Source organism: Uranotaenia lowii, chromosome 3 (genome assembly GCF_029784155.1).
Source record: "Uranotaenia lowii strain MFRU-FL chromosome 3, ASM2978415v1, whole genome shotgun sequence".
In the NCBI taxonomy this organism is placed as follows: Eukaryota; Metazoa; Arthropoda; class Insecta; order Diptera; family Culicidae; genus Uranotaenia; species Uranotaenia lowii.
In genome coordinates, this window is record NC_073693.1 from 46,286,427 (window position 1) to 46,358,515 (window position 72,089).

Sequence of the window (72,089 nt, forward strand, 5' to 3'; positions counted from 1 at the left end):
TGTCATTTTTGTCATTTTTGTCATTTTTGTCATTTTTGTCATTTTTGTCATTTTTGTCATTTTTGTCATTTTGTCATTTTTGTCATTTTGTCATTTTTGTCATTTTTGTCATTTTTGTCATTTTTGTCATTTTTGTCATTTTTGTCATTTTTTGTCATTTTGTCATTTTTGTCATTTTTGTCATTTTTGTCATTTTTGTCATTTTTGTCATTTTTGTCATTTTGTCATTTTTGTCATTTTTGTCATTTTTGTCATTTTTGTCATTTTTGTCATTTTTGTCATTTTGTTATTTTTGTCATTTTTGTCATTTTTGTCATTTTTGTCATTTTTGTCATTTTTGTCATTTTTGTCATTTTTGTCATTTTTGTCATTTTTGTCATTTTTGTCATTTTTGTCATTTTTGTCATTTTTGTTATTTTTGTCATTTTTGTCATTTTGTCATTTTTGTCATTTTTGTCATTTTTGTCATTTTGTCATTTTTGTCATTTTTGTCATTTTTGTCATTTTTGTCATTTTTGTCATTTTTGTCATTTTTGTCATTTTTGTCATTTTTGTCATTTTTGTCATTTTTGTCATTTTTGTCATTTTTGTCATTTTTGTCATTTTTGTCATTTTTGTCATTTTTGTCATTTTTGTCATTTTTGTCATTTTTGTCATTTTTTGTCATTTTTGTCATTTTTGTCATTTTTGTCATTTTTGTCATTTTTTGTCATTTTTGTCATTTTTGTCATTTTTGTCATTTTTGTCATTTTTGTCATTTTTGTCATTTTTGTCATTTTTGTCATTTTTGTCATTTTTGTCATTTTTGTCATTTTTGTCATTTTTGTCAATTTTGTCATTTTTGTCATTTTTGTCATTTTTGTCATTTTTGTCATTTTTGTCATTTTTGTCATTTTTGTCATTTTTGTCATTTTTGTCATTTTTGTCATTTTGTCATTTTTGTCATTTTTGTCATTTTTGTCATTTTTGTCATTTTTGTCATTTTTGTCATTTTTGTCATTTTTGTCATTTTTGTCATTTTTGTCATTTTTGTCATTTTGTCATTTTTGTCATTTTTGTCATTTTTGTCATTTTTGTCATTTTTGTCATTTTGTCATTTTTGTCATTTTTGTCATTTTTGTCATTTTTGTCATTTTTGTCATTTTTGTCATTTTTGTCATTTTGTCATTTTTGTCATTTTGTCATTTTTGTCATTTTTGTCATTTTTGTCATTTTTGTCATTTTTGTCATTTTTGTCATTTTTGTCATTTTTGTCATTTTTGTCATTTTTGTCATTTTTGTCATTTTTGTCATTTTTGTCATTTTGTCATTTTTGTCATTTTTGTCATTTTTGTCATTTTTGTCATTTTGTCATTTTTGTCATTTTTGTCATTTTTGTCATTTTTGTCATTTTTGTCATTTTTGTCATTTTGTCATTTTTGTCATTTTTGTCATTTTTGTCATTTTTGTCATTTTTGTCATTTTTGTCATTTTTGTCATTTTTGTCATTTTTGTCATTTTTGTCATTTTTGTCATTTTGTCATTTTTGTCATTTTTGTCATTTTTGTCATTTTTGTCATTTTGTCATTTTTGTCATTTTTGTCATTTTTGTCATTTTGTCATTTTTTGTCATTTTTGTCATTTTTGTCATTTTTGTCATTTTTGTCATTTTTGTCATTTTTGTCATTTTTGTCATTTTTGTCATTTTTTGTCATTTTTGTCATTTTTGTCATTTTTGTCATTTTTGTCATTTTTGTCATTTTTGTCATTTTTGTCATTTTTGTCATTTTTGTCATTTTTGTCATTTTTGTCATTTTTGTCATTTTTGTCATTTTTGTCATTTTTTGTCATTTTTGTCATTTTGTCATTTTTGTCATTTTTGTCATTTTTGTCATTTTTGTCATTTTTGTCATTTTTGTCATTTTTGTCATTTTTGTCATTTTTGTCATTTTTGTCATTTTTGTCATTTTTGTCATTTTTGTCATTTTTGTCATTTTGTCATTTTTGTCATTTTTGTCATTTTGTCATTTTTGTCATTTTTGTCATTTTTGTCATTTTTGTCATTTTTGTCATTTTTGTCATTTTGTCATTTTTGTCATTTTTGTCATTTTTGTCATTTTTGTCATTTTTGTCATTTTTGTCATTTTTGTCATTTTTGTCATTTTTTGTCATTTTTGTCATTTTTGTCATTTTTGTCATTTTTGTCATTTTTGTCATTTTTGTCATTTTTGTCATTTTTGTCATTTTTGTCATTTTTGTCATTTTTGTCATTTTTGTCATTTTTGTCATTTTTGTCATTTTTGTCATTTTTGTCATTTTTGTCACTTTTGTCACTTTTGTCATTTTTGTCATTTTTGTCATTTTTGTCATTTTTGTCATTTTTGTCATTTTTGTCATTTTTGTCATTTTTGTCATTTTTGTCATTTTTGTCATTTTTGTCATTTTTGTCATTTTTGTCATTTTTGTCATTTTTGTCATTTTTGTCATTTTTGTCATTTTTGTCATTTTTGTCATTTTTGTCATTTTTGTCATTTTTGTCATTTTGTCATTTTTGTCATTTTTGTCATTTTTGTCATTTTTGTCATTTTTGTCATTTTTGTCATTTTTGTCATTTTTGTCATTTTTGTCATTTTTGTCATTTTTGTCATTTTGTCATTTTTGTCATTTTTGTCATTTTTGTCATTTTTGTCATTTTTGTCATTTTTGTCATTTTTGTCATTTTTGTCATTTTTGTCATTTTTGTCATTTTTGTCATTTTTGTCATTTTGTCATTTTTGTCATTTTTGTCATTTTTGTCATTTTTGTCATTTTTGTCATTTTTGTCATTTTTGTCATTTTGTCATTTTTGTCATTTTTGTCATTTTTGTCATTTTTGTCATTTTTGTCATTTTTGTCATTTTTGTCATTTTTGTCATTTTTGTCATTTTTGTCATTTTTGTCATTTTTGTCATTTTTGTCATTTTTGTCATTTTTGTCATTTTGTCATTTTTGTCATTTTTGTCATTTTTGTCATTTTTGTCATTTTTGTCATTTTTGTCATTTTTGTCATTTTTGTCATTTTTGTCATTTTTGTCATTTTTGTCATTTTTGTCATTTTTGTCATTTTGTCATTTTTGTCATTTTTGTCATTTTTGTCATTTTTGTCATTTTTGTCATTTTTGTCATTTTTGTCATTTTTGTCATTTTTGTCTTTTTTGTCATTTTTGTCATTTTTGTCATTTTTGTCATTTTTGTCATTTTTGTCATTTTTGTCATTTTTGTCATTTTTGTCATTTTTGTCATTTTTGTCATTTTTGTCATTTTTGTCATTTTTGTCATTTTTGTCATTTTTGTCATTTTTGTCATTTTTGTCATTTTTGTAATTTTTGTCATTTTTGTAATTTTTGTAATTTTTGTAATTTTTGTAATTTTTGTAATTTTTGTCATTTTTGTCATTTTTGTCATTTTTGTCATTTTTGTCATTCTTGTCATTTTTGTCATTTTTGTCCATTTTTGTCATTTTTGTCATTTTTGTCATTTTTGTCATTTTTGTCATTTTTGTCATTTTTGTCATTTTTGTCATTTTTGTCATTTTTGTCATTTTTGTCATTTTTGTCATTTTTGTCATTTTTGTCATTTTTTTCATTTTTGTCATTTTTGTCATTTTTGTCATTTTTGTTATTTTGTCATTTTTGTCATTTTTGTCATTTTTGTCATTTTGTCATTTTTGTCATTTTTGTCATTTTTGAAATTTTTGTCATTTTTGTCATTTTTGTCATTTTTGTCATTTTTGTCATTTTTGTCATTTTTGTCATTTTTGTCATTTTTGTCATTTTTGTCATTTTTGTCATTTTTGTCATTTTTGTCATTTTTGTCATTTTTGTCATTTTTGTCATTTTTGTCATTTTTGTCATTTTTGTCATTTTTGTCATTTTTGTCATTTTTGTCATTTTTGTCATTTTTGTCATTTTTGTCATTTTGTCATTTTTGTCATTTTTGTCATTTTGTCATTTTTGTCATTTTTGTCATTTTTGTCATTTTTGTCATTTTTGTCATTTTTGTCATTTTTGTCATTTTTGTCATTTTTGTCATTTTTGTCATTTTTGTCATTTTTGTCATTTTTGTCATTTTTGTCATTTTTGTCATTTTTGTAATTTTTGTAATTTTTGTAATTTTTGTAATTTTTGTAATTTTTGTAATTTTTGTCATTTTTTTCATTTTTGTCATTTTTGTCATTTTTGTCATTTTTGTCATTTTTGTCATTTTTGTTATTTGTTATTTTGTCATTTTTGTCATTTTTGTCATTTTTGAAATTTTTGTCATTTTTGTCATTTTTGTCATTTTTTGTCATTTTTGTCATTTTTGTCATTTTTGTCATTTTTGTCATTTTTGTCATTTTTGTCATTTTTGTCATTTTTGTCATTTTTGTCATTTTTGTCATTTTGTCATTTTTGTCATTTTTGTCATTTTGTCATTTTTGTCATTTTTGTCATTTTTGTCATTTTTGTCATTTTTGTCATTTTTGTCATTTTTGTCATTTTTGTCATTTTTGTCATTTTTGTCATTTTTGTCATTTTGTCATTTTGTCATTTTTGTCATTTTTGTCATTTTTGTCATTTTTGTCATTTTTGTCATTTTTGTCATTTTTGTCATTTTTGTCATTTTTGTCATTTTTGTCATTTTTGTCATTTTTGTCATTTTTTGTCATTTTTGTCATTTTTGTCATTTTTGTCATTTTTGTCATTTTTGTCATTTTTGTCATTTTTGTCATTTTTGTCATTTTTGTCATTTTTGTCATTTTTGTCATTTTTGTCATTTTTGTCATTTTTGTCATTTTGTCATTTTTGTCATTTTTGTCATTTTTGTCATTTTGTCATTTTTGTCATTTTTGTCATTTTTGTCATTTTTGTCATTTTTGTCATTTTTGTCATTTTTGTCATTTTTGTCATTTTTGTCATTTTTGTCATTTTTGTCATTTTTGTCATTTTTGTCATTTTTGTCATTTTTGTCATTTTTGTCATTTTTGTCATTTTTGTCATTTTTGTCATTTTTGTCATTTTTGTCATTTTTGTCATTTTTGTCATTTTTGTCATTTTTGTCATTTTTGTCATTTTTGTCATTTTTGTCATTTTTGTCATTTTTGTCATTTTTGTCATTTTTGTCATTTTTGTCATTTTTGTCATTTTTGTCATTTTTGTCATTTTTGTCATTTTTGTCATTTTTGTCATTTTTGTCATTTTTGTCATTTTTGTCATTTTTGTCATTTTTGTCATTTTTGTCATTTTTGTCATTTTTGTCATTTTTGTCATTTTTGTCATTTTTGTCATTTTTGTCATTTTTGTCATTTTTGTCATTTTTGTCATTTTTGTCATTTTTGTCATTTTTGTCATTTTTGTCATTTTTGTCATTTTTGTCATTTTTGTCATTTTTGTCATTTTTGTCATTTTTGTCATTTTTGTCATTTTTGTCATTTTTGTCATTTTTGTCATTTTTGTCATTTTTGTCATTTTTGTCATTTTTGTCATTTTTGTCATTTTTGTCATTTTTGTCATTTTTGTCATTTTTGTCATTTTTGTCATTTTTGTCATTTTTGTCATTTTTGTCATTTTTGTCATTTTTGTCATTTTTGTCATTTTTGTCATTTTTGTCATTTTTGTCATTTTTGTCATTTTTGTCATTTTTGTCATTTTTGTCATTTTTGTCATTTTTGTCGTTTCAATATTTAAATTTGTTCTCTAATCTCTTATCTTATAACGACTTTTAAAATCCATCTGAGAACAACATTAATCAAAAATCCAGCATTCATGCTTCAGCTCTCGCTTGATAAGTTACTTTCGTTTTCATGGCACTATAAATGTATATAAGCCTTGGTAAATAAAAGTTCCATTTCTACGCACTCACTTTTAAGTATCGTCGCTCGGGAAGCCTTACTTTCACTGGATTCCGCAACGATGGCCAAACTTTTAAGGTTCCTTCTTTCAAAACTTGCCATAACAATCTGCTGCTGCAGTCTTGTAAGGGGAATCCTGCTGTCACCAGCTCAAATTTCAAATCCAGTAGAATTTGGAGCATAAAATCCCACAGATCTAGCTTGTTTTTCACAGTCGGTTTTCCGGAAAACCATCAGTCCCAAAGTTATAACCTTCAACAATGTAAGTATTTTATAAATTTTCTACATCGATAAACTTTGTTTGAAACAGATTTCTCCATTCCACAGCCCACGAATCTCCCCATCCGGTACATAAAGATAACTCAAACTGTGATCTATCCGGTTGAGCTCCAAGCCGATATCCTATCTGGTGGCGTTGGAACTTCGACCGTTATGCTTCAGCTGGCGCCAACTTATCCCTGGATTTTCTTCCCCAACAACGTTCAGGTACAGATGATGTGCCAGAATCCAGCGACGACAACTACGACTACGACTAGTCCCTAATCATTGGACTTCCAAAAAGTGCGCAAGAGTTTATTAGGAAAGTGTATCGCCAAAAATAGTGAGCTAACAGTGAAAGTTATGTTCCTTAAATGTGACTTAACGATGTAATGTTATTTTTGAAAAGTGTTTATCACTGTCCTGTTCAAGCCCAAGAATACAAAGAGACACTGAAAGGTTTGTAATCCCATTCTATTAATTACTTCTTAGGCTTTAGAGTGCATAAATTGGGAAACTACCATTAATGGGAATGACCCTCCTGTAAAAGCAAGCTTCTCTGGGATCAGGGTCATCCGAAGTCTCAGCTAGATTGGGAAGCAAAGAGGGTCTACGGCGGTATCAAAGAAGTTAACCCATTGCGTATACCTTAAACCCTCTAATATTTTCCTGATGACCCTGATCCCACCCATAAACGCGATAAAACTTAGTTTGAAAACTGAAAGGACATACCCGCGCATGTGCGTTCCATATCAATATGTACTCATGTATGAAGCCACTTCAGCATTTACTCATAGCTCTCACTTCGAAGTCTGACCAATTTATTCTTTATCGATCGAGTACAGTTTGTCCGGAACTCACGCTTGTCTTAATATCCGCTAAAAACTTTACTCTACCATTCGAATGAACTCCAACTAATGCATCATTCTCCAACGACCCAACTGACTAGACCGGCGTCGAAAACCACTCTTCTCTGTGGATGTATTTCAGTAGAGTTGCGCTTTCCCTACGATCTCCACTGCAAAGAAGGTCGCGTCTTATTTCTAAAGCTTCCATCGTGGGAAACAGCTCTACTCAGATACTTCCGGATTATGAAACTATCTTAACCACGCATTTGTGCATCCACTTCGTCAAAGGTATAGTGTTATCAAGCTACGAAGCTTCTTCCGTGGGATCGATGGACTTGATAGCCTTTCTTTCTTCCTCGCAGTTTGTCCAGGATGTCCGCATCCGTTTCAATATCTCTAAAAATATATTCTGGCCGAACTGTGATGACCTCCAGAGGTTCATCTTCCGACTATCTGATAGCATAATTGAGTGTAAAGGGTATCGAATAGTTGTTCATATTTTCTAAGAACTTGTACGCTCTCCAATAACTTGTCAAATCCGTGCTACCGAAGGTGGCATCTTTGATGCATTTACATTCCTTTCTGTGGTAGGTTCTGATATCTGATTGTTATCGCCTAGGTCATCAGCATAGTAAAATTTGGGGCTGTCGGGTAGTGACAACACGTCGTTGAATTAAATTAGGAAAATAAGCGGTCCTAGATGGCTACCTTCTGGCACACCGGAGGCGGCAAGAAACTGCTTGGAAAAGGTGTCACCCGTTCGAACAACCAATTTACGGTCTGTTAAGCAACTGCGAAACCAGCCAAGTAGAGTACCACAAAACCCTAAGCGTTCGAGTTTTCCGATGGCAATTTCAAATGCAGTGGACAGATCGGTATAGATAGCATCTGTTTGAAATTTGGCAGCAAAACTTTCATGCACAAAAGAAGTGAACGTTAGCAAGGTACTTGTCGTAGAGCGTTTGGGCATCAATCCGTCCTGATGATTTGAGATGTTATTTTTGCAGGATGTAAAAAACGGATCCTAGACCACCAATTGAAATAGTTTGAGAATCGAATATAATGCAGAGATTCCACGGTATTTGATGACATCCCTCCTATCTCCTTTTTTTATGCACCGGGAACATAGAAGCTTCCTTTCATGGTAAAGGGAAGGTAGCTCTATCAAGCGAAGTTTAAAAATTGAGCTGAACAGGAGTGAGCAAAACAGGCATGAAACTAAAAAAAAACAACTGGAATTCCGTCCCGCGCCCGTAGAAAATGAATTATTGTGCTTCGCTGCTGCTTTAGAGATGACTGCCTCTTTGATTTCAATACCATTTATTGAAAAGCCCAATGGCGAATCGTTCCTGACAGCGCTAGCTAAATGTTCTGGGGATGTTGAAGCTGAAGTAAAAATACTAGAAAATTTGTGGGCGAAGATTTGGCAGATTCCACGATCAGAGTTAGCCGTAATGCTAGAATCATGTTTGAAGGTATACCAGATTTTTTTTCCTGTTGACGTGTTTCCAAAACGATTCTGGGCAAGACTTGAGGTTACGTAGTACGCGATGTAGATAGTTGTTCTGGCTTTTTAATAATCGGAGTTAGCGGAGTTAAATTTACGATACATATTCTTAGTGTATGGTGATTTTTGCTTCTTATATTTTCGAAGGGCACCCTTTTTTGCCGTCTTCAATCCTTGCAATTCAGTTGTGACCCAGGGAATTCACATATTTCCCCCACTAGAGCATTTTGGAACGTGGCGATTTATGACATAATTCAGAATTTTTGAGAAGGTTTCAGCGGCAGCGTTGAGGCAGGGTTCTTGAAGTCGAGGTAGAAGGTTGCTAGTTTTTCTACAGTAGCGTTCAGCCTAGTTACTTCAATCGATGTGAATAGGGTGATGGGGAACTTCTTTAAAAAGCGTTGCAAGAGCGAATTCGATGGTCGGTAAACGAGATCCATCGTTGCCAAAGCAGAGGTCCAGTGTTCGACCGTATTCGTTCACCAATACGGGAGTCCAATATGATGTTTAAAGGTGCCGAAAAAGTAGAGCGTTCTGGGTCGGGGTACAGAAAGCTGCCATGGTTGGAGCACCACTTCAAACGGGGCATATTTAATTCGCCAATGACAAGTATGTCATCTTCTGAAGCGCAGAAGGAGCTTTTTTCAAAGATGCAGCGTGGAAACGACTCAGCGAGGGTAACATCTATTGAGCGATTGGGTGGCAGGTACAGTAGGCATACGTATGGGAGAGTGGGGAATCATGGGCCACTTTTTTTCGTTGTTCCATAACTTCTTTATTATAAAAGATAAAATGAAAATAAAAAATTGGTATGGTTTTCTACATTTTCAAGGTATCATAAGATATTTTTTAAATTTTTAATAAGTTATTTTCCCCAAATTCTGACTGTTTAAAAAAAAAATATTTTTTGGATTTAGAAAAATGGTGGGGAATCTTGGGCTACCAAATCCAAATTGACCAAATAACATGCAAAATTTATGAGTTGACCCAAAACTGTGATTTCCTAATTCATTTCGTTATTTAAAAGCAATTACAGATGATGAAATAAAAAAGAGAGCGCTGTATGAGCGCATAGATTCCAAAACCTGGCTCGCGAACGTTTTGGCAAAATTTCTTATACAGGATGGACAAAATATTTTTCATAACTCTTCATTTGGCATAAGAAAACTTTGCAGATAGGTAAAACGTTTTAAGTTCTGAATGTGTATAAAAACATAAAAATATAGGTGATTCAAGATGTGTGGCCCATGATTCCCCACAAGCTATCATTTGCAAATTGGTTGCGTTTGTGTGACTTATTGATGTTTCATCAAAAATTCCTTTTCCACGTGAAAGATCATGACAAAACTAAGATCATAAACGTATGAGCATATTTTGGTTATGCACTTTAGGATCCCCAATCAGCGGGAGTTTTTTTTTAATTATGTAAGTAAATTTTTCTAACTTTTTTTAGCTTGATAAATAAAAGAAGCATATGATGCGTATTTCAGTCAACAACATTTAGGAATATATGCTCACGCAAAGTGACGACGATGACAGTTGGTTTGAGATTTTTATCTTAATACACATCTGAGATATTAAAAGTGGCCCACGTTTCCCCATGGCCCACGATACCCCACACTCCCCTACAGTTTTCGTTCTACGAGATCAATGCGAATCCATACAAGTTTCAGATCGCACCAGGAATTAACTTCACGGCAAGTAACACCCCGCCTCTACTGCAATTTTAGCTGTTACGGGCACTATGGTCACAGCGGAACAATGCGTAATCAGGGCCGGAGATCTGACTTTATATTGTGCAGTCATTCAGCTATATTTCCGTGAAGGCGATGATGCCATAGCAAGAACACGAAGTTGCAAGCAGGTAGTCGGTCAAACAGATATTTATTCCCCCGACATTCTGATAGTAAAGGGTTATGGAAAAGGTCCCGGAGCGTATCCGGAGGGATGTGCACCGTAAGGGAGCAAAGAAATGCAATCAGGGATACCATCCTAAGATACTGGCAAGTGTGACCACGTCAATCTTGCGGCACGGAGCAGCGGCCTGAAGGCAGGCTCTGGGAAGACACTACTGTAACCTGTAGCGACTTAGCATCGTTCAGCGGCTGATGAACCTGCGGGTTATCAGCGGATACCGGACCATGTCGTCCTCAACTTAGTGGCGGGCGTCATGTCCATCTCGGTTTTGCTAGAGGAGGATGTCTGTTGGTACGACAGCAAAGACACGCGTAACGTACGAGATCTCGCCAACGAGGACTTAATGTCCAACTGGCAACAGCTGTGGAACAGCTTAGCGAGAGTAAGGTGGACCCATCGTCTGATCCCGCACATCGGGAGCTGGATCGGAAGAAGATACGGTAGAGTGGAATTCCATATGACGCAATTCCTGAGTGGTCATGGATGCTTCATGAAGTACCACTATCGGTTTGGACATGTTGCTTCGCTATATTGCCCATATTGTGGTAACGTAGAGAAAACACCCGAACGCACCAACATATTTGCCGCCTGTGGGTCGACACTACAGCAGACAACATGGTGCAGAGGATGTGTACGGATTCCAAGTTCTGCTCTGCGAAGTAGTTCCACCTCCCCGTGGTGCAGAGTGGAAACGTGTCTGCAAGTCCGGCGTATTGCAGATGTACGGCCAAGAGAACTACACCAAATCCACTAGAGGCTGTCGACGGGTCTGCCAAACCCGCGCGGAAGAAGTGGTGCACCCGGGTACTTAGGTACCAGTACTTGGGTGTGTGCGTGATGGTCCAACACGCTTTCGGGGGGTCATGGCCCTGATATGCGGACGTGACCGGAGGAAGAGCGATCGCCAACTCGTTTTGCGCTTCGGTGGGTATAGACCCGATTCGCAAAATGAGTAGATGCGCAAAGTGGTGGCCAATGGTGGGCCGATCACTTAGGGACGTGTTTACACGTCAGTGTCCGAGAGGCACATTCTGCCGGAGGTGTCAGGGTTCGACACGCGTTTCGGGAATTGATGCGCCCGAACCGCGAGTGTGACCTGATGAGGGCGTTCTATAGCCCGATCTGCGCTTCGGGTGGTCATGCGTCCGACTTGAAGATCGGGTAGTTGCGCTGAGTGGTGACTTAAGTCAACACTATTTGTGAGTTCAGAGGAGTCTGAGTCCTACACGTGGCCTAGGGGGCTTACCCCTCCTACCCGCGTGTTTGAACAGAGAAAGTGTCGTCGACAACTCGCTTTGTGTTTCTGGATCTTGGACTGGATTCACAAAGTTAGTAGTTGCGCTGCGTGGGGACCTCATTCACACGATGAGATGTCGGGTCCTAACTCGTCAGAGGAGGGGTTGCGCATCGAGTTGTGTTAGAATGAGGTTATGCTGACAGAGGATTCGGAAACGAGTATTGCCTTGGAGCGCACTAGCGCGAAATGACCTCCCACTATTGAAGCAAAGTGTGTCAAACAGTTCGAGGTGGGAACAAAGGTTAGCGGCCCCAGGTGGACTTTATGGCGTAGGGGGTACAGTGTTCCTTAGCATTGTATCATGAGTCGTCCAATTGCACCCATGGACCCAGAGTAGCAAACTGGGGGGACGCGGTGGCTCGCCGTGCCTTGGAATGCAATCCGTAAAATCGATTTACCACCTGGGTTAACAACTAATAAAAAAAAAAAAAAAAAAACACTTGGCATGCAGTCAACGATGGGTTCATCCGGATCATGACTGCCCTGCAGAAGAGCTGGAGTCAACGGCAGTCCGCAAACGGTGTAGGATGACTCCACCTACGGGAAGCATCTGAATAGTGTACGTCCGATCTCTTGATCAAATCTACAAAGATAAGGCATCATCTTCTGCGTATCGGAGGTCAGGGGTGCGCCGCGAACGTGTGTAGCGGGGGGTATCCGAGTATGGCCCTTCCTAAACTGCGGGGATAAGACTTTACCTTCCTCGTAGCGGACCTCGTAGGAAGAGGGTTAACCACTGTCGGGGGATACCCACGGGTAGAGAGGCTTTCGATGCTGGGCGAGCCTCTCGAGTCTGTGTAGGATGTCGTCACTGTCGGGAAACATCCAAGTCGTAGAGTTCAAAGTTCCAAATTCGGCCGTGACAGGCGCGAGTCCAGGACAAGCTGCTCTCTATCTGGCACACGACGGGCAGACAAAGACGCGGGCCGAAAATCCTAGGGTTGCCAGTCAAAGGGATAAAGAAGACCGGATAAGGGTTGGAGTAGACTGACGGGGGGCTGTCGAGTAGTGTACGTTCGACCCCACGGTTTGAATCTACAAAGATAATGCAACACGTCTGAGTAGCGTATGCCGTGGGTACGCTGCGTTCATGCGTAGGACGCTCCACCTTCGGGGAGTATCCGAGTAGGGTGATTCCCAACGACCGAAGCTGCGGGGATAAGACTTTACCTTCTTCGCAGTGGAAATCGTTAGGAAATGGTTATTCCACGATCGGGGAATACCCACGGGTAGAGCGGCTCTCGACACCGGGTGAGCAATTCGAGTGGGAGTAGGATGACATCTTCGTCGGGAATCATCGGAGTCGGCACACGACGGGTAGCTTCGAGTCGTTAGAGGACTTTAATCGACAAGAGGAGGGGTATAAGTGGTCACCTCGAGTCATTACGAGGAGAAGTCAGATCTCGAGGCGCTAGAGGAGAGATCGGACCTTGAATTTTACAGAGGAGACGTCAACCTCGAGTCGATGCGAGGAGAAGTCGGATCTCGAGTCTTTTGAGGAGAGATCAGGCCTCGATTCGCGCAGAGGAGAAATTTGTGTGGGAATCTCGAGTCATTGAAAGGAGATGTCGGTTTTCAAGTCACTAGAGGAGAGTTCGGACGTTGAGTCGTAAGGATGAGAGGTTTAGCTGAAAGTGGTTTCAATGGTGGTCAATGAGTATTGCCTTGAAGCGTGTTAAAGTGTTCGTGTTAAACAATTCGAGGTGGTAACCAGGTGCGGCCCCAGGTAGAGTTTAGGGAGTAGAAGATATACACGGAGTATATCATGAGTCTTCCCATTGTACCCATGGACCCAGAGTAGCAAACTGGGGGGGCGCGGTGGCTCGCCGTGCCTTGGAATACAATCCGTCAACCGGGATTTACGACCTGTGATTACCAACTAAAAAAGGCTGGAGAACTTCTTCGCCGCAGACAAACTCAGGGCCGGGACGACTAATGACGTTGAGTCATGAATAATGCATCGCGTCTCGGTGAAGAACCTGATGAGGCTGTTTGCTCGTCGGGTCACCCGACAGCATTCTTGCAACATGCCCTTCCCAGTGTATCTTTCCAGTCTTCGACAGCTTCTAGATACTGGGTTCGCCGTAGAGTTGCGCGAGCTCATGGGTATTCCTTCGCCTTCTCACTCCGTGCTCCTGCATGCCATCAAAGATGGCAGGCTGCGTTGAGGACAGTGATCGATCGGTAGTTTTCACAGTCCAATTTGTCTGTCTTTTTTCGCGGACATGAGCTCCACTAGTTCGTTTGGAGCCCAGAGTTCCTAGAGTTTCGGGGTGCTCATGACGGATCCCTTTACCAACTGCTACGGTTGCCTTTAATGATTAACAGGTTATCCTTTTAAGGAACATGGTACAGAACTAGCTTCCAATCAAAGGCTCAGAGCTAGATTGCCGTCTGCTACGGGGTTGGTGTACAAAGCCGACATGCACTGTAAGGTAAGTCCAGTTTTAGTAAACGTTGCTTCCCCAAAAAAGCTCGAACGAGATATTATAATATCATTGAAGAACACACTGTATGGCATTAGTTGCTTGATTCTGGTGTCATTTTTGTTGTTGATTTGAAAAGTGATTCCATCAAAGAAAAGCTTCGTGATATTGTCTTTCAAAAATTTTACCGTTTCTATAAAGAATATTCTTATTTATTACTTTTAAATCTGGCACTGATGATTTCATCGCATTTTTTTCACCTATATGATAAGTCAACGAATAAATAAATAAATTATTTTGTTGAAATCGATTTACAAAAGTTAGAAACTCCTCCAAGCGGACGAAAGAACACTTCTGTTCTTCCGTGTTTAAGCCGTGGTGGTAGTAGCGGCAGTCGTGGTAGTAGTAGTCGCCGTAGTGGTAGTGGTGGCTTCGGTCGTTGTTGTCGTCGCCGCGGTTGTTGTCGTTGTCGCTGCGGTCGTCGTGGTTGTATCTGCGGCTATCGTCGTGGTTGCAGCCGTCACCGTCGTCGAGGTAGCAGGCGCCACGGTAGTCGTTGTCGAAGGATTCGTACACATCATTTCGACCTTTACTTCGTTGGCAAACGATGATCGTCCCTGGGCGGCGGCCACATACAGGGTCACCGATGGCGTTCCAAAGTTCCCGCGAGTTATCTCCGCCGTTATTCCACCACGTTTGACCTGACTCGACTGAACCCGGATGTAGTTAATCGGGAGGTTGTTTGGCTGCATAAAAACAATCAAATTTGATATAAAAAATTCTTAACACTCGAACACTAAAACACTAACATTATTAAAGGTAAACGTTTTAGGACTAGGAGCATTTTTCAGAATTTTCTTGAAGAAACAGATCTGATCCGTGGTGTTGAATGTGCCGAACTCCACCACCATGGAATCGGGGGCGGTTATTCGATAAGCATCTACACTGAAAAATGAAACCAAAACTGCCGAAACGGCACAGCTCAACAGAAAATATTTGATCGCCATCGCCACTGCAATTGTCGGAAATCGAATTCGAACTAAACTGATCCCGGCCTCATCAAACCGAGGCTGTTTTATAGATTTGCGGAGTAATTGTTCCAATGTTAAAAGCTTCTTATGTACAAACCCCGATCAACGTTACTGACCAGCCCTTTTAATTTTTGTCCAGTTCAAGAAATCTGGAGTAAACAGATCATTCGTAATATTTGTACTTTCACTTTCCCGATAGGAAGTTCCAGTGAGTGTGATCTGCCGCACACCTCATAGCCGGATTTGTTTTCAATGATTGAATTTAATTGAGGCGCATAAAAATGGCTTTTTATGGCACTGTTTTGAGGTTTGGAAAGCATGTTTTGATCAGATGTATGTTGGATAATTGAATGCAGTTAAATCTGAGAAGAAATGAGAGTTAAAATAAAATCACCCAATTCTTCTTTTCAATTTTTACATTTGTCTTCACTATTTATTCAAAATCTATTCTTTTTAGGATGGAGAATCGATGAAAAATTAAATTTGTCTCCTTTTTTCTTGATCACAGATTTTGATTGGAATTTGATTTCTAGAATAATTCGGATGCTTGAACTCCTCATAAACTCCATGGCGACCGTCAAAATGGATAAAATTCCATCAAGGTCGTTGACAAAAATGACAAAGATGACAAAAATGACAAAAATGACAAAAATGACAAAAATGACAAAAATGACAAAAATGACAAAAATGACAAAAATGACAAAAATGACAAAAATGACAAAAATGACAAAAATGACAAAAATGACAAAAATGACAAAAATGACAAAAATGACAAAAATGACAAAAATGACAAAAATGACAAAAATGACAAAAATGACAAAAATGACAAAAATGACAAAAATGACAAAAATGACAAAAATGACAAAAATGACAAAAATGACAAAAATGACAAAAATGACAAAAATGACAAAAATGACAAAAATGACAAAAATTACATAAATGACATAAATGACAAAAATGACAAAAATGACAAAAATGACAAAAATGACAAAAATGACAAAAATGACAAAAATGACAAAAATGACAAAAATGACAAAAATGACAAAAATGACAAAAATGACAAAAATGACAAAAATGACAAAAATGACAAAAATGACAAAAATGACAAAAATGACAAAAATGACTAGAATGACAAAAATGACAAAAATGACAAAAATGACAAAAAATGACAAAAATGATAAAAATGACAAAAATGACAAAATTAACAAAAATGACAAAATTAACAAAAATGACAAAAAAGACAAAAATGACAAAAATGAAAAAAATGACAAATATGACAAAAATGACAAAAATGACAAAAATGACAAAAATGACAAAAATGACAAAAATGACAAAAATGACAAAAATGACAAAAATGACAAAAATGACAAAAATGACAAAAATGACAAAAATGACAAAAATGACAAAAATGACAAAAATGAACAAAATGACAAAAATGACAAAAATGACAAAAATGACAAAAATGACAAAAATGACAAAAATGACAAAAATGACAAAAATGACAAAAAAGACAAAAATGACAAAAATGACAAAAATGACAAAAAAAAACAAAAATTACAAAAATTACAAAAATTACAAAAATTACAAAAATGACAAAAATGACAAAAATGACAAAAATGACAAAAATGACAAAAATGACAAAAATGACAAAAATGACAAAAATGACAAAAATGACAAAAATGACAAAAATGACAAAAATGACAAAAATGACAAAAATGACAAAAATGACAAAAATGACAAAAATGACAAAAATGACAAAAATGACAAAAATGACAAAAATGACAAAAATGACAAAAATGACAAAAATGACAAAAATGACAAAAATGACAAAAATGACAAAAATGACAAAAATGACAAAAATGACAAAAATGACAAAAATGACAAAAATGACAAAAATGACAAAAATGACAAAAATGACAAAAATGACAAAAATGACAAAAATGACAAAAATGACAAAAATGACAAAAATGACAAAAATGACAAAAATGACAAAAATGACAAAAATGACAAAAATGACAAAAATGACAAAAATGACAAAAATGACAAAAATGACAAAAATGACAAAAATGACAAAAATGACAAAAATGACAAAAATGACAAAAATGACAAAAATGACAAAAATGACAAAAATGACAAAAATGACAAAAATGACAAAAATGACAAAAATGACAAAAATGACAAAAATGACAAAAATGACAAAATTGACAAAAATGACAAAAATGACAAAAATGACAAAAATGACAAAAATGACAAAAATGACAAAAATGACAAAAATGACAAAAATGACAAAAATGACAAAAATGACAAAAATGACAAAAATGACAAAAATGACAAAAATGACAAAAATGACAAAAATGACAAAAATGACAAAAATGACAAAAATGACAAAAATGACAAAAATGACAAAAATGACAAAAATGACAAAAATGACAAAAATGACAAAAATGACAAAAATGACAAAAATGACAAAAATGACAAAAATGACAAAAATGACAAAAATGACAAAAATGACAAAAATGACAAAAATGACAAAAATGACAAAAATGACAAAAATGACAAAAATGACAAAAATGACAAAAATGACAAAAATGCCAAAAATGACAAAAATGACAAAAATGACAAAAATGACAAAAATGACAAAAATGACAAAAATGACAAAAATGACAAAAATGACAAAAATGACAAAAATGACAAAAATGACAAAAATTACAAAAATTACAAAAATGACAAAAATGACAAAAAAAAAAACAAAAATGACAAAAATAACAAAAATTACAAAAATTGCCCAAATCACAAATATTATACAAATTACAGAAAAAACAAATTAAAAAAAATTATATAAATAACAAACATGAAAAAAAGGAAAAAGTAACAAAAACAACAGAAATAAAAAAGATAGAAAAATTATAAACATTACAAAAATGACAAAAATTACAAAAATTACAAAAATTACAAAAATTTCGAAAATTTCAAAAATTTCAAAAATTACAAAAATTACAAAAATTACAAAAATAACAAAAATTCCAAAAATTATAAAAATTACAAAAATTACAAAAATTACAAAAATAACAAAAATTACCAAAATTACAAAAATTACAAAAATGACAAAAACCACAAAAATTACAAAAATTAAAAAAATTAGAAATATTACAAAAATTACAAAAATTACAAAAATTACAAAAATTACAAAAATTACAAAAATTACAAAAATTACAAAAATGACAAAAATTACAAAAATTACAAAAATTACAAAAATTACAAAAATTACAAAAATTACAAAAATTACAAAAATTACAAAAATTACAAAAATTACAAAAATTACAAAAATTACAAAAATTACAAAAATTACAAAAATTACAAAAATTACAAAAATTACAAAAATTACAAAAATTACAAAAATTACAAAAATTACAAAAATTACAAAAATGACAAAAATTACAAAAATTACAAAAATTACAAAAATGACAAAAATACCAAAAATTACAAAAATGACAAAAATTACAAAAATTAAAAAATTACAAAAATTAAAAAAATTACAAAAATTACAAAAATTACAAAAATTACAAAAATTACAAAAATTACAAAAATTACAAAAATTACAAAAATTACAAAAATTACAAAAATTACAAATATTACAAAAATTTCAAAAATAACAAAAATTACAAAAATGGCAAAAAATACAAAAATGACAAAAATAAAAAAATTACAAAAATGACAAAAATGACAAAAATTACAAAAATTACAAAAATTACAAAAATTACAAAAATTACAAAAATTACAAAAATTATAAAAATTACAAAAAATACAAAAAAAAAATTACAAAATTTAAAAATTATAAAAATTACAAAAATGATAGAAATGACAAAAATGACCAAAATTACAAAAATTACAAAAATTACAAAAATTACAAAATTTACAAAAATTACAAAATAACAAAAATAACAAAAATTACAAAAATTACAAAAATTACAAAAATTACAAAAATAACAAAAATAACAAAAATAACAAAAATTACAAAAATTACAAAAATTACAAAAATTACAAAAAGTACAAAAATGACAAAAATTTCAAAAATTACAAAAATTACAAAAATTACAAAAATTACAAAAATTACAAAAATTACAAAAATTACAAAAATTACAAAAATTACAAAAATTACAAAAATTACAAAAATTACAAAAATTACAAAAATTACAAAAATTACAAAAATAACAAAAACTTAAAAAAATTAAAAATATTTCAAAATTTAAATTAATGACAAAACTTAAAAAAAATTACAAAATTACAAAAGTTACAATAAATTACAAAAAATTACAAAAATATCAAAAATTTCAAAAATTTCAAAAATTTCAAATTTTTCAAAAATTTCAAAACTTACAAAAGTTATAAAAATAACAAATATTACTGAAGTTTCAAAAAATATAAAAATTACAAAAATTTTAAAAATTACAAAAAATGACAAAGATTACAAAAATGACAAAAATTACGAAAATTACAAAAACTACAAAAATTACAAAAATGACAAAAATTACAAAAATGGCAAAAATGACAAAAATGACAAAAATGACAAAAATGACAAAAATGACAAGAATGACAAAAATGACAAAAATGACAAAAATGACAAAAATGACAAAAATGACAAAAATGACAAAAATGACAAAAATGACAAAAATGACAAAAATGACAAAAATGACAAAAATGACAAAAATGACAAAAATGACAAAAATGACAAAAATGACAAAAATGACAAAAATGACAAAAATGACAAAAATGACAAAAATGACAAAAATGACAAAAATGACAAAAATGACAAAAATGACAAAAATGACAAAAATGACAAAAATGACAAAAATGACAAAAATGACAAAAATGACAAAAATGACAAAAATGACAAAAATGACAAAAATGACAAAAATGACAAAAATGACAAAAATGACAAAAATGACAAAAATGACAAAAATGACAAAAATGACAAAAATGACAAAAATGACAAAAATGACAAAAATGACAAAAATGACAAAAATGACAAAAATGACCAAAATGACAAAAATGACAAAAATGACAAAAATGACAAAAATGACAAAAATGACAAAAATGACAAAAATGACAAAAATGACAAAAATGACAAAAATGACAAAAATGACAAAAATGACAAAAATGACAAAAATGACAAAAATGACAAAAATGACAAAAATGACAAAAATGACAAAAATGACAAAAATGACAAAAATGACAAAAATGACAAAAATGACAAAATGACAAAAATGACAAAAATGACAAAAATGACAAACATGACAAAAATGACAAACATGACAAAAATGACAAAAATTACAAAAAAAATCAAAAATTTAAAAAAAATACAAAGAAGACAAAAATAACAATCTGAAATTTGAAAATGACAATATCTTTTTAAAAACTCCTATTAACTTCTTGACAATTTTGCTTTTCATGGAACAAGCTATGACATTGTTATGTAATCGAAAAAAATGGTTTGTAACGAATTGATGAAATTGATGAAACAAGTCGAAACTCAGTCTCCTTGAAAGAGGGGAACATTCACTTTTCTTCCTGGGTCATTTCCCGTATTGATGGGTCCCGAAAATGCTCGGTGCATATGATGAAATATTATTACCTTTTTCAGTGAAAGTAAAAGCTCAACCCGGTTCCAACTTTCTTCGCAGCTGGATGAGCGAGGACGAGAAAGACTTTCATTTGGGAATATTATGCGACAATACACATTTCCCCGTAATTAGTGCCAAATCTATAAAACATGTTACGCATCGATTGAGTCGTTTCAGTGCTACGGTGAACCTGAATCAGTATTATACAAAATGGTGACACGGTTAGTGCCAAGGTTTTCGGTGTTTCTAATTCTGCTGAAATGGAGTTCCCTGGTGACCGGGCAGTTTGGGGTAAACACTTATCCCTCGGTCGTTCAGCTGGGAACATTTAATGCAACCAACCAAATATGTTTCTATCGACGGATCAATCGAAACGCATTCAGCCCCAAAGTGTTCTCTTTCAATAATGTAAGTTTTGTTTACTTTCAAGTATAATAATGTGTAGCTGGTACTGGTGATGAAAACATTAAAAACAACTAAGTCTGTAGTGTATATAATCTAAAAGAGCTATTACAAAATCAATCAGACAGTTTTTCTCAAAATGAATGCGTTTTTTTCTCTAACGTCTCCAGCCAACAAGTCTACCAATTAACTACGTCTTAGTGCAGCAAAATCCCCGTTATTGGGGAGGCTTTGAAGTGGAGATAGTTGGTGGTGCTCTTGGATCTTCTTCGGTAACAGTACAACTCACAGCATCGGCTCCGAGGTTCACATTTCCCAATCAAATCAAGATCGAAATGATGTGCACGAATCCTTCAACCACATCGACTACACCGGCTACAACGACAACTACGGGTTCAACCTCAACGACAGGTTCCACCTCGACTACGGCTTCAACGACAACTTCGGCACCAACGACTACAACAACGGCCGCCACGACTACCACAACTGCTGCCACTACGACGACTACGGCTCCAACTACGACGACCACTGCTGCTACGACGACAACTACGGCTGCCACAACGACGACTACGGTGGCCACCACTACCACTACAGGTATGTAGACAATGCGCTTGCCATATATACGCTACAAAATCCGATGGAGTTCTTGTACATACATTCTGATTTCTTAAACCATATTTCTGGAATTAAACTCAATTATGAGTTTCAATATTTGACTTAATTACAGAATATCTTATGAAACGTTATCAAGGTCAATTCTTAAGTGCAAGCGCAGATCTCACGTCTCTCGACTCCACACTCCGTTCTCTTACATGCCGCCAAAGATGGTTCTTAACTTAACACTCGTCGCTCGAATACTCAGAGTGGGCGCCGATCCCCCTTGAGCATTATCCATGTCTCGTGCCCGTAGAGGACAACCGAATATGAGCCTCACGTACAGTTTACCCTTCGTGTGAGAGGCAAGTCTTCACAACCAAATGACTTGTGCAGTCCGTTGAAGGTTTTAGCTCGTCGTGTAACATCTTCTAGTGCTAAGTTGAACATCATACAAGATTCAATCGTGATCCGCACACAGCACTGCGTTCCATCCATCTTTTGAGTCTGTTCAGCTTCTGGGAAAACTCATTCTCGTCCATGATTTTCCATAGCTCGTCACCATCGATCGTGTGGTTTACAGCTTTGAAGCGATGAAAAACTGGTGTGTAGGGAATTGGTGTTCACGGCATTTTTGGAGAATTTTCCGTAGTGTGAAAATCTTGTCCGTCATGGACCGTCCCTCCATGAGGCCGGCCTGATGACTTCTGTTTGCTTGTAGCGTTAGGCAGCGGAGTAATATTCGAGACAACACTTTGTAGGCGACGCGACATTGAGAACAGTGATCGCACGGTAGTTGTTACCGTCCAATTTGTCGCCTTTCTTGTAGATGGAGCATAATACCTCCTATTTCTACTCCACTAATAGCTGTTTTGTGTGTCAGATCCGGACTATTAAGGCGACTGGCCAACTTGCCCGAGCCCATTTTGATGAGTTCAGCTGCGATGCCATATCCCCACAATCTTGGACTCTTCATGTGCGTCGTTCAGGTGTTCATCAAAGTGCTGCTTCCACCTTTTGAACACCTCACGATTGTCCATCAGCATACCTCCGTTCTTATCTCGGCACCCATAGACTTGCGACACGAAACCTTTGCGGTCTGCGTTAAGCTTCTGATAGAAATTTCGTGTCTCTTGGGAAAAAGGCAGCAGCTTTAGATCTTCGAGCTCCTCCTCCTCCAGGCAGCGCTTTTTGTCCTGGGAAATTTCCTCGTTTTCTACGTTTCGACGGGTGCTTCTTCAAACAACGGCGTTCTCTTTGTCCACCATCCTCCTACATTCCTCACCGAACCAATTGCTCCATCGACAAACTCAACCGTTCCACATGTTCGATGGCATTGCCCCCTCACGTTGGACGCCAGAGTGTACTGATTATTGCTCAGTGGAGCAAGAACACCCCTTTGGAGGCTCAGGGCTCAGGCTCAGGTATTCAAGGAAACATTTTGAGTTGACACAAGAACTTAGGCTCACAACACTAACGTTCGGTAGGGGTGGGATCGAGGCAGAATGTCCCAATAGTAATTCCCCAGAAAAAAGTCGATTGGGTTCTACCTTGAGTTGTAGCGTGGGGTGATTCCCGTGACGGGAGTGTCGAAAGATGGCGGCTCAACTTCTTTAGTGATTACTGTAGGGGTATTGACGACGAATTGCTGTTGGCGTCCAAACCTCCTCAATGTCGCTATCGGGAGATTAACACTGGACTAGGGGTCGGCAGACTTTCCTTGGTACCCGCAGGATTAGGTGGAGCTGGAAGGAGCTAACGATAGGGGACACTGCACCGACAAGCTTCGGCAGTTGACGGGTTAGCCGGCTGAATCTTCAGCTAAGAATTTCGGGGTCCTTTGGAACATGTGGGATACGGAAGCAGATAGATGTTTGTCTGATACGGGGTCCAAAATTACTGTTACCTGGATTGTGGTTTCTCCTCAACAACTCGTGTGTTTGTAGGTTGCTGGTGATATCGACCTCTCGAACTTGTAGACCAAAGTGATCTTGTTTCCTGATCCAGGCCGGTCAATGGCCGTACTCAGATCATAGGGATTTTTGCCCATCCATGAATTCCTCCCATCATGTCCGGTTACGGTTACGTTCCGGTGCTTTAGCGTTACTGTAGCGTGTCCTCCAGCTCCACCTGGTGTCGGCTGGCGTGGCGTTGACCTATTTTCGCTGCTTGTTATCGAGTTGAGTATGTTGGAGCGATCTTTCTCCTGCACGCACCAAAGTGCCTCCATGAACATTTCAGTTTGCTTCCAAATTTAAAACTACGAATCTCACTTCACTAATTGGTACGTCAACGCACTGGTAACAAGTTTTGGATTGAAAGCGAATAAGCAGATGAGCGCAGAAGCGCGAACTTGGTCTCCCATCACGGGTACAGCCTTCGTTGCAGGTCCGGGTGGGAATTATGGCCAGGAGCCCAGGTTGACTTTATGGCGTAGGGGTACATAGTATCATGAGTCAATCAATTGCACCCATGGACCCAGAGTAGCATACAAAGTAGGACGCGGTGGCTCGCCGTGCCTTGGAATGCAATCTGTAAAAACGATTTACCACCTGGGTGATCAACTAATAAAAAAAGGCTCGTGACAAGCCGGTTTTGCTCCTTTACCGCATAAATATTCCTGCTTCCTTTCAGTCATCTTCTTCCGCTCTATTATCTCATCTCCGTTCGACTCATCCGGTCAGCTTGCTGCTAAAGTAGACTCTCTGTGACTTTTCGAGAAGGATATTGAAAACATTTTTAAGTTATCGGAGTATCGAGAAGTGCCTTGACTATGGAGCTCAAGAACTGGGAAAGCACCACTATTGTTTCCAACTGGAAAACAGCGGAGGGAGCAACTCAGGCAAAAAAATTCATTGATCCAAGCGCACGACTCTCCAAAAACATGTTGAATTTAAGTAAGCACGAGTTAAGTACTTACACAGGTCTCTTGACCAGACATTGTCCAACAAAACAGTATCTCAAAAGGATAAGCATAATTCAAAACGATGACTGTCGGTTCTGCGGGTTCGAAAAAGAAACTGCAGAGCATCTTCTATGCAACTGCTGCGCCCTCCTAAATAGGAGAGAGCGAGTACTTGGGGCAAAGTTAATAAGCGCACAAGACATATGGTTGCATATCAGCCCTAAGAAGGTTATATCATACATCTTTGATATTATACCCGATTGGGATAAAATGCTTAGTCAGCAATCAACTGTCACTCCAATCAATAATGCAGGTGAACCTGAAAGCTTATAGTAAGGCGGGGTAAATACCACAATAGATCAGCTACTGGTCGCAGTGAGCTCTCCCCTACAAGGAAAAAAAAGTTAATTTCGGCTTTTTTAGGAATTTTAATAGAAACAATCATAGCTTAACAAAACTCACAGCAAGATTCACCGTTTTGCTCCGATTTTCGTTAATTGCGCATTATTGCAAAATTTGGGATGAAAAAACTTCCTAAATCCAATAATCGGCTCCAAAAACAATTAGAAGGTATTAGGTAAGCTCAATTCAGGTAATCTTTAGAAGTTACCAGTTTTAAATTTGCCATTTTGTTAAGCGAATTGTACTTTTTTACCAGCTCTATTCGGGTACATTTACCTCGCTACGAGGTAAAAAGTACCTTTTTGTGTTAACCTTTATTTCAGCTCAATTCAGGTAAATTTTACCGTACGTAGACTGAGTCGATTTGAGGTCAATTTCGGATTTCTCAAACCCTGGGGTCTTAAAAGCTTCGTTTTGGTTCTAAACTCATCCATGATTTTTTTTGCAGTATTTTTTAGAAACGTTTACATGAGTAAATTTGAACTTCTAGGTTATATTGAGAAATTGATTATTTTTTGTTTCTTTTTGTTTCTTGTTTGAAATCGAGCCTGCGTATGGTTTTTGTACCAATCTAAACGAAATTTTCCGCTGAACAACTTTTTCGAAGACCGTAACTTCGTATCTTATTAGAAAAAAAAAAAGCTGTTTCACATGGGAATGTCTTTTGGCATTTATAAACAATAAATTCAATTGGCATCACTGCTGGGTACCTAGCATGACTACTTTTCATGCCAGACTTCGCGTTGCACAAGCAGTGGTGTCAATTGAATTTATTGTTTATCAATGCCAAAAGACATTCCTCTGTTAAACAGCTAATATCTTTTTTGTATAGTAAGATACAAAGTTGTTCAGCAGAAAATTTCCTTCATAGAATTCAGAAATTCTAGAGTTTGTTTTGATTAGGTTGTATGAGCCACCTGATGTGTTTCGAGAGAATCGCTTTTGAAGTTTTGGAACCTCTTTTTAATTCTACTTTTTAAAATATCGCTCGGAGTTGTCTTTAGAAATCGGTATGCGATACGAAAACAGATGAGAATAAAACAAGTGTATTCGATTCAGGCATACATTGAGTTATTCGAGTAAACATGGACTTATGACTTTTGGCATTGCCTGATTGACTTAAACGTCGTTTTGCATGCTGTTAAATTTGATATCAAATCTTTATTTCATGCGTATTCAACTCTGCTATCACTTACTATTTTGCTTCAAGCACTCAAGTTCTAACATAAGGTATGGCTCATCTGCATAATGACTTTATTGGAATGTGTTTTAAAGAAATGCTCCATGTGCCAATCATCTTAATAAAGGGCAAAGAAAAAAAGACTTACATTTTATTCCATAGAGCGTTGTCTAGGTCCTCACGGGTGATATTTGCTCTACAGAATCTCCGATTCTTATGAAACGCTTTTAATTTTGTTGGCACTGTGGTGGAAAAATTATTAAACTGAAAATCAGTTCAGTCATAAAATAAAGTTTGTATAATTGTACTGACTTGAAACACTCTCTCAAACAATTTCTTTTAAAATCCTCAACTTTACATCACTCGCCGCAGCCTTTTCTGAGAAAATGCATAAGGTCGAAAAAACCAATGAGCCGAACTGTTTTTTTACGACCTTTGTTTAGAACGCCAATCCAGTGCAATGCAAAAAGTCGCAAAACCAATTTGCACTCGAAAATAAGAAAGTTATCATACGTCCTAACCATTTTGTAGAATTTGTTCATTGTTTAAATGAAACCAAGTTTTTTTTCTAAGATAGATTCCATGTTTATCAATGTTTGCAGCTAATAACTCAATTTTGTTTACATTGGTTCATACGACGTAATCAAGACTAACTCTAGAGTTGGCTTAAAAGCCATACCATAAGCAGGCTCGGTTCTACAGAAGAAACCAAAATTATATTGGATTTTCAGAACAAAATATTCAATCTTACCATACAAACCTAAAAGTTTATATTTACTCATGTAAAAGTAACTTAAAAATTCTGCAAAAAAAATCATGGATAAGTTTTGAACGAAAACAAAGCTTTTAAGACCCCAGAGTTTGAAAAATTCCAAAAATGACCCCATGGAACAGTTCTATAAATCATTCATCTACCATAAATCTCCCATTGTCATCAGAAATAACTGAAAGTCATTAATTTTTTCGAATAATTCGCCATATAATTACTATTTTTCCATCTGAAACTTATAATCAAATGTTTCGGTTACCAAAAACTCCATCGAATTTTACCTTATGGTATTGTGTTGTATAACAATTATGACAAAATTTCTTGAAATATTGTGTTTTTTTTTTACAGATACTACTACAACAACCGTAGCAGGACCATAGGAAGGATTTTTGCTCAAACAATGCATTAATAAAAAAAAAATTAAAAGACATTATTTGTTGTACCATTTGAGTTTTCATTTTAAAGTTCTTTTACATTTAAAGATTTCCGTATTTAAAGGAACTTTTGACAAAACATCCTGAAAGTTTTCAAATGGTAAGCTAAATTTGAATAACCAAGCCATTAGCGACAATATGTTATCCATCATGGGTGCACAGATTCACCGCACTTGTATGTGTTCACATGCAGTCTTTAGATTATTAAGTACATCATACCCGGACCCCATGGCTTCGAATGAACTTTTATGGAGTGAATTATTGCGTGTGTTGATGTAAGTATATTTTGGATGAACGATTCAATCAGGTGGGCTAGTTTACTAACTACAGGTATTCCGGCATCCGTGTATGGACAGATCAACATTATTTTTCAGATAAGTAGTTTGTTCAATTCTTCTGCAGATGGGTAAAAAAGGGAAAGTTTTTAGGGGATTATTTGAATATTTTGATAAACAACATAAAATCGAGCGAGGAATATTTCATTGGACAAAATAGAATAGTTATGATTTTGTGTAAACTTGAACGCAAGTAACGGGTCAAGGAAAAGCTTTTTGTATGTTTTTTTTTTCTGATGTCAGTTGGAGATAACAACTTCGGACAGCATAATTCTATTTTTCTCAGCGGAGCTCTTGAGTTAGCGGATAGTAAAATAGTACTAAGATTGAATTATTAACTCAAAGCAGTGGAAAGACCTTTCTATTTATAAATATATGAAGTAGAAAATATTTAATTGATGTAAAATTTATCGTGGTCAGGAAGGTTTGAACCTTACGTTTTACAGAAGTTCAAGACGGTAACACACGGTTATGTTCGAACTGATTTTTCTGCCCCGAAGTGGGTAGGTTATAAGATCAGAAAATATGTACATGAACATAATTCTATAATTCTGTTGTGTTCTTTGGGATAAGAACCAATTAAAAACTTTTTTTAACACCCTTTGTATAGTTCGGATTATGTTTCGAAGTTTTAGTGCTTTGAAATTATGTTGAGTTTTCTCAAATAAGTATTTAGTTTTTATTAGCTCTTCATTCACTTAGGAACATTTATCAACAAAAGCATTTTTGTTCGCTTTGATAATTTCAAATGTAGAGAAACTCAACTTTTTTAAAGGTTCCAACTTATGGTTCCTTTTTCAACATTATTATTAGCTGCCCAACATAATCCGAAATGTATAACCCGAACCTCTTCAATTTGTATCTCAAGATACAAAAATCAAAAGCCACATTGCACTGACATAAACTTAGAAACAAAAGATAACTTGTGGATATATAATACAATTCTCACTACCACGATAGCAAGTGATTCCAGAACTCAAGAATGTAAATGCTTATAAAAAACACACAAGCGATCAATTAGTCTTTCATTAATGTTTCGACAGCTCAAGAAAAGATTGCGCTCTACAGAAGGTTCAGAGTTCATTTATTACGTAACTAGATAGAGAACTTCTTTATTATCAAAGTTTGTATATAATCATCTCAATATCTTAAAACAGAGAATATCAGTCTGTTACTAAATCGTGAATTAAAAAATGATCGAATTTTCATGTTCATTCATCATCGCTTAACTTGTTGCAATTCAAGTTAGGTTTTTCATAGAGAGCTCTCAAATAAAAAATCGGTTAACCATCAACTTGATATGCCATTGGATTACGCGACCATATTAAAGAGTTATTTTTACAAATTTATGTTTACACTTGGTAACAGTCGTTAACTTTTTTTTATCACCATTTAACCTAACATACTCATGCCAGCTTATAAACTGACAGCTTTCTATAGAAACTTTATGAGTCAGGAAAATAATATTTATTGTTCACAGTAACACTAGTCAAAAGTGTCTCCCAACCAATTCCTTTAACCCCTCTCCAACCAAAATTATTTTGCTAGGATGCAGAGGTGACCTGGGTCTTAAAGCACAAAATAGGTCTTTCATCCTTTACTCTTTCTTTCAATCTATCCACTGACTACAAGGACGTGGCTGACGCCGTTATTGACGTTGAAAGAGAGAGCATCAGTTTTGTGCAGTGTGAATGAGCTGCTAATCTTAAGCACCATTCATCTGACCTCTGGATAAAATTGATGGCCACCGTGAATCACGGAGTAGCAACCATTGGCGATGTGGAACTTGTTCTACTGAGCCACGCCAGCGATCGTGGAACTCGAAGTGATTGTTATCATATTTCGATTTTGGAACAAGTCATGCATACATTTTCTTTAACCATGCATTTCGGGTTTTACGGTTTAAGGTGGATGTGAGTAGTTAATCAAGCTAAGCTACAGGTATTCCGTGATCCGTGTATATACCGATGCTCAAAAACTTTAATATTTTCGTCACTTTAGAACCTAGTTGGTTTTTTTTAAATATAGCTGTAAAGATAAAAAGGAGATTTCTTAATTGCTGAAAAATAAATATTATAACAAGTACAAAACTAATCCTCATGAAAATAAACTTAAAAAAAATCGTACTTATGTAGAAAAGAGGGATGCTTACTATACCCCGGGTGTTCGTAACTCCCTTATCCCTCCTTTGTTCCTACTCGGAAGAAAGAAAATATTTGTCAACATGCTAAAGTGAAAGTAAAAATTTCCATTTCATTTCGACTGTCTTTATCTTTGTGAAAGTCTTTCGTCAGTACATTACGCATTTGCAGTAATTAGTAGGTATCGGTACTCTATAAAACTTTATATCAATGGATCGATCGGCTCCAGTGCTTCAGTAAACTTGCAGCAGTGCCCCGAAAATGGAGACGCGATTAGTGCCAGTAGTTTTGAGTTTTCTTGTGCTGTTAAAATGGACCAGTCACGTGTCTGCGCAACTAGGATTGGCCCCTTATCCGGCCATCGTACAGATGGGAACCTTCAACTCAACTAATCAAGTTTGTTTCTACAAACGAATCAACCGAAATGCCCTGAGTCCCAAAGTGGTCACCTTTCAGAACGTAAGTTTCGTTTTGCCGTATAATCTTCTCTCAAAAAGTTAAATTAACTTTCCATCTTCAGCCTACAACCCTCCCAATCAACTATATTCTGGTGCAGCAGACTCCGCGGGTTTGGGGTGGCTTCGATGTGGAGATCGTGGGTGGTGCTCTGGGATCTCCACTAATCAGTTTACAAATTACGGCATCCGCTTCGAGGTTTACTTTTGCGAACCAAATCAAGATTGAAATGATGTGTACAAATCCTTCGACTACATCGACTACACCGGCTACAACGACAACAGTTGGGTCCTCAACAACTTCAGGTATGTATTCAATGAAATTATTCAAGTTTTAATAGGCACTTTGGTGCAATTTCTTCAAGTTGACAAAATTGCATGCTTTAACAGTGAAATGCTTTCAGGAAAAATATTTGGTTGATTTTTTTTCGACTTGTTTATTACTAAATTCAAACCTCTTCTGTAGCTCAAAATACTAAAATTTTAACCCTATCTTATTATAGGTACCAGTACAGTTGCATCCACCACAATGTCTTCATCAACAAGTACAACGGTTACCGTATAGTCTCTTATATTGTGTTAAATAAATGAACATTTGAAAATTACGTTAAAATATGGTTTTAATGGGTAAAAGCCTTGAGAATGTCATTCAAGTAAAAATTCAACTCGTTAATGATGGTCATCCAAAAAATGTTACGAAAATTTAAATAAAAGAGCCATTGAGTTTCGCAAGGACATACTTACTTACTTAATGATCCCGCGCCGATCCTCCGGTGCATAGGGCCGTGGTAAAAGACCTCCACTGTTGACGATCCGGAGCCAGCGTCTTCACCTGGTCCCAGTCAAGATTCTCGTCGACAGTTCGGATTTCAGCGGCTAGGCTTCGCCGCCACGAGTTTCTGGGCCTGCCTCTTCTTCGATGACCTTCTGGATTCCAGTCAAGCGCCTCTCTGCAAATCTCGTTTTCATCTTTTCGCAGCGTGTGCCCAATCCATCTCCACTTTCGTTCCCGAATCTCGATTTCTAGCGCCCTTTGATGACACCGGCGATGTAGTTCCTCATTCGAGATCCAGTTGCCAGGCCACCAAGCGCGGATGATGTTCCGCAGGCAGCGGTTTACAAATACTTGCAGTTTTCGCGTCGTCACCGCATATGTGCACCAAGTTTCGCACCCGTACAGCAATACGGATTTGACGTTTGAGTTGAAGATTCGGATTTTCGTTCGTAGAGAGATCTGGCGTGACCGCCAGATGTTTCGGAGACTCGCAAACGCAAATCGGGCCTTTCTGATCCGGGTTTCGATGTCTTTCCTGGTACCACCATCAGGCGTTATCTGGCTACCAAGATACTGGAAGCACTCCACTTTCTCAACTTGTTGCCCAGCTACCATGAAACTGGAGGGATTTCCTGTGTTGATCTCCATCGACTTGGTCTTTCCGACATTGACTTTGAGACCTGCTGCCTTGGAGCTTTCGGTGAGGTTGTCGAGTTTGCTCTGCATGTCCGGTTGTGTTTGGGCGAGCAAAACAATATCGTCAGCCAGGTCAAGGTCGTTCAGTTGCTCCATTTTTAAAGGATTCCACGGCAATCCTCGGTTCGGTGCACAGTCGATCGATCCAGTCAGAATCTCATCCATTACGATGAGGAAAAGTAGCGGTGATAAGATACATCCTTGTCTCACTCCAGCAGTTACCGGGATTGGTTCGGACAAGACACCATCGTGCAAGACCTTGCACGAAAATGCCTCGTATTGTGCTTCGATGAGATGGACTAGTTTCTCTGGGACCCCTCGTCGCCTTAGAGCCGCCCAGATGTTTTCATGATTAAGTCGGTCGAATGCTTTTTCGAAATCAACGAACACCAGCAGAAGAGAGTCCTGGAATTCGTTGATTTGTTCCAGTATGATTCGTAGCGTTGTGATGTGGTCCACACATGATCGTCCGGATCGGAATCCAGCTTGTTGCCGTCGGAGTGTAGCGTCGATTTTCTCCTGGATCCTGTTCAGGATCACTTTGCAGAGTACTTTGAGGGTTGTACAGATCAACGTTATGCCTCGCCAGTTACCGCACTCTGTCAGGTCTCCTTTCTTCGGGACCTTAACGAGGATACCCTGCATCCAGTCGGCCGGGAATGTTGCAGTATCCCAGATGTCAGCGAAAAGACGGTGCAACATTTGTGCTGAAAGGGCAGGGTCGGCTTTCAGCATTTCAGCAGGGATGCAATCGATCCCAGGTGCTTTGTTGGATTTCATGTTTTTGATTGCCGCTTCTATTTCAGCCAGCGAGGGCGCTTCCGAGTTGACGCCATTTATGCGACTTACTGTTGGCGCTTCAAGCTGCGGGTTCTGTTGACCATCGCTATTCGTGACTCGGAAGAGTTGTTCGAAGTGCTCAGTCCATCGTTTGAGCTGATCTGTTCGATCGGTCAATAACTGACCTGCTCGGTCTTTCAGCGGCATTCTTGCATTAGTCCTTGCACCACTGAGGCGGCGAGAAATGTCATAAAGTAATCGGATATCTCCATTGGCGGCGGCTCTTTCCCCCTCTTCGGCTAGGGAGTTTGTCCAGGCTCTCTTGTCTCGTCTACAAGCTCGTTTAACTGCCTTTTCCAGCTCCGCATATCGTAAGCGGGCGGCTGCTTTGGCTGACCCGGTACATGCCTGCTCAATTCCGACTTTCGCCTTTCTCCGATCATCGACCATCCTCCAAGTTTCATCCGACATCCATTCACTTCTTCTTCCACAAACTTTACCGAGAGTACCATGGCTCGTCGTGATAAAGGCATTCTTGATTCCACACCACTGTTCTTCGACTGTTCCGTCTGTCGGCAGCTCCGAGGCCCGGGATTCTAGCTGTTCAACGTATGCCCTTTTCACCTCTGGATTCTCCAACCGGCGGACGTCGTATCGACACCCGACTTTCTCCTCGCGCCGTTGGACACGCGCAACTCTCAGTCGTATCTCGCCAAGGACGAGGTGATGGTCAGATGCAATGTCTGCGCTTCGCTTGTTGCGAACATCAAGAAGACTCCTTCTCCATTTTCGGCTGATGCAGATGTGGTCAATTTGATTTTCTGTTCGGCCATCTCGGGATACCCAAGTGACCTTATGTGCTGGTCGATGGGGGAAGAGCGATCCACCGATCACCATGTTGTTATTGCCACAAAATTCTACAAACAGCTCTCCGTTTTCGCTCATCTGTCCTAGGCCATGGCGCCCCATGATGCGCTCAAGGTCTTGATTGTCGGAGCCAATCTTTGCGTTGAAGTCGCCCAAATGGATTTGAATGTCACCCTTCGGAATTCTCTCTACCACGCTGTTCAGTTGACTGTAAAATTGCTCTTTCTCCTGCAAATCGGCAACGTCAGTTGGCGCATAACACTGGACCATTGTAAGGTTTCTAACCCGTGTTCTAAATCTGGCTACGATTATTCTTTCGTTTATCGGTTCCCATCTAATGAGGGCCGCGTAGGCCTGCGGGCTTAATAGGAAACCAACTCCTCGTTCCCGAGTAGCATGTTCTCCTCGTATGCCAGAGTAAAGCAGGACTTGCCCGGATTGTGTCTTGTGTTCTCCAGTATTAGGCCAACGGACTTCGCTCAGTCCCAGAATTTCAAGCTTGAGGCGGCTAGCCTCTCTAGCAAGTTGTTCCAGTTTGCCTTGTTGGGCAAGGGTTAAAACATTCCAAGTTCCAATTCGTGTCCGTGTTTTCATGCTAAAAGTCGTCGCCAAAGTTCCAGATCGGTCATTTCTTTCGGATTCCGTAACAAGTTATGAATCGGGAGCAGTAGGTTGTTAGCCTAAAGTCCCTATCCCGCGATGGGGCTGCCATCTTGGACTTAGCTGGCGGGAGCCGCATTTCATAAATTCAGCCGCTTGCTGCAAGACAGACGCTGTTTGAGCCGCCCCTGACCTGGAGAACAGACGCTCGGTTGTTGTTGCACGCCGCCCCTGACCTGGGGAACAGACGCGTGCGGCCACCTTCTCAGTCTGCATGCGACCAAAGCATCCACCGGGGTTGGGTACCCGATCTCCGCTTAGGTTACTCGCACCCCAGCCGGCACCGCGGGGAGGTAGAGATAGGAGTTGTGAATAAGAGGTGATATGACCACTATGGGGTCTCGTGTTGCACATTATCCACCGTTTACCAGCCAAGGACATACACCAGCGCAAGGACATACACCAACTAAAATTTTATGGAATTTTTCTTCTCAACATCATCCCTGCCTAGCAAATTTCATTGATTCAGTTGACTCTACGAATGTCGCTCAACGAGTTTTAATCGCAGAAATATTTCTCAGTGAGAAATATCTCAGTAACTACACCATTGTGAAATATTATTGTGCTTAAAGAGGAAGAAATGTAAAAATACCAAAAAATAATGTTTGATGTTTTATTTATTTCTGGGTGATAAGTTCGGATTTATTATGGAGTTAATTTTACTACCTACTTGTTTCATTCAAATCTATGTTTATTTCAATTAACTACAATTCAGCTTAGGAAATTTTAAAGGAACAAAGTTTTACCCGCTTATTGGCCATGATAATTAACTTACAACCCTTTGAAAACTGTTCATGTGGTTCTGGGGGTGTTTGAGAGAATAAGGGTTACCAGGTAGACCCAAACGCAGTAAAATATAACTTTTTTAATTCGCAAAGTCAGTTCCGTCTACCTTGATGTTCAAAATCGACCAAAACTTCGAAAAAAAAATTCAAGGCAAGGCTTTTTTAATGTTCCTACCATTTGATTTAAACCGTGCCAATCGAAAAATATTGTTTTTTTTTTCAACTTTATACTTTGGGTCAATATTTTGATAGTTGGGTTTGAACCCCCTCAGTATCCATTTTGACATCGAGTTTTTATACTTTTGGCATGAATTGGCATAATACCATTGACTTGAGTCAACATTCCTTCCCCTGCCCAAGATCAAAACCTCCTTCCATACTAGTAGTTCTTCATAGAAAGAAGATGATTGGGTAACCGATAAAGCCAAACTGGCCGCGATATGGATCACAGAAAGATATCCCCAACAAGAGGTGACGTCGGCTGAAGAGGAAGGCTTCGTGATATCCAAGGTCAACGGGATCTTTGTCTGTAGCTGCTACGACCCTTCCCCTCGAGGTGGTCTCTGGAGAGGTTCGGCGTCATGATGGACAAAATCGTTGAAGGCCTTACGGGCCGGACCCCGTTGTAATAGGCGAAGACTTCAACGGGTGGACCGTAGAATGGGGTAGTCGCCTTACAAACCCCTGGTAAGGCTGAACGTAGACCTGGGGAATGTATGCAATACAAGGACCTACCACAGGAATGGGAGCGAGTCCATCATTGACGTCACCTCCAGTACTCCAGGCTGGACGACCGGCTGGAGGGTAAGCGATGCCTTCACCGATAGCGATCACAACACAATGTGACCGGAACGTCTTTGTCGAAGCATGGTAGCATAACTTGGAAAACCTGTCCACGGAAAACTTGACGAGGGTACTCGCACGCGCATGTAGCGCTGCGATGATAAGGAGTGCCAAGCGGAAAGACACTGGGCAACCCTTCTACTGGTGGGCGACGAAAATCGCGGACCTGCGTACTAGCTGCCTACGGACTAGGCGACTGAGAGCAAGATCTCCATCAGCGAGAGTGGAGCGAAAAGTGCCCTACGAAATTGCGAGGTCTACGCTCTTCAGGGAAATCAAGGTGAACAAAAAGGCACTATTCAGGCAACTCTGCGAGGACGCCACTGACAACCCCTGGGGCGACACTTACAGGATTTTCAAGGCCAGGACGCGGAGCGGAGGTGCTCCTCTGGAATCGTGTCCGAACAAACTGCGAGAAATCGTCAACGAGGTGTTACCACAGCACGGGAAGTTACATGGTCGAGGGTCTCATACAACTGGGATACGAGTGAAGGGAGCAGATTTCACTGGAGAGACTGTGCGACATCGCTAAGTCCCTTCAGTTGAATAAAGCTCCGGGTCCAGATGACACCCTTAATGTAGCAAAGAAAGCCACGCTCATTGAAACAGTGAGTGTCTAGGCAGAAGGTTCACAAGGATCGATACTTGGTCCGGTATTGTGGAACATTGTCTACGACGAACTGCTAAACTGCGTCTCCCCACGGGGGTGAGACTTGTGGGATTCGCCGGCGACGTGATTCTTCTGGCATCGGGACCATCAACCAGAGAGGTCCAGCTTCTCGCCACAGTGGCGATTGAGAAGGTGGAAAATTGGATGCGCTCCAAGAACTTGCGTTTGGCTCACCACAAGACCAAGAAGATGTTGATCACCAACCTTATTTCAGCATAATCAGGGACGATTGCAGCTGGACCGTGCGCAATCGAATTCAAGCGTGCAATCAAGTACCTGGGGGTTATGATCGATGACCGGCTGAGCTTTACGGCCCACGTCCACTACGCTTGTAAAAGAGCGGCAATGGCGTCAGGAGCCCTCTCACGGGCCATGTCGAATAACTCGGCGATCCGCTGAAGCAGAAGAAGGGTCGTGGCGAGTGTGATTTCGTCCATTTTTCGGTACGGAGCGGCAGCCTGGAAGGCAGCCTTGAGCAGGCAGTGTAACTTGCAACATCTCTGCACTGCAGCCGCTGATGAACCTGAGTAATCAGCGCATACCGAACGGTGTCCTCGGTAGATGCTGATGTTTTGGCGAGGGTCATGCCCATCTCGGTTTTGATAGAAGAAGATATCTTCTCTTACGAGCACAGGCACATCCCCGTAGTGCGGAAACATTTCAGAGAGGCCTCGATGTCCAGCTGGCAGCGTCAGTGGGACAGCTCGGAACGTGGCCGGTGGACCCACCGCTTGATCCCTAACTTCGGACTTTGGATGGATCGGAGACATGAAGAGGTGGATTTCTGCATGACACAGTTCTTGACTGGTCAAGGGTGCTTCATGCAGTACCACAACCGGTATGGACACGTGGCCTCGCCATTTTGCCCAACCTGCAGTGACACAATCGAGACGCCATAGCACGTAGTATTCAACTGTCCGAGGTTCAAATGGGTACGCGGTAACATGCTTGCCGCCTGCGGCCAGACACGACAGCCGACAACATCGTGCGGAGGATATGTGAGGATGCCAATACTTGGCACGAGGTCAGCGATGGGTTCACCCGAATCATGACTGCCCTGCAGAGGAGTTGGAACCAGCCTAATCCGCGATCGGTGTAGGGTGACTCCTTCGTTGGGGAGCATCTGGGTAGTGTGCGTTCGAACCTGGCAGTAAAGCATACAAAGATAAGACCTTACCTTCTGTACCTTCAGTGGGGCTAAGATAAGCCCTGCTCCGCAGTCGAACCTGTAGGGGAAAAAGTGTTCACGGGTAGAGTGGTCTCACGTCGTCGTCGGATGAGCCACTTTAGTCGGGTAGGATGACATCACCGTCAGGATTCATCTGAGTCGCAAGCGTGTAAGACCCGTACGTGTGCTGTGACAGGCGTGAGTCGAGGATAAGCTGCACTCGATTCGGCACACGGCGGGCAAAAAGCCTAGGGTTGCCAACACAAAGTTGCTGGCCGAAGAAAGGAGGAAGACCTGACCAGGATCGGAGTAGAATGCCCTTTCGGCGAACGGCATTCGAGTAGTGTGCGTCCAATTCTAGCAGTAAAGCATACATAGATAAGACTCTACCTTTTGCGTATGCTGAGCTGTTAGGTACGTCGCGATCGTTGTATAGGATACCTCCACCGCCGCGGAGTATCTGAGTAGAACGCGGGAGGAGGAGTATTTACGCCGCGAAATACTCTCGGGTAGGACTTCACGTCGTCGGCAGGTGAGTCACTCGAGTCGGTGCAGGATGACGTCTTCGCCGGGAACCATCCGAGTAGTTTCGTAAAGACCCGGACGTGTTCTGTGATGGGCGCGTGTCCAGGATAAGCTGCTCGGCACACGGAAGAGCAAAGAGGAGAGGGCCTCAAGCCAAACCAAGCGGAGCCAAGATCTCGAGTCGTTAGAGGAGAGATCATTGGTCTCTTGCAGTGGTCTCGAACAGAGGCGGAGCGCACGTTGGTCGTGCAAACCAAGCGAACCTCGAGTTACGAGTAAAGGCCGGACCTCGAGTCGTCATAGGAGAGGTCCTTAGTCTTCAGCTTAACATGAGGCAGGGTATATATGCTGGAGTTTTGACTTGAAATTGAGTTAGCGCGCTTAAGCGCGGACTTGGTCTCCCATCTCGGGTACAGCCTTCGATGCAGGTCCGGATGACCATAGGCCCCAGGTGGACTTTAAGGCGTAGGGGTACATAGTATCATGAGTCGACCAATTGCACCCATGGACCCAGAGTAGCATACTGGGTGGGACGCGGTGGCTCGCCGTGCCTTGGAATGTAAAAAGGATTCACCACCTGGGTGACAAACTAATAAAAATAAAGACAGAAGATGATACCAGTCCTGGCAGTCTGGAGGGGTAATTTTGAAACACTAAAAGTCATTTTCTCTGTTAAAATAGGTCGATCCTGAACTCATGCTTCAAGTTTGATCTGTTTAGACAGGAAAAAATTACTTTAAGTGTGGCGAAAAGGCCCCTCCAGACCTCCAGGACTGGAATCATCTTCTGTCAATGAAGCACTACACGGAAAATAAAAAAAAGGTAAAATTTACCTTTTTGCGAGGTGAATTTTTTCCACCCCTCTTTTGAGGTAAATTTTACCTTTTTTTCATTCACCTAGGAAAAAGGTAAATTTAACCTTTTTTCAATTCACCTAGCAAAAAGGTAGATTTTACCATTTTCTCATTCACCTAGCAAAATAGTAAATAATACCGTTTTCCGATTCACTGATTTAAAAGGTAAATACTAGTTTGTTTGATTGGTTTCTTCAATAAAAAATAATTTAAAAAAAACACAGTTCATGAAAAAATTGGTATTTATTTGAAACAAATAGAGACTGTTACCTAATATTTATTTTTGAAATATATCACCGTGTTCTTTAAAAATTGTTGAGTCAAGTCCTTTGTTCGCCAAGCTTGTCAGGTCCGGCTTTTCCGGAATAATATCTGAAGGCTGACGGGAATACAACACGAAGCTCTGTGGGCCGATCTGAAACAAAAGCAAAGTATTATGAAGAGAACCAGCACAACTAAATAAAATCTTAGAAAACACTTACCATTTTGTTCCGATTTTCACATATTGTGCACGAAGCAAAACTTGTTCCTAAACGGCAAAACAGCTTAACCTCAATAAACGGATTCGTCAAATAGTTACTTTTTTTCGAGATGATTTGTACCGTTTTGTTTAGCTCAATCCAGGTCAACTTCACCTCGCTACGAGGTAAGTTTTACCTTATTTGTATTTACCTTTCTTTCAAAGTGGATTATACTTTTTGATTCAGCTCAATTCAGGTGAACTTCGCTACGAGGTAGAATTTACCTTTTTTGGATTCACCTTTTTTCTCGGTGAATTGTACCTTTTTTCATTCTTCGTTTCAGGTATATTTTACCTCGCTGTGAGGTGAGTTTCACCTCGAATAGGTAGAAGTTACCTTTTTGGCTTTTGCGAGCGTTCACCTTTGCTGTCTCGGTAAATTTTACCTTTTTATTATTTTACGTGTACTAGTATGGAAGGAGGTTTGATCTTGGGCGGGGGCAGGAATATTAACTCAAATCAATGGTATTATGATAGCTGAAAATGATATTTACAATTCATACCAAAAGTATGAAGAATGAGTGTCAAAAAGGGTACTGAGGGGCAACAAATCCAACTATCAAAATATTGAACCAAAGCATACAGTTAAAAAAAATCAGCATTTTTCGATTGGTACGGTCCGAACAAATACATGGTAGGAACATCCCAAAGCCTCGTCTTGAACTCTTTTCAGAATTTTCGGTCGCTTTGGGACATCAAGGTATCCAAACCTAGGTAAATCTGGCTTAAAAACTTGAAGTTATTTATATAATCTTGAGGTTTGGACTGATTAAATTTTTGCAGAAGTGTTCTTCAGGCTTTTGGATACTTGGGGAGCAAAATGAGCAAAACTGTTTTAACAAAGATTGATCTAGATACTGTTTTAAAGAATTTTTTCTCTCCCTGGCGATCGAACCCTCCTGGTAATGGATCTGTTAGTAACACAGTTCTCAAGCACAAAAATCGCCATTGACAAATAATCGTGCTACCTTTGCACTAATTAGTGGCAAAACTGTTTCACTCGATCTCTTTGGAAGTCAATCGCGCTAACTCATGCCAATGTAGGGGACCCCAACCGGGTGCCATTTTTTCGTTTTTTTTTTTGCTTCTCACTTCTACCGTGACTGTCGCCAATAAAACCCGTCCCAAAGTGCTACCGTACTCGGTACGTGACAACCGATCATTTATATTTATTTGTCTTTTTTTTCTAATTAAAATCAATCTCTTTTCCCAGGAGAGTGAGCGAGTTGATACCTACCTATTTCAAAGCACACCTGGTCTGCCCGATCTTGGTGTCGCAGCTGAAAATAGGAATGGTAAAAAAGATCTTTTTTTAAAGCTCTCCATTTCCTTTCCCATTCCGAGTGGTGAACCAAATAGAGAACCAGAACAACCAGGAGCGCCCCCTGGGGATTTTCCAGTTGAACGAAAAAAAAAAAAAAGAATGGCATTTCTAAGCCAATGTGAGACACTTAAAATATAGATCAAATTGCTACCTTAATACCCACCAAGAGTGGCAATTCTGATCGACACGAGTTGTGTCGAAGACTATATTTCAATTTAACGAGCGAACTATGGGAATGGGAAAAGTTAGGTTACATAGTGGAATTTTTAAGGCATTGTATCGATTACGTGCTGGAATGAGTTATGAAAATTAATGCCTTTAGTCTTCTTAACTAATTGTGATCTGAAAATCAACTACAAAAACAGAATTTAAAAAATTTTACCGACAATTTTTTTTTAATATTTCATGTACCTAGGTTCAGTTAGGATTTGACGATAGCGAAATTAGATATCCGAAAAATTATCCTCAACATAAAATAAAGTACCCGGATTGATAGCCTTCGTGTTGATCGAGCCCAGATATCTGAAACTATGGGCCACTACTGGATACCTCGCAAGATGTAACAATAAGTCATCAAATTTATGTCCCGTAGTTATTCGCTTAATCTCCTAATAAAATACCAAACTCAAAGCCCCGAGGTCCCAGGAGCAGTATAAAATAGCAAGATATGGATGAACCTGAAGAACCCGAACCGAATTGCGAGTTCCTTTTGCTGCCGATAACCCTCCGGGGAGAGTCGATGCCATGAAAGTTTAAACGTCCGAATTAAAAAAAATAACAAGAAAAGAAACACTGGAAAACAAGACATTTCAATAGGGGTCCCCTCGGTCCAGCGCAGAGAGATGGTCGGTCGTTGTCGTTCGCAGTATGGCCCATAAATTGTTCAAATTTATCTCTTTTCAGCGACCCTAGCGTAAAGGTTACACGCCACAGGTTCTTCTGGCAGAAACAGCGATTGGCCTCTGAGACCCCTGTCCTGATTTTGGGTATAAAGTTGCTTCTGTCTGATAAGTCGAAATAATTAGGTGAATTGGGAATTTTTATTTTCGTTTTTTTCTGGGACCTTTTGACTGATAAGAAATATTGGGAACAGCGATTATTGAGGGCTTTGGTTTTAATTAATTTTCGATCCAGTACCTTAATCCTTGGGGAACGAACATATTTGCTCCAGCATCATTTGAAGTTAAGCCATTTCATTTAGTTTCTCACAGATTGTCGTTTCTCGGATTATTATGGAATCTAAACAATATGTTTTATCGCGGCAGAAGTGAAAAAAATTAATAGCCAGGAAGGTTATGGGTTTAATCAATCCATTGAATCATTTTCATACAATTTGTTTCCATTGTTCATGAAAAAAAAACAAGAGATAGTTATTGATATTGCTGTTAGCTGCTCAATAACTTAGTAAAATTTACAAATTTTAATTATATTTTCGCTAAGTATCTAAATATGTAACTGAAATATTTTATTGTGAAATTCGGTAAGAGATCTAACCTATATCTTTATATATAAAAAGCATTTTATTTTTTTTGGTTTTTCCACTATAAGCTCAGTTGTTTTAAGACTGAAATTTGGCATGTGTTCTCATGTGGATAAAGAATGATGAAAACGGTTTTTAGATTTTCGGATGACTCCTTTTGAAGAGGTCGTCCATATTAACTGTTCTGTGTTTTTGACATATTGACGTTATTATGCTTCGGATCAAGACGACAATTAAAACAAGAGAGTTTCATAGGACGAGATTCTTAATTTAGCAGAAGGGGTCGTCCATATTAACAGTTCAAAGGTTTCGCAATAATTGATTTATTATGCAAGTGTTGCGACGAAAATTCATACACGGGAATTATACAAAACGAACAATCGATTCCTAGATTCTAACTATGAACCAGACGACAGAAAAATGACCGTCCATTTTAATTTTTGAAAGTTTTTGCAATTATTGAGATCAGACCGAGACAAAAACTCATACACGGAAATTGTACAAAACGGACAATCGATTCCTGATTTGATATTTCATATCAGACGACAGGAAAATGGTTCGTTAACTTGTTAATTTTTATGCAATAATTTCGTTGTGATGCATTTGAACAAGACGAACATTCGTACATGGGTGCTCTTTTTGGACAATCAATAAATTTCTTTCAATGAATTTAAATTTGATAGACAAGCGAAATGGTCGTTCATAGATACTGTTTAATATTTAATGCAGCATTATCGGTAAAATTGGGAACACAAACCTTCTGATTACATAACAAAAGTACAAAGCGAAACGGAATTCGTACGGGATCAGCTAGTAAGAAAAAGCTTTTAAGTAAGCTTTTAAGATTGCCCGATTCTACCTAGACTTACGCGTTTACAGTAAGTTTTTTTTTTTCACGCGGTAATACGTACCGCTTTAAAAAAAATCCACGTGAAAAACCGCTTTAATAACCGAAAACCACGTAAAAAACCGTGCAAATTGCGGTAAATCGTGTAAAAAAAACTTGAAGTTGGGACAGGGAAGACCTCACGTGAAAGACATGATATGATATTCACAATAAGATGACAATGAAATGATAATGATATTGAGACCTGAGACTTGAGACCTGAGTCCTGAGACCTGAGACCTGAGACCTGAGTTCTGAGACCTGAGACCTGAGACCTGAGAGCTGAGACCTGAGAACTGAGACTTTAGACTTGGACTTGAGATTTGCGACCTGTGACAAGGTCTCATGCCTCACACGGAGAAAAAAGACGACTGTTGTTTCAATTATATCAGCTAGTTATATCAATCATCAAAATGTAGTTGATTTTTAGACATTCAAATATGAATATAATTGATTGAACTATAAACAGATGATTGACCGCAGTCAACTATCAATATGAAAGATTCAACTACAATGTTTTAATCGATTCAACTATAGATATGATAGATCCAAACATGGCCGTAGGAATGGGAGGGGGGGGGGGGGGTTAGGAGGTTAAACCCCCCCATGAGAGTCCAAAAAAGCCTAGCGAAATGTTTTTCGCTAAACAAAAATTTTTAATTTTTAATCAAATTTTGATGAACAACTAAACTTAGTCAAGATTGAAAATCCTATTCAGAACTTAGTCCAAAATCTCTAAATTTCATTGTAGATTCCAAATTTTACAACAGTTTAAAAAAAATCTCACTAGTTGATAGTAAATCAGTCCCGAATATTGATTAAAAAGTTTAACTCCAGAAAGTCTAACAGACAAAAATTTAAATAGAGTCTTTAGAATTATGTAGTTTTCATCCTAAAAAATTGTTAATTTTTTTTTTGTCAAAATGAACAAGAACAAATTTTGGGAAGCCTAAAATATGATTCTAAATCGGCTGATTTGTTCGATTAAAAAAATCCATTTATCAAGTGTTTTTCTTTTTGATTTTAATAGAATAAATCAAACATTTGCCTGGATATTGCATCTATGCACTATTTTGGTTTAGATTTATGCAAAGCTTTAACATATAATAGCTAGGATTTGCCCGACCCAGATACTTTCTAGTAAGTATGCAGTTTATTGTTCTTGATTTTCAGTTTAGAACATCGTTGGGTAGAATCCTGAGTTGAATCTTGATGTTGCATTTCAAGCTAAAGTAAGGTGGATTTTTCAAATTTTCGGAACATGAAAAGAAAAAGATGAAAATTCAAACCATTTTTATAAATGGGACTTGAAACTTGTATCCCCAATTCATATACATAATTGAAACATAAGATAGTTTAATGATTCTAGAATTGAAAAATTTGAAACAACAAAAAGTTAAAAAGTTCAATTACTAGTAAGGAATTGAAAAAAATTGAAACCCATAAAATCAGAATCAAGTCGGAGATTTCTGGTTGAGGCTTCTGATCAAATTTCGCTTTTTATTTTAAATTCATAGGAATTTTTATCTGGAATTTAAATTCAGCTTTAGAATTTAGGTTGAAAATACAGAATTCTCGGAATTAAAATTTAAAATTTGTTTTCATATTCAGTTTGAATTTAATTTTTATTATCAACATTAAAATATCGACATGAGAACTTCATTTAAGGATTTAAATTGAAGGAGATTAACAGAGTTTCTCAACATTGATTTATAAATAAAAATATAGTTTTCAAATGCAAACAGAGTCAATTTAGAAACACAAACCTGGTAAAAATCCCAAATATAGAATCAGTTCTGGATTCAAAGAAAAAACAAGTTTTTTGAAAAAATATTAAAATCTTTATTCACAGGTGTTGATTTATGAAATATGAAATTATAATTGACAAATTTTGTTGATTAAAGAACGTGTATTCACCTGATGATCAAGAATTTCAGCTCGAAATTTTATTTGACATTTATCATTATTTATATTGCAAATCCTTCAAAAGAAGGTTCAAACTAAAATCTTAAAATTTATTCAGGTTTACAAGAGTAGAAAATTTACCTTATTTAAACCGTAGCCCTTATTTATTAGTCTTATCTCTAAATATCTGAAACATTTTCACCAATGATTGGAATGGTTATGCATTTGGTTAAAACGAAAAAGCTTGCTTATTGAAGTAAATACAAAAAAAATCTTCCAAATGAAGCCTCCAAAATCCCTTATTTATTTGTTTTATTTTTTGTTTCGATTATAGTCGTTTTAACATCTTTTTGACATCCGCAACATTAATTAACGAAGCATTTGGCGGATAGGTATAAACAAAACTAATCGGGTTCAACTGTGTTCGATGTTTTCCATTGGGCTCGAACTTATGGACATCAGCTCAGGAGGCAACTGACATACCACATGTCCTGATATTTGTTAGAGCTTCATAAAAAATTGGCACCTCCTTGGAATTTGTTTTAAAGATATGATTTGAAATAAATAATTTTTAAAATAACTTCAAACCTGAATAATAAGATAGTACCTACCGTTATTTTTTGTGTATGCATTGTTCAAGCTAAAATGGTAGATATAGGAAAAAAAATCACCAAACGCACTAAAACCTCATCGAATTTTCTAATGGAGTTCAGTTCGGTCTGGTCGAAGGCCGTCCATATAATTAAATAAACCATAACATTATGGTTCATACATATATAGTAGAATCTATGATATTTATAGTTGAGTGAGCAAAATCAATCATATCCATATAGTTGAATCTATTATATGTATTGTTATTTATTTATTTACTGGTCTTCGAATTAAACATATTCGCACAGAATTTTCCTTATGACCTACTTATTTTAATTTTGAATGTTTCTTTAGTGATGTTAAAATCGAAGTGATTACTGATTTCGTTAAAACGTCTACAACAAGTAGCAAATGGACTATTGAGAGAATAGACAGTACGGGTGAGTGGTAACCGGAACATCGATAGATGACGCAAAGTCCGCGTAGGTGCTTTGAATGGTAGCCGATTCAGCAGTTCATTGCAATCAATGTTGTTTGCTAGCAGATCAAATACAAACAGACGTTGCAGAAGAGTTCTTCGTTGCTCTAGAGTTGGTAGGTCGATCAAATTACAACGATGTTCGTAGGAAGCAAAACAGGATCGTTCCACGGTAGTCGTCGGAGGGCATATCTAAGAAATCGCTTTTGGACTTTTTCGATGCGGTTGATGTGAACTGCGTAGAACGGTGCCCGCACTTGGATTCCGTACTCCAGTATGCTCCTCACATGTGTACAGAACAGGGTTCTCAAGCAATAAATGTCTTTAAAGTTCTGCGTATTACGTCGTATAAAGCCGAGAGTCACGTAGGCTTTGCTTATTGAGGTAGAGATGTGTTCGTCGAATGTCAATCTGGTGTCTAAGGTGATTCCCAAGTCCTTCACAGTAAAAACTCTTGTAATTGCCTCCTCGCCAAATGTGTATTCGAAGTATACAGGTGATTTTTTTCGGGTAAAGGAAATTGAATAACTTTTATTCGTGTTTACCTCCATTCCGTTTTTTCGACACCATGATGAAACCGCATCAATGTCGTAGAGAAGCGCTAAGCAGTCTGCTCGATCTTCAACGGTCCTGAAGATTTTGAGATCATCCGCGAAAAACAATTTGGGGGATTGAATAACGGTGTCAAGGTCGTTCACAAACAGTATGAATAGCATTGGCCCAAGAATACTACCTTGAGGAACACCTGAAGTAATCTTAAATCTGTTCGATTGCGCAGTTCCAATTTTCACGAAAGCGGTGCGGTCTGTTAGGTATGACAGAACCCATTGATACAGCCAAGGTGGAAATCCCATTCTTTTAAGTTTTTCAACGGCCAGAATATGTGGAACTTTGTCGAAAGCTTTACTGAAGTCGATGTAAATAGCATCAGTTTGATTTTGTTGTTGCATGTTGTCAAACAGATATGCAATAAACGACATCAAATTGGATGTAGTTGATCTTTTGCGTATGAAACCGTGTTGACAAGGAAAGATCAAATTGTGGATTGAAGGGTAAACTGCATCGTGTATCAACCGTTCGAAAACTTTAGGAATGCAACTCAGAATGGAAATTCCTCTATAATTTTTAACGTTTCCAACATTACCAGATTTGTAAACTGGTGTTATCGAAGCTACTTTCCAAGCCGAGGGGAAAACTCCTTCTATCAAAGATCGTTTGAAAATTTTTCCTGCAGGGTGAGCGAGGCTACTGGCACAATTTTTGATGAACAGCGGAGGAAGCTGATCGGATCCGGGACCTTTAGATGGATCTACGGCATGGAGTTCAGCTAGCACATTGTCATCGGTGAAAAATACGGGAGGAAGAGCTACGTTGTAAACAGGCAAACCGTTCAAGTACGATTCATCCAGGGGTGGTAAATGATTACTTAACACTCTTTGGAAAAACGACGAGAACAGGTTTGCGGCATCCAGCGGGGTTGGCGGTTTTATCTTCACAAAACAAGTTGGCAGGGATGTCGGAGCTATTTTTGCGTTTGTTGATGTATGACCAAAAGAGTTTCGGGTCGTTCTTCAAACTTTTCTCGATGTTTTCCGTATACTTCCGAAAATGGTGTGCGTTGAGCGCTTCATAGTTTCTTTCGAGCTCTAGTACTTGTAATTTATAACTGTCGCTCTTGTGACGGAAATAGAGCACACAAAAACAATCCGATAATCCATTGTAAATACAGTTTAAAGTTTAATATTTATAGTCGGTTGAAAATCAATCAGAAATATGATTTACAGGGTGACAAAAAAGCCCGGTCACACTTTTTTGGGGTCGCCTGTAGCCTACACGTTGCATCTCTCTGGTGCCATCTATATGTCAAATGAAAAGGCTAACTCTGCTGCCTAAAGTGGCAGAGTTTCGTTTCTGTGCAGTTAGTTTATGCATTGAGTTGTGAGCCATGGCAGAGTTAAGGGCAGTTGTTATCGCTGCTCGGTTTGGCGCGCAGATGACGAGATTATTTTTTCGGACGAGAAGCTGTTCGTTTTGGAGCAAACAGTCAATCGCCAAAATCATCGAGTTTGGAGGGTGTGCCTCCAGCAAGCTCCTGCGGACAAGCTGAACGTTTCACGGTTCCAAAATAAGACGTCAGTCTAGCACCCAGCAAGATGACGCCCCATCCCACACCGCAAAGGTTGTTCAGGCGTGGTGTGAGGAAAACTTGACCGATTTTATTTCGAAGAATGAATGGCCTCCGTCGTCTCCGGATCTGAATCCACTGGATTATTTCGTGTGGGGATACATGATGTCGAAGCTGAACGATTATAAAATAACAAATTTGGAGCAATTCAAGCAAGTTATCACAAAAATCTGAAACGAGATGCCGATGGAGCACGTGCGCGCCGCTTGCGACGATTTTCCGAGATGTCTGAAGCCGGTTCGATCACAGAAAATTGGTGTAATTCCGAGATATTGTCTGTGAAGTATCTTTATGAGTTGCTGAATAAAGCTATGAAAGCCAGATTCAGGTTTGCTTCTAATTCTTTGAAATATTGAGATTTTCCTGTGTGAACGGACATTTTTGTCACCCTGTAATGTAAGTGGATTATTGTTAAAAATACTATACTTTTTTCTTCGTGTAGGTCTCAGGTCTCAAATAGATTCTAAGTGTTTTCCTTAGAAAAGGACTTAAAAATATCGCGTAAATTTCGAAAACCACGTTAATTCCCAAAAACCGCGAAATAAAAACCGTGTAAAAAACTGCGCAAAAAAAACGCGTAAAAACCTTACTGTATTTGATTCATAATTTGGGAAAGGAAGACAGAATTAAGTTTTGAGTTGAGTTGATTGAATTGTAACTTTCTTAACTCAACTCTAAACTTAATTCTGTCTTCAATGGAAACGATCATAGAGAAACAAGGGGATGGCATCCCTACCCTTTGTCATTGAATTTGACAACCATCAAAAACCTAACATTCGACTGTGGAGGACCCGAACTAAATGTCAAACGATAGAGAAGTATGGTTGAGGGGGGACTTGATCCTTTATTGAAGAAAACTTAATCCTGTAGGGAAGAATGCCACGAAGTGGTAAATTCCTGGCAAAAAAAAAATAAAATAAAATAAAAAATAAAAAAATTAAATTAAATAAAATAAAATAAAACTTGATCCTTCATTCCGAGGGCCCTAATCCTTAGAAAAAAAATCAAACAAAATCTCAAAATAGTATATCAAAGGACTATTTTGCTCATATTTGTTCTCATTTCACAATTTATAAATGACAGAAGAATAAAATTCTAAAACTTTGTCCCAACCCTACTGCCATTGCATACTTAAAGGCGCTATTTTCTAAATTTAAGAGAAATCAATTTTCTTAGCCCTTTTTGCCAAACAATTATTGGATGAATATCAATTATTCGATAAGTATTAGTAATCTCGTAATCAGCGATGATCACGATCTATTTAGAAAAAAAAATACCTTTTTGAATTCTAGGGATCATTTGAACCCATAAAGAACATTTTAGAAAACTTTGTCTGAAAATGTTGAGAGTTTTCCATTGTTTTGAAAATATGGTATTATGATGTTTATGACACAGTATTACGATTTCAATATTGGAATAAAAAATTTTGTTTAAAATTTTTTTATATCAGAAACATTTTAAAGTGATGAAAAAAGATCTTCAAGTCTCATTTTGTGAAATTTTTCAAATAAAGTTTTATAACTCGAAGAATAATTCATATAAATTTTTGAGCTTAATAGCAGAGTTGTTTTGCTCCATTTGGCATACTTTTCTATAACATTTGATCTTTGTAAGTGATTCCAGTTTCGAGATATAGCTAAGAAATCAAGTATTCCCAAGGATCAAGTATCCTTATTCTTCCCCACACCTTAAGCGTCTTTCCCGATGGATAGAAAACAAGATAAGATTCTTGCTCGCAAGAAGAACCAGGTTGACATCCCCCTGTAGAGAATACACCTTTATTGTCGTACTCTTGTTAATTTGTTACAGTGCTTTCAATAAATTTCAAGGCTGATCCAAAAAAAAGTTATTGTTGATTTTCAAATTTTATTCGAAATCAAACATGTTTTGCTCAAATTTTTGGTTAAAAAATTTTTTTTAAAAATTGTGTAAGGTATTTTTTTTGTGAAGGATGCACATCTAAGCACAAAAATGTAAAAATGAGAAGTTCTAACTTCTTAGGAAACATTCTCATCGAAAACTTGGAAATTTGCAAATCTTAAAAAAATAATTTGGATAGGTAAGGCAAGGAGTAGGCTCGCAGAAGTCTTGTTTGTCGATTACTCTTGTATTTTGAGTTCAGAACACGCTTTTTCATCTAAAAAAACCAAAATCAATTTATGCGCTGGCGCCAGTCTACATAGTTTTTCATTCGACCTCAAGTGTTGTACAACCATGTCGAATGGTGCGAAATTTGTCACCAGGGCAGCCAACAGCCGGTGCAACGCCTCCGAAACTAGAAAACATGCCCATGCAAAACTGACCCCACTAATCTTAGCTCTTGCTCCAAGTCTGCGATACAAGTGAGGTCCAAATGTTGACAGTTAACTTACATACGTTTGAACCAGTTTCTAGTTCCCGAGACAAGCTGATCGGTGCACTAGTTTAAGGAAAAGTGAATCGCCCACAGGCTTAAGACAACTTTTCACTTATCAATGGTTGCATGTAGTTCATGTGTCTGACACATTCCCCTAATCAATGGTATACACGCCTTTTCAAAGTTTTCCATAACTGACAGAATTAGGGACTTATCTTTTAAACATTGAGATTCAAAATAATTCGGTTAAAAAGTTAAAAGAAATTATCGCAACTTCTTTATTGGCTTTGATGGTATTGTAACAATGAGCAAAACATGTTAAACAACAAAAAAAAAAGAGTGAATCAATGCTGATTTGATGCACTGAGTCATGTCTAGGAAATGGAAAACAAAAATTGCAAATCGCAATGGCTTCTCCTTTAGAAACGAAAAATGTTTGCCACCTTTATTACGTCAAGGGCCAATTGTAGAAACATGAAACATAGGCGTGTCTTTCCGTTTATGCTTTTCTTGTCTTCCAACGCCTTCCTCCCTCTTTTCAACATCAAGAGTTCTTTGAACCTCCCACCCTCCCCAGCCTTTGTTAATATATCAAAATGTCAAATTATCAGCCGCCAGGTATATGTTACGTTACACACCAGCAACAGCACCAGCTCAAAGACATGACTGGATGGTAGAAAGAACTCTTTTTTCGTTCTTGTAGACACCGAAAACACATGAAGTGATGTTGAGTTTTTTTTTATTTTCATTAATGTTTCAGTTATTATGTTCTCTTCTCTATTCTTAAAAACGGGGGGCTTGTTTTGTGCAAACAAGAAAGGGACCGAATTTCTTTTGCATTCGGGCAGATTTATGTTGGTGTGGCTAATTTTTGCAAATTTTTTCGCTATGCCTTTTAATTTCACGGTAAGAGTATTGTTTCAATTGCTTGTTTGGAGATGGGCTCATTGCAGATTTTTTAGTTGTATTTACATACAAACATACTGTTTTACATATAGGTACGAAAAGCACGCGATAGAGCGTATCCCAAAACGGGGAGACCATTTTTATAGACTACAGTAGTAAGTTCCTTTCATCATTGAATGAGAATATGTTTCACTATTCAAGCCAGTACTTATATTTTGTTGAATTTCTTTCAAAATACTGATTTACTTTATGCGACATTTATCCGTTGATTATTAAAAAACTTATACTTTTAGTAGCACTTTCTTGTGGTTTTCCCTTTTTTTACTATCAAAAAATATATTTCAAGGCACAGTACAGCAAAACAATTCACAGCAAAAATATTTATCTATGTATCAATATCAGAGGTATAGAAGAAAAATCCTTCAAATCATTTAAAAAAATGTTTTAAGGCTGATTTGTTCCGTCAATGTCATTTACTCTTTATAATGTATGTTTTGACATGTTTTCAGTCACTTGGACCAGAACAGATCTATACTCCTTTTTCACTTGAGGTTGAAGCATCACGAGGAGGATAATAAAAAGTAATCCAAATTTTGAATAAATTGAAAAAACTTGGACCAAAGCTTGCATGCAATTTTTTGTATACAGGAGTTTATCAATGTTTTTAATAAAATACGTTGAACTTTTAATTTTAGTAAAAAATGGAATGGTTACAAAAGAAGAATTTAATATTTGTGTCAGCCTTATTTAAGCTCAACTTTCAATCTATCGAACGTCATGGGTGTAAAAGCTTATGAATATTGTAACAAAGACTGAAATTAAAATTCAAATTATATCGCAGTATGGTTTTGCAAACTATAAACACAACTTCTAATATAGAATTTTCAAATGTCAGCCATTTTACGTTGAAAAACAATGAAAGAGTAGATTATTATTATTATTATTAAATGCATACTTTTCGTCAAATGTAAAGCAAAAAAATCATGAAAATCAAAAAATTCTGTTCATGGAAAACGAACTAAATTTTGCATATTGCATGGAATTTGAAGCTTCGACAAAGAGTGTATAAAATATTTACATTTGTTTTGAGGGTTTGATAAATTATTGTTATTATTATTATCTATTGTTAATTTTATAAAGGACTTTTTACTAACTTTTTGGCATTCATGTCCGAAGAAGGTTTTATAGATGCTGTTATTTTTGTAGATGATTTCATAGATGCTTATTGTATTTTTAAGGCATAAAAATAGTTTGAAATGTTATTCAATATCCTAATACTTAAGTACGTAAAAATATTATATAGTATGCAGTAGAGAGTTAAAGTCATCATTCATTCATTTTTTCGAGATCCTGAGAATTCCGGGGAAAAGGATCATCAGATTTCCCGCTTCGCGGGGACGTTAAAATGGCCAGAAAATTGAAACTCTAATCTATATCTTTTTTTTTTGAAGACCGTTAGCTGTTATGTAAAATATTTCAAGCAAAATGATTTGCTGTGCTGCTTTACAGTGCTGCTGGAAATAATGGTTAATTTTATTTAAAAAAAAATTTTAGATTGTACAAATATAGTTTTTTAGAACGTCTATCTAGAAAAACCTGAATTCTGTATAATGAATGAAATATAATTATCTGTCTTTGTTAGTTTATTAAAGATTAACTTTATTCAAAACTGAAAATTTAAAAAAAAAAACAAATTGTTCAAAATTCAACCAATATCAGTTTTTAAAATATCCCAAGTAACACTGGCCAACTGACTTTTTCAAGTTTTATTATTGTTTTATGAAGACTTTTCCATGGCATCCAATTTTTAAAACTGTTTTGTTATAACATAGGAAATTCTTCACTTATCGTGTGTTTTAAAAGAGCCCTGCAAGTTTTGCAAAAACTTGAATTAAACACTATCTTAAGAGTGTTGTAAAAAAATTGCAAAAGTATTGCAAAAAGTTACACGCTTAAACTTTTTTACCTCTTTTTGACATAACATAACCTGTTTTGAAAGGATTTCGGCTTCACGGCTTTGAGAAAAACGGGCTCTCAGAACGATATAAATTAACACAGCTAAATTCATCTGAAAAATAAAAACAAGCGAAAACGCTCATTCTGAGCTTTCATCAGCCTTAACATGTTTCAGATGATATAGTATTTGGTTGTTGCGCAGTCATTTCTTACCAAATAGCTGGTTTTCAAACTTCACTGCGAAAGATTCTCTAATTGATTTCAATATTTTTGATAGTTTTGTAGGCCTGGGAATTCCTTGGGCTACCAATATTTATTGCGACAAACTTCTGTTACTCAAAAATGGATAAATCCATCATGAGCGTGTATCCTATTCAGAGAAACGTCAAACGAAGCTGTGATTCAAGCTCTCTTTAAACTCTTATAAAACTGTTTATTGAAATTGTTTTTTACATAATTTTTCTAACTAGCATAACACAATTTTAAAACTGTTTTACAACTGCTTAAGATTTTCAATATTAACTTGCTAAACGTCATGTTGATTTTGAAACTCAATCGAAATAACTGAAGCCATCTTGCTGGAAATAATATTATAATACTAAAAACTAGACAATTTCAATAAGTTTGAAAATGTTTGCGGTACTATTTGTTGTAAAGGTAATGAATTTCGGACAAATGACAGCTACCCTCAAAATCCTCTCTAAATAAATCAAATAAGAACAAGGTAATGAATTTCAATGCAAAAAAATTGCTAATTAGTATGTTCCTCATTATTTTTTTAATTGAAAAAAATGCTTAAAATGTGGTCAACTCCGATTTTTTTTTTGAGGCGCGCTTATGTTTTGTTGCTATTTCGTATATATGTCCCAGAAAGAATTCTAAGGTTGCAGGAAGTTTCATGCTAAGAAATAAATAAATTAAAATATTTTTAAAATTATTTAAATGCAATTTTCACCTAACACCATATGCTTGGGAGAGTAAGTGATAACACGAGAAAAAAAGCACGCAACAGAAAGCTCTCACAGTAAAATTCCTATCAGATTCCATGACGTAGTTTTAAAAGAGCTGTTGGTAGTCTTAAGAGAGATCTGAAGGGTTTCTTAAAGATATGTCTAAAAGGACGAATAAAACTATTCTGTTGGATGTTTCATAATAGCTTATAGAATTAGCTTTAAAGACGTTAATTAGTTCACTAGTCCATATGTTAGCTTTAAGGGTCTAACAATTTCAAAAAATCGATTTTTTTATTTTTTATTTTCTTATTGTAAAACATTTCAAGAATGTTGTGTCAAATTTTCAAGTCAATCGAAGCAAAACTGTAGAAATTATAGACCTAATACTGCAAGAATTCTAGAGCAGAAACTTCAAACGCGTTTTTCTCGAAAGCACATTTTTAAAGTCAGGGGACATCGTCATTTGAAAACTACTTCACCGATTCTTTTCAAATTTGGAATATTTTTTTAAATATAAAATACCAAACCCCAACGATTTTCTTTTTTTGTTTTTTACTCTGAGGAGATTTTACAGATAAAAAAATGATGGATTTTTTCGTGGAAAATCCTAGTTTTTACTTCAAATAGCCACAAAAATTTCATAATTTTTTTTTTAAGTTAAATAAAATCGTTGGGGTCGAGAAAAACATCTATTAAAAATATTTTGCTCTGATATTTTGACTTCATATGATTCTCTGCTGAGATACAGTGTCCACTGCAAATCCTGTTTTCTTAAAGGCATCCTCGAAAGTGCTCCGTCACCGGCTCATTTTTAAATATTTTTCTACGAAAAAATTACTAAATGTTCTTTTAACAATGCTTTGTACATATAATGCAAAAAAATTCAATACATTTGTTTGAACGATAGCTCTAAACAAAATTCGTGAAAATTGTGTTTTTTTTACCCGTTAGACACTACTCTCCCACTTTATTTATTTAAGTCTTTGACTGCTGCCATACAGACCGAATATTAAAATTAACTTATGTTTAGATTAAAACTATGTTAAAACTAGGGAACGTTACGTATTGCACATTTAAACATTGATTTGGATACATTGAAGTCAAACAAGTGTGAAACATCGTTGAAGACTTGACAACATCGATTCAGCGGGTGGTTTTGTCCAAAAACTGTTCTGTTTCTAGGTAGCCAAAGGGTGGTTTGATTACGCAAACGGCGGGCTGGGGCGTGCAAACTCAAGCTTTGGAGCAATTGTGGACAGTCTATAGCGTTTGTCAGGATGTCGTATACAAACATTCGCTGCAAATATGTTCTTCTTTGGCCTAGGGACGGTATAGACAAAAGAGCACACCTTTGTGGGTAGGGTGGTAGCCTTACAGGGTCTCTCCATGGCAGTTGACGCAACGCATAACGAAGAAATTTTCTCTGAATTCGTTCGATTCGTTCGATATGGACAGAGTGGTAGGGTGCCCAAACTGGTGCCGCATACTCCAAGACACTTCGCACCAAAGAGCAGAACACTATCTTGAGAGCGTATGGGTCCTCAAAGCTCAAAGTATTTCGTCGCAGGAATCCAAACAGAGCGAAGGCTTTAGCTGTTGTTGTTGCGATATGCTGATTAAACGAGAGTTTCTGATCAAAGGTTACTCCAAGATCCTTAATTGTGACAACTCTTTCGAGCGGAGTGTCACCAAAAGCGTAATCGAAGACCAAAGAATTTCTGGTTCTAAAAAAGCTGATGCACTTGCACTTATCAGCGTTTACTTCCATTCCATGTTTTCCACACCATGCGAGAAGTCTGTTAATGTCTTCTTGGAGGGCAGCGCAGTCCACTCTTGAGTCAACGATCCGGTAGATTTTCAAATCATCTGCGAACAGTAGTTTTGGCGATTGAAGGACGGTTGCTAAGTCGTTTATGAAAATCACGAAAATAAGCGGTCCTAAGTGACTACCTTGCGGAACACCAGACGGCATAGTAAACATAGTGGAGTGAACTCCACGGATATTTACGAAGCCTTGACGATTAAGCAGGTAAGAATGCAACCATTTGCTTACCCATTCAGGGAAACCATAGCGTTTTATTTTCTCCATCACGACCATATGAGGTACTTTGTCGAAGGCCTTGGCAAAGTCGACGTATATTGAGTCCACTTGCAGTTTTTTATCAGTTGCAGTATGCAAGTCACTGGCATAGCACATCAAGTTGGTCAACGTTGATCTCTTCCGGATAAAACCGTGCTGGACTTCGGCAAGTATCGGAGTAGCTGCTGAATAGAGCCTTTCGTACATCAAAACTTCAAGCACCTTTGAAAAACAGCAGAGGATTGAAATTGGCCGGTAGTTCTCCACACGATGCGCATTCCCAGACTTATGAATCGGCGATATAGAAGCGGTTTTCCAATGGCTAGGAAAAACACCTTCTGAGATTGATCGGTTGAAAATTAAACGAAGCGGTGTTGCAAGAGATACAGCTAATCTCGAAACCAATGACGATGGAATGCCATCTGGACCTGGACCTTTTTGCGTTTTAACAAATGCATATACTGTTAATAAACATAATAGGGGAGAGTGGGGTATCGTGGGCCATGGGGAAACGTGGGCCACTTTTAATATCTCAGATGTGTGTTGAGATAAAAATCTCAAACCAACTGTCATCGTTGTCGCTTTGCGTGAGCATATATTCCTATATGTTGTTGACTAAAATACGCATCATATGCTTCTTCTATTTATCAAGCTAAAAAAAGTTAGAAAAATTTACTTACATAATTAAAAAAACACTCGCTAATATCATCGATGGGGAACCTAAAGTGCATAACAAAAATATGCTCATACGCTTATGATCTTAGTTTTGTCATGATCTATCACGTGGAAAAGGAATTTTTGATGAAACATCAATAAGTCACACAAACGCAACCAATTTGCAAATCATAGCTGGTGGGGAATCGTGGGCCACATATCTTGAATCACCTATATTTTTTATCTTTTATACACATTCAGAACTTAAAATACGTTTTTACTATCTGTAAAGTTTTCTTATGCCAAATGAAGAGTTATGAAAAATATGTTGACCATCCTATATAAGAAATTTTGCCAAAACGTTCGCGAGACAGGTTTTGGAATTTATGCGATCATACACAGCTCTCTTTTTCATTTCATCATCTGAAATTGCTTTAAAATAACAAAGTGAATTAGGAAATAACATTTTTGGGTCAACTTATAAACTTTGCATGTTATTTGGTCAATTTGGATTTGGTGGCCCACGATTCCCCACCATTTTTTCAAAATCAAAAAAATATTGCTTTTTTTCAAACAGTCAGAATTTGGGGAAAATAACTTATTAAAAATTTTAAAAATACCTTATGATACCTTGAAAATGTAGAAAACCATACCATTTTTTATTTTCATTTCATCTTATATAACAAAGAAGTTATGGAACAACAAAAAAAAGTGGCCCATGATTCCCCACTCTCCCATACTAAATTCAAATACGATTTTCAATGAGATGACCAATTAAAAATTTTCTTTCACATATTTCATAGGTTATTATTGAGTTCAAAACTGGCTTTGAGTTCATTTACTATCTCTATTAAAGATATTACGTTATGAATATCGAAGATTAAAAGAGTTTTAGCAAAATAAGTAATTTCACTTACTAGTTAGAAATGTAATAAAAATATATCAACCGATTTAAATCAATTCTCTTTTAAATGTGGTTTCTGAATATTTCTACAAAATATATAAAATGAATGTCTACCTTTTTTGCATACTCATGGGGAAACTAAAAAAAATTTTAATGCATTACGAACGTTTATGAATGTTTTAAATTGAAAATTCAATGCTTCTAGGTTTTTATTTAGTAATCAACTTCTATTCCTCCGAAATGGTTTTGAAAATACAAACTCAACTCAGAATGACGCATTTTCTATTTGTATTTTTTTTATTTAACTGTTAAACTCTGCTCTGAATTATTCCAGTTCTATTTTTTCTATTCAAATTTATTTTTGCTGAGTTCATTTTTTTCAATTGCTGAATTCAATTTTATTTTTGCTGAGATCCAATCCAGGAGTTGTGAATCCATATCATTTACAATTTTTTTTAATAAAGTTGTACGATTAAAATTAAAATTACGTCTCCCAATCCCTATAGTACGAATCTGAAACAATCAAGTTGGATACTTGAAATTAGATAAATTCAAGTTGAAATAAGTCACACTAACTTTGAATTCGATTTGGATTCAAATAAAAGTTAGTAAAGTTTGAAAAAATTGAAAAAAAAATTCCAATTTTTCATTAATCGTTCAGCTTTTCTATCGTTTTCCCAAGCTTCATATTACCTCGAAAATGTATATTTTCATGATTCGCCAAACCGATTCTGGAATCTATTCTAACTTTCATGGACATGATTTAAATTAAAAGTTTTACCAAATGCTCTAATTGAGATGAGGGATCTGTTTGATGAAAAATTTGTATGCATTATGCAGGCATGCTTTAAAATTCTTCAATAGGAAAGAAAAAAGCAGATTTTATGAATTTTTTATAATTTAATTCAAAATTTTTATTTAAACAAGTTTGAATTATCACATATCACGTCTGACTTCTCATGTCTTACACCTCATATTTCATGTTTCATTTTTGCTTCTCACGTCTCATTTCTCATTTTTCACGTCGCACATCTCACTCTTATGTCATATATGAATTAAAATAAAGCTCTTTAATTTAGCTAGCTCTTCAAGTTGGAAAACTGATAATAAAGGGCGTTCGGATCAAAAAGCGAACTAAATCGCGTGTAAATCGATAATTTTGTTTATTAAAAAATATTCTTTTTAAAGTTCAATATTTATAGAATACGGAAAAAAATACTGAGCAAGTAACGATTCCGGACAACCTAGTGCAAATTGGCGAGCCTTTCGTTTGACGCCTGCCATAAAATTTTGTACAGTCACCTTATCCATTTTCATCGCCTCAGAGCGCCAGTTTACTTTGAACTGCTAACAGTTTTTATTGTCCTTCCTAAGGTTCTGCTTTACTATCGCCAAATATATTTCAACTTTGCCAACTTCTGGTATGTTAGGAAAATTATCATCCTTGGGCACAACCTGAATGTTGCTAGCCGCATACCACTCCATGGCATTTTTCCATTATTGCAGGATGCCAAACCCGGCCAAAACATCACAGTCAAGTCATGTATTTTCAGGAAAGGCAGCAAACGCTTTTAAAGACACTCTTTCAAGTAAATTTCCTAGTTTACGGTCCCGGTTGCAAAGAAAATGTTGCTTTTAAGCCCCAGGTTCAAACGAGAATACACCTTGGAGACGGTTGATTTGGCCACATTCAACGATTTCGCTATTTTTCCGAGCGTTTGGTTTGGATTTTTAAAACGCATGTACAAAATTTTGATTCGTAGCTCCTCTTGCTTAGACGCCATTTTGATAACTCAAGATCTTATGTCAAAATCCAAAAAGAAGCATCATTCCACACACATACACCTTCAAAATGAGGGGTGTTCAGGTTTTTTATATAAATGATTAGAAAAAATATGGCGAATTCAAGTCAACCACTCACCTTTTAGGAAAAGCTTTTGACAGTGCATTGCAACAAAGTGTCACATAATCAATGCGAGGGCCATAAATTGAATTAGTACCCTGGAAGTACTAATCTATTCAACATTGTCAAGATAAATTGACTGTCATTTTTCCTGTCTAGTTTTGAAAGTTATAAATTGTATCTGGTTTCGCGGGTTCTAAATCTAGTTTTGCATTCATCGGGTAGGTCTCCGAATTTGAGATTCAAATGTTGCTCTCTGGTGCGACACCAATGGGAAAAAATCACCCTCCAAAAAGAATTGCCACCTCTTTGTGGGTCTGTCTGGTTAATATTCCTTAAACCAAATCAACTACCGTTCGAAGTTCAGTTGTTGTAGGTGCCTACCTAATCTAATTGCAAGGCGACTTTCAAATGGCTCTACTTAAGTGAGCGGGATCTTGGTTTGGTACCAACTGTAAGTGATTTTACATTTGCTACATCAGGCTACTACCTATCGAGCCTTGCGAAGTGAATCGCGAAACCGTGCCGGGTTTGTTTACCATAAATATGCTTCACATTTAATATGTACCAAACACGGACGGCCGATGATTGATGGTGCTGCCAATTCGGAACACCTAGTACCTGACTAGAGTGGCTCTACTAAGTATGTAAGTTGCCGGAGAAAAAGGCTTTGTCTTAGGACTGTGATATTTCATTTCCAAATGTCATCGGTCTGTCAGAACTGTTATTTTTGTCATTCATTTAAATGTGTTACGATTAATCAGCTTAGTAGATGTGGGAACGTAGCTGCAGTCAGAGTGATTGGATTACACAGCTGAGGAATTTTTCTCAAAATTATTCGATACTCGGCATATGTAAGTTACACACCAAATTTTAAACCCTTATCCACTCTTGAATTTCATTAATAAAAGCTAGACAACTTTGAATTTTCAATTATGCCATTTTTGTAAATTTTGTCAATTTTGTCAATTTTGTCAATTTTGTCAATTTTGTCAATTTTGTCAAGTTTGTCAATTTTGTCAATTTTGTCAATTTTGTCAATTTTGTCAATTTTGTCAATTTTGTCAATTTTGTCAATTTTGTAAATTTTGTCAATTTTGTCAATTTTGTCAATTTTGTCAATTTTGTCAATTTTGTCAATTTTGTCAATTTTGTCAATTTTGTCAATTTTGTCAATTTTGTCAATTTTGTCAATTTTGTCAATTTTGTCAATTTTGTCAATTTTGTCAATTTTGTCAATTTTGTCAATTTTGTCAATTTTGTCAATTTTGTCAATTTTGTCAATTTTGTCAATTTTGTCAATTTTGTCAATTTTGTCAATTTTGTCAATTTTGTCAATTTTGTCAATTTTGTCAATTTTGTCAATTTTGTCAATTTTGTCAATTTTGTCAATTTTGTCAATTTTGTCAATTTTGTCAATTTTGTCAATTTTGTCAATTTTGTCAATTTTGTCAATTTTGTCAATTTTGTCAATTTTGTCAATTTTGTCAATTTTGTCAATTTTGTCAATTTTGTCAATTTTCTCAATTTTCTCAATTTTCTCAATTTTCTCAATTTTCTCAATTTTCTCAATTTTGTCAATTTTGTCAATTTTGTCAATTTTGTCAATTTTGTCAATTTTGTCAATTTTGTCAATTTTGTCAATTTTGTCAATTTTGTCAATTTCGTCAATTTTGCCGATTTTGTCAATTTTGTCAATTTTGTCAATTTTGTCAATTTTGTCAATTATGTCAATTTTGTCAATTTTGTCAATTTCGTCAATTTTGTCAATTTTGTCAATTTTGTCAATTTTGTCAATTTTGTCAATTTTGTCAATTTTGTCAATTTTGTCAATTTTTTCAATTTTGTTAATTTTGTCAATTTTGTCAATTTAGTCAATTTTGTCAATTTTGTCAATTTTGTCAATTTTGTCAATTTTGTCAATTTTGTTAATTTTGTTAATTTAGTCATTTTTATAATTTTTTTCAGTTTTGCCAATTTTGTCAATTTTTATCAGTTTCATCAATTTTTTCATTTTTGTTATTTTTGTCATCTTTGAGAGTTTTGTCAATTTTGTAATTTTCGCCATTTTTAACATTTTTGTCATTTATGTTATTTTTTATAAATTTGTCAATTTTGTCAATGATTTCATTATTCCCAACTTAGATTGTTTGGTCATTTCTTTTTGATTTTTTATATTAAATTTTCAACTTGGCCAAAATGGACATTTTTTCTGTTTCATCAATTTTGTCAATATGTTTTGTCAATTTTGTCAATTTAATAATTTTTTTCGATCTTGTCATTTTTGTCGATTTTTTCAATTTCGTCAATATTCTTATTTTTGCGGTAATATTTTTTTCGGTCAATTTTGTCAATTTTGTCAATTTTGTCAATTTTGTCAATTTTGTCAATTTTGTCAATTTTGTCAATTTTGTCAATTTTGTCAATTTTGTCAATTTTGTCAATTTTGTCAATTTTGTCAATTTTGTCAATTTTGTCAATTTTGTCAATTTTGTCAATTTTGTCAATTTTGTCAATTTTGTCAATTTTGTCAATTTTGTCGATTTTGTCAATTTTGTCAATTTTGTCAATTTTGTCAATTTTGTCAATTTTGTCAATTTTGTCAATTTTGTCAATTTTGTCAATTTTGTCAATTTTGTCAATTTTGTCAATTTTGTCAATTTTGTCAATTTTGTCAATTTTGTCAATTTTGTCAATTTTGTCAATTTTGTCAATTTTGTCAATTTTGTCAATTTTGTCAATTTTGTCAATTTTGTCAATTTTGTCAATTTTGTCAATTTTGTCAATTTTGTCAATTTTGTCAATTTTGTCAATTTTGTCAATTTTGTCAATTTTGTCAATTTTGTAAATTTTGTCAATTTTGTCAATTTTGTCAATTTTGTCAATTTTGTCAATTTTGTCAATTTTGTCAATTTTGTCAATTTTGTCAATTTTGTCAATTTTGTCAATTTTGTCAATTTTGTCAATTTTGTCAATTTTGTCAATTTTGTCAATTTTGTCAATTTTGTCAATTTTGTCAATTTTGTCAATTTTGTCAATTTTGTCAATTTTGTCAATTTTGTCAATTTTGTCAATTTTGTCAATTTTGTCAATTTTGTCAATTTTGTCAATTTTGTCAATTTTGTCAATTTTGTCAATTTTGTCAATTTTGTCAATTTTGTCAATTTTGTCAATTTTGTCAATTTTGTCAATTTTGTCAATTTTGTCAATTTTGTCAATTTTGTCAATTTTGTCAATTTTGTCAATTTTGTCAATTTTGTCAATTTTGTCAATTTTGTCAATTTTGTCAATTTTGTCAATTTTGGCAATTTAGTCAATTTTGTCAATTTTGTCAATTTTGTCAATTTTGTCAATTTTGTCAATTTTGTCAATTTTGTCAATTTTGTCAATTTTGTCAATTTTGTCAATTTTGTCAATTTTGTCAATTTTGTCAATTTTGTCAATTTTGTCAATTTTGTCAATTTTGTCAATTTTGTCAATTTTGTCAATTTTGTCAATTTTGTCAATTTTGTCAATTTTGTCAATTTTGTCAATTTTGTCAATTTTGTCAATTTTGTCAATTTTGTCAATTTTGTCAATTTTGTCAATTTTGTCAATTTTGTCAATTTTGTCAATTTTGTCAATTTTGTCAATTTTGTCAATTTTGTCAATTTTGTCAATTTTGTCAATTTTGTCAATTTTGTCAATTTTGTCAATTTTGTCAATTTTGTCAATTTTGTCAATTTTGTCAATTTTGCCGATTTTGTCAATTTTGTCAATTTTGTCAATTTTGTCAATTTTATCAATTATGTCAATTTTGTCAATTTTGTCAATTTCGTCAATTTTGTCAATTTTGTCAATTTTGTCAATTTTGTCAATTTTGTCAATTTTGTCAATTTTTTCAATTTTGTTAATTTTGTCAATTTTGTCAATTTAGTTAATTTTGTCAATTTTGTCAATTTAGTCAATTTTGTCAATTTTGTCAATTTTGTCAATTTTGTCAATTTTGTCAATTTTGTCAATTTTGTTAATTTTGTTAATTTAGTCATTTTTATAATTTTTTTCAGTTTTGCCAATTTTGTCAATTTTTATCAGTTTCATCAATTTTTTCATTTTTGTTATTTTTGTCATTTTTGAGAGTTTTGTCAATTTTGTAATTTTCGCCATTTTTAACATTTTTGTCATTTATGTTATTTTTTATAAATTTGTCAATTTTGTCAATGATTTCATTATTCCCAACTTAGATAGTTTGGTCATTTCTTTTTGATTTTTTATATTAAATTTTCAACTTGGCCAAAATGGACATTTTTTCTGTTTCATCAATTTTGTCAATATGTTTTGTCAATTTTGTCAATTTAATAATTTTTTTCGATCTTGTCATTTTTGTCGATTTTTTCAATTTCGTCAATATTCTTATTTTTGCGGTAATATTTTTTTCGGTCAATTTTGTCAATTTTGTCAATTTTGTCAATTTTGTCAATTTTGTCAATTTTGTCAATTTTGTCAATTTTGTCAATTTTGTCAATTTTGTCAATTTTGTCAATTTTGTCAATTTTGTCAATTTTGTCAATTTTGTCAATTTTGTCAATTTTGTCAATTTTGTCAATTTTGTCAATTTTGTCAATTTTGTCAATTTTGTCAATTTTGTCAATTTTGTCAATTTTGTCAATTTTGTCAATTTTGTCGATTTTGTCAATTTTGTCAATTTTGTCAATTTTGTCAATTTTGTCAATTTTGTCAATTTTGTCAATTTTGTCAATTTTGTCAATTTTGTCAATTTTGTCAATTTTGTCAATTTTGTCAATTTTGTCAATTTTGTCAATTTTGTCAATTTTGTCAATTTTGTCAATTTTGTCAATTTTGTCAATTTTGTCAATTTTGTCAATTTTGTCAATTTTGTCAATTTTGTCAATTTTGTCAATTTTGTCAATTTTGTCAATTTTGTCAATTTTGTCAATTTTGTCAATTTTGTAAATTTTGTCAATTTTGTCAATTTTGTCAATTTTGTCAATTTTGTCAATTTTGTCAATTTTGTCAATTTTGTCAATTTTGTCAATTTTGTCAATTTTGTCAATTTTGTCAATTTTGTCAATTTTGTCAATTTTGTCAATTTTGTCAATTTTGTCAATTTTGTCAATTTTGTCAATTTTGTCAATTTTGTCAATTTTGTCAATTTTGTCAATTTTGTCAATTTTGTCAATTTTGTCAATTTTGTCAATTTTGTCAATTTTGTCAATTTTGTCAATTTTGTCAATTTTGTCAATTTTGCCAATTTTGTCAATTTTGTCAATTTTGTCAATTTTGTGAATTTTGTTAATTTTATCAATTTTGTCAATTTTGTCAATTTTGTCAATTTTGTCAATTTTGTCAATTTTGTCAATTTTGTCAATTTTGTCAATTTTGTCAATTTTGTCAATTTTGTCAATTTTGTCAATTTTGTCAATTTTGTCAATTTTGTCAATTTTGTCAATTTTGTCAATTTTGTCAATTTTGTCAATTTTGTCAATTTTGTCAATTTTGTCAATTTTGTCAATTTTGTCAATTTTGTAAATTTTGTCAATTTTGTCAATTTTGTCAATTTTGTCAATTTTGTCAATTTTGTCAATTTTGTCAATTTTGTCAATTTTGTCAATTTTGTCAATTTTGTCAATTTTGTCAATTTTGTCAATTTTGTCAAAATTGAAAATTTTGTCAATTTTGTCAATTTTGTCAATTTTGTCAATTTTGTCAATTTTGTCAATTTTGTCAATTTTGTCAATTTTGTCAATTTTGTCAATTTTGTCAATTTTGTCAATTTTGTCAATTTTGTCAATTTTGTCAATTTTGTCAATTTTGTCAATTTTGTCAATTTTGTCAATTTTGTCAATTTTGTCAATTTTGTCAATTTTGTCAATTTTGTCAATTTTGTCAATTTTGTCAATTTTGTCAATTTTGTCAATTTTGTCAATTTTGTCAATTTTGTCAATTTTGTCAATTTTGTCAATTTTGTCAATTTTGTCAATTTTGTCAATTTTGTCAATTTTGTCAATTTTGTCAATTTTGTCAATTTTTCAATTTTGTAAATTTTGTAAATTTTGTCGATTTTGTCCATTTTTTCAATTTTGTCAATTTTGTCAATTTTGTCAATTTTGTCAATTTTGTCAATTTTGTCAATTTTGTCAATTTTGTCAATTTTGTCAATTTTGTCAATTTTGTCAATTTTGTCAATTTTGTGAATTTTGTCAATTTTATCAATTTTGTCAATTTTGTCAATTTTGTCAATTTTGTCAATTTTGTCAATTTTGTCAATTTTGTCAATTTTGTCAATTTTGTCAATTTTGTCAATTTTGTCAATTTTGTCAATTTTGTCAATTTTGTCAATTTTGTCAATTTTGTCAATTTTGTCAATTTTGTCAATTTTGTCAATTTTGTCAATTTTGTCAATTTTGTCAATTTTGTCAATTTTGTCAATTTTGTCAATTTTGTCAATTTTGTCAATTTTGTCAATTTTGTCAATTTTGTCAATTTTGTCAATTTTGTCAATTTTGTCAATTTTGTCAATTTTGTCAATTTTGTCAATTTTGTCAATTTTGTCAATTTTGTCAATTTTGTCAATTTTGTCAATTTTGTCAATTTTTCAATTTTGTAAATTTTGTAAATTTTGTCGATTTTGTCAATTTTGTCAATTTTTTCAATTTTGTCAATTTTGTCAATTTTGTCAATTTTGTCAATTTTGTCAATTTTGTCAATTTTGTCAATTTTGTCAATTTTGTCAATTTTGTCAATTTTGTCAATTTTGTCAATTTTGTCAATTTTGTCAATTTTGTCAATTTTGTCAATTTTGTCAATTTTGTCAATTTTGTCAATTTTGTCAATTTTGTCAATTTTCTCAATTTTCTCAATTTTGTCAATTTTGTCAATTTTGTCAATTTTGTCAATTTTGTCAATTTTGTCAATTTTGTCAATTTTGTCAATTTTGTCAATTTTGTCAATTTTGTCAATTTTGTCAATTTTGTCAATTTTGTCAATTTTGTCAATTTTGTCAATTTTGTCAATTTTGTCAATTTTGTCAATTTTGTCAATTTTGTCAATTTTGTCAATTTTGTCAATTTTGTCATTTTTGTCAATTTTGTCAATTTTGTCAATTTTGTCAATTTTGTCAATTTTGTCAATTTTGTCAATTTTGTCAATTTTGTCAATTTTGTCAATTTTGTCAATTTTGTCAATTTTGTCAATTTTGTCAATTTTGTCAATTTTGTCAATTTTGTCAATTTTGTCAATTTTGTCAATTTTGTCAATTTTGTCAATTTTGTCAATTTTGTCAATTTTGTCAATTTTGTCAATTTTGTCAATTTTGGGCAATTTTGTCAATTTTGTCAATTTTGTCAATTTCGTCAATTTTGTCAATTTTGTCAATTTTGTCAATTTTGTCAATTTTGTCAATTTTGTCAATTTTGTCAATTTTGTCAATTTTGTCAATTTTGTCAATTTTGTCAATTTTGTCAATTTTGTCAATTTTGTCAATTTTGTCAATTTTGTCAATTTTGTCAATTTTGTCAATTTTGTCAATTTTGTCAATTTTGTCAATTTTGTCAATTTTGTCAATTTTGTCAATTTTGTCAATTTTGTCAATTTTGTCAATTTTGTCAATTTTGTCAATTTTGTCAATTTTGTCAATTTTGTCAATTTTGTCAATTTTGTCAATTTTGTCAATTTTGTCAATTTTGTCAATTTTGTTAATTTTGTCAATTTTGTCAATTTTGTCAATTTTGTCAAATTTGTCAATTTTGTCAATTTTGTCAATTTTGTCAATTTTGTCAATTTTGTCAATTTTGTCAATTTTGTCAATTTTGTCAATTTTGTCAATTTTGTCAATTTTGTCAATTTTGTCAATTTTGTCAATTTTGTCAATTTTGTCAATTTTGTCAATTTTGTCAATTTTGTCAATTTTGTCAATTTTGTCAATTTTGTCAATTTTGTCAATTTTGTCAATTTTGTCAATTTTGTTAATTTTGTCAATTTTGTCAATTTTGTCAATTTTGTCAATTTTGTCAATTTTGTCAATTTTGTCAATTTTGTCAATTTTGTCAATTTTGTCAATTTTGTCAATTTTGTCAATTTTGTCAATTTTGTCAATTTTGTCAATTTTGTCAATTTTGTCAATTTTGTCAATTTTGTCAATTTTGTCAATTTTCTCAATTTTCTCAATTTTGTCAATTTTGTCAATTTTGTCAATTTTGTCAATTTTGTCAATTTTGTCAATTTTGTCAATTTTGTCAATTTTGTCGATTTTGTCAATTTTGTCAATTTTGTCAATTTTGTCAATTATGTCAATTTTGTCAATTTCGTCAATTAAGTCAATTTTGTCAATTTTGTCAATTTTTTCAATTTTGTTAATTTTGTCAATTTAGTCAATTTTGTCAATTTTGTCCATTTTGTCAATTTTGTTAATTTTGTTAATTTAGTCATTTTTATAATTTTTTTCAGTTTTGCCAATTTTGTCAATTTTTATCAGTTTCATCAATTTTTTCATTTTTGTTATTTTTGTTATTTTTGAGAGTTTTGTCAATTTTGTAATTTTCGCCATTTTTAACATTTTTGTCATTTATGTTATTTTTTATAAATTTGTCAATTTTGTCAATGATTTCATTATTCCCAACTTAGATTGTTTTGTCATTTCTTTTTGATTTTTTATATTAAATTTTTTCAACTTGGCCAAAATGAACATTTTTTCTGTTTCATCAATTTTGTCAATATGTTTTGTCAATTTTGTCAATTTAATAATTTTTTTCGATCTTGTCATTTTTGTCGATTTTTTCAATTTTGTCAATATTCTTATTTTTGCGGTAATATTTTTTTCGGTCAATTTTGTCAATTTTGTCAATTTTGTCAATTTTGTCAATTTTGTCAATTTTGTCAATTTTGTCAATTTTGTCAAATTTGTCAATTTTGTCAATTTTGTCAATTTTGTCAATTTTGTCAATTTTGTCAATTTTATCAATTTTGTCAATTTTGTCAATTTTGTCAATTTTGTCAATTTTGTCAATTTTGTAAATTTTGTCAATTTTGTCAATTTTGTCAATTTTGTCAATTTTGTCAATTTTGTCAATTTTTTCAATTTTGTCAATTTTGTCAATTTTGTCAATTTTGTCAATTTTGTCAATTTTGTCAATTTTGTCAATTTTGTCAATTTTTTCAATTTTGTCAATTTTGTCAATTTTGTCAATTTTGTCAATTTTGTCAATTTTGTCAATTTTGTCAATTTTGTCAATTTTGTCAATTTTGTCAATTTTGTCAATTTTGTCAATTTTGTCAATTTTGTCAATTTTGTCAATTTTGTCAATTTTGTCAATTTTGTCAATTTTGTCAATTTTGTCAATTTTGTCAATTTTGTCAATTTTGTCAATTTTGTCAATTTTGTCAATTTTGTCAATTTTGTCAATTTTGTCAATTTTGTCAATTTTGTCAATTTTGTCAATTTTGTCAATTTTGTCAATTTTGTCAATTTTGTCAATTTTGTCAATTTTGTCAATTTTATCAATTTTGTCAATTTTGTCAATTTTGTCAATTTTGTCAATTTTGTCAATTTTGTCAATTTTGTCAATTTTGTCAATTTTGGTCAATTTTGTCAATTTTGTCAATTTTGTCAATTTTGTCAATTTTGTCAATTTTGTCAATTTTGTCAATTTTGTCAATTTTGTCAATTTTGTCAATTTTGTCAATTTTGTCAATTTTGTCAATTTTGTCAATTTTGTCAATTTTGTCAATTTTTGTCAATTTTGTCAATTTTGTCAATTTTGTCAATTTTGTCAATTTTGTCAATTTTGTCAATTTTGTCAATTTTGTCAATTTTGTCAATTTTGTCAATTTTGTCAATTTTGTCAATTTTGTCAATTTTGTCAATTTTGTCAATTTTGTCAATTTTGTCAATTTTGTCAATTTTGTCAATTTTGTCAATTTTGTCAATTTTGTCAATTTTGTCAATTTTGTCAATTTTGTCAATTTTGTCAATTTTGTCAATTTTGTCAATTTTGTCAATTTTGTCAATTTTGTCAATTTTGTCAATTTTGTCAATTTTGTCAATTTTGTCAATTTTGTCAATTTTGTCAATTTTGTCAATTTTGTCAATTTTGTCAATTTTGTCAATTTTGTCAATTTTGTCAATTTTGTCAATTTTGTCAATTTTGTCAATTTTGTCAATTTTGTCAATTTTGTCAATTTTGTCAATTTTGTCAATTTTGTCAATTTTGTCAATTTTGTCAATTTTGTCAATTTTGTCAATTTTGTCAATTTTGTCAATTTTGTCAATTTTGTCAATTTTGTCAATTTTGTCAATTTTGTCAATTTTGTCAATTTTGTCAATTTTGTCAATTTTGTCAATTTTGTCAATTTTGTCAATTTTGTCAATTTTGTCAATTTTGTCAATTTTGTCAATTTTGTCAATTTTGTCAATTTTGTCAATTTAGTCAATTTTGTCAATTTTGTCAATTTTGTCAATTTTGTCAATTTTGTCAATTTTGTCAATTTTGTCAATTTTGTCAATTTTGTCAATTTTGTCAATTTTGTCAATTTTGTCAATTTTGTCAATTTTGTCAATTTTGTCAATTTTGTCAATTTTGTCAATTTTGTCAATTTTGTCAATTTTGTCAATTTTGTCAATTTTGTCAATTTTGTCAATTTTCTCAATTTTGTCAATTTTGTCAATTTTGTCAATTTTGTCAATTTTGTCAATTTTGTCAATTTTGTCAATTTTGTCAATTTTGTTAATTTTGTCAATTTTGTCAATTTTGTCAATTTTGTCAATTTTGTCAATTTTGTCAATTTTGTCAATTTTGTCAATTTTGTCAATTTTGGCAATTTTGTCAATTTCGTCATTTTGGTCAATTTCGTCAATTTTGTCAATTTTGTCAATTTTGTCAATTTTGTCAATTTTGTCAATTTTGTCAATTTTGTCAATTTTGTCAATTTTGTCAATTTTGTCAATTTTGTCAATTTTGTCAATTTTGTCAATTTTGTCAATTTAGTCAATTTTGTCAATTTTGTCAATTTTGTCAATTTTGTCAATTTTGTCAATTTTGTCAATTTTGTCAATTTTGTCAATTTTGTCAATTGTCAATTTTGTCAATTTTGTCAATTTTGTCAATTTTGTCAATTTTGTCAATTTTGTCAATTTTGTCAATTTTGTCAATTTTGTCAATTTTGTCAATTTTGTCAATTTTGTCAATTTTGTCAATTTTGTCAATTTTGTCAATTTTGTCAATTTTGTCAATTTTGTCAATTTTGTCAATTTTGTCAATTTTGTCAATTTTGTCAATTTTGTCAATTTTGTCAATTTTGTCAATTTTGTCAATTTTGTCAATTTTGTCAATTTTGTCAATTTTGTCAATTTTGTCAATTTTGTCAATTTTGTCAATTTTGTCAATTTTGTCAATTTTGTCAATTTTGTCAATTTTGTCAATTTTGTCAATTTTGTCAATTTTGTCAATTTTGTCAATTTTGTCAATTTTGTCAATTTTGTCAATTTTGTCAATTTTGTCAATTTTGTCAATTTTGTCAATTTTGTCAATTTTGTCAATTTTGTCAATTTTGTCAATTTTGTCAATTTTGTCAATTGTCAATTTTGTCAATTTTGTCAATTTTGTCAATTTTGTCAATTTTGTCAATTTTGTCAATTTTGTCAATTTTGTCAATTTTGTCAATTTTGTCAATTTTGTCAATTTTGTCAATTTTGTCAATTTTGTCAATTTTGTCAATTTTGTCAATTTTGTCAATTTTGTCAATTTTGTCAATTTTGTCAATTTTGTCAATTTTGTCAATTTTGTCAATTTTGTCAATTTGGTCAATTTTGTCAATTTTGTCAATTTTCGTCAATTTTTTGTCATTTATGTTATTTTTTATAAATTTGTTAATTTTGTAAATGATTTCAAAATTCGCAACTTAGATTATTTGGACATTTTTTTGATTTTTTACATTCAATTTTTTCAATTTGGCCAAAATGGACATTTTTTCTGTTTCATCAATTTTTTCAATAAGTTTTGTCAATTTTGTCAATTTAAT

The 72,089-nt window shown here is 34.3% G+C and overlaps 3 protein-coding genes across 3 annotated transcripts; 2 read left to right on the forward strand and 1 right to left on the reverse strand.

Annotated features, from left to right (window-relative positions):
* Positions 1-14,291: 14,291 nt before the first annotated feature.
* On the reverse strand, positions 14,292-15,164 carry LOC129751218 (uncharacterized). Its single transcript, XM_055746589.1, has 2 exons — positions 14,911-15,164; positions 14,292-14,847 (listed from the first exon to the last, which is right to left on the reverse strand). Exons 1-2 carry the CDS (start codon positions 15,106-15,108, stop codon positions 14,470-14,472), a joined length of 576 nt encoding a protein of 191 aa, XP_055602564.1. The 5' UTR covers positions 15,109-15,164; the 3' UTR covers positions 14,292-14,469.
* A 5,743-nt stretch (positions 15,165-20,907) lies between these two features.
* On the forward strand, positions 20,908-27,438 carry LOC129751217 (uncharacterized). Its single transcript, XM_055746588.1, has 3 exons — positions 20,908-21,161; positions 21,326-21,749; positions 27,354-27,438. Exons 1-3 carry the CDS (start codon positions 20,964-20,966, stop codon positions 27,383-27,385), a joined length of 654 nt encoding a protein of 217 aa, XP_055602563.1. The 5' UTR covers positions 20,908-20,963; the 3' UTR covers positions 27,386-27,438.
* Positions 27,439-27,567: 129 nt separating this feature from the next.
* On the forward strand, positions 27,568-30,975 carry LOC129751219 (uncharacterized). The gene is made up of 3 exons (XM_055746590.1): positions 27,568-30,374; positions 30,436-30,676; positions 30,874-30,975. The coding sequence occupies exons 1-3, from the start codon at positions 30,177-30,179 to the stop codon at positions 30,933-30,935; spliced, it is 501 nt and encodes a 166-aa protein (XP_055602565.1). The 5' UTR covers positions 27,568-30,176; the 3' UTR covers positions 30,936-30,975.
* The last annotated feature ends 41,114 nt before the right edge of the window (positions 30,976-72,089 follow it).

What these genes read in the sequence shown, in the direction of transcription:
- LOC129751219 (XM_055746590.1), top strand. Translation starts at nt 30,177, where the DNA reads ATGGAGACGCGATTAGTGCCAGTAGTTTTGAGTTTTCTTGTGCTGTTA. An exon ending in AAGTGGTCACCTTTCAGAAC is followed by an intron (nt 30,375 to 30,435) that starts GTAAGTTTCGTT and finishes TTCCATCTTCAG; the next exon opens with CCTACAACCCTCCCAATCAA. An exon ending in TGGGTCCTCAACAACTTCAG is followed by an intron (nt 30,677 to 30,873) that starts GTATGTATTCAA and finishes ATCTTATTATAG; the next exon opens with GTACCAGTACAGTTGCATCC.
- LOC129751218 (XM_055746589.1), bottom strand. Translation starts at nt 15,108, where the DNA reads ATGGCGATCAAATATTTTCTGTTGAGCTGTGCCGTTTCGGCAGTTTTG. An exon ending in AAACGTTTACCTTTAATAAT is followed by an intron (nt 14,848 to 14,910) that starts GTTAGTGTTTTA and finishes GTTTTTATGCAG; the next exon opens with CCAAACAACCTCCCGATTAA.
- LOC129751217 (XM_055746588.1), top strand. Translation starts at nt 20,964, where the DNA reads ATGGTGACACGGTTAGTGCCAAGGTTTTCGGTGTTTCTAATTCTGCTG. An exon ending in AAGTGTTCTCTTTCAATAAT is followed by an intron (nt 21,162 to 21,325) that starts GTAAGTTTTGTT and finishes TAACGTCTCCAG; the next exon opens with CCAACAAGTCTACCAATTAA. An exon ending in GGCCACCACTACCACTACAG is followed by an intron (nt 21,750 to 27,353) that starts GTATGTAGACAA and finishes TTTTTTTTACAG; the next exon opens with ATACTACTACAACAACCGTA.